This window comes from Nicotiana tomentosiformis, chromosome 5 (assembly GCF_000390325.3).
Source record: "Nicotiana tomentosiformis chromosome 5, ASM39032v3, whole genome shotgun sequence".
Classification (NCBI taxonomy): domain Eukaryota; kingdom Viridiplantae; phylum Streptophyta; class Magnoliopsida; order Solanales; family Solanaceae; genus Nicotiana; species Nicotiana tomentosiformis.
Window position 1 is genome coordinate 122567799 of NC_090816.1, and position 72089 is coordinate 122639887.

Below are 72089 nucleotides of genomic sequence, written 5' to 3' on the forward strand. Positions count from 1 at the left end.
CTATTCATTGCTTGTTTGCACAACTCTTTGAAATTACAGAGTCAGTTGTTGGAGAGCTTCCATTTGCAATTCTCTTAAGCCCATTTTTGACCAAACAACAAAAATGGCGGATTTCCTTGAGCTTGAAGGTTAACCTTCTATTCATTGCTTTTTTGCACTACTATTTCACTTCTTTTGGATCTTTCATTATGTTGGGGTTTTATTTTTCAAAATAGTATTGTTTGGTTCTGGTGTTTAAGCTGATAAGTCTTTAAAAACAAGTTTTGATAAGGTTTTGTTCAATGTCAATTAAATAGTGCAATACTAATTAAATAGACTACAAAAAAGGATGAAAATAATGGGAAAACAAAGAGAAAAATCTTCCAAATAAGACAAGAATAGAGCAATGTGGAAATTGTCATAGCTTCTTTTCCAAGTTTCAGACGAGCTGTTACTTAAACGTCTAATTCGTACATATAGTGTATGTTAGTATTTCTCCTAAAATGCACTCAACTTATTTTAGCATTTGGTGAAGGTTAACCTTCTATTCATTACTTTTTTGCATTACTCTTTGAAATTACAGAGTCAGTTGTTGGAGTGCTTCCATTTGCAATCCTCTTAAGCCATTTCTTGACCAAACAACAAAAATGACGGATTTTCTTGAACTTGAAGGTTAATCTTCTATTCATTGCTTTTTTGCACTACTCTTTCACTTGTTTTGGATATTTCATTAAGTTGGGGATTTGTTTTTCAAAATATTATTGTTAGGTTTTGGTGTCTAAGCTGATCAATCTTTAAAAAAAAAGTTCTGATAAGGTTTTGTACAATGTCAATGAAATAGTACAGTACTAATTAAATAGACTACAAAGAAAGGATGAAAATAATGGAAAAATAAAAGAGAAATTGCTTGTTTGCACTACTCTTTGAAATTACTGTGTTAGTTATTGGAGAGCTTCCATTTGCAATCCTCTTAAGTCCATTTCTTGACCAAACATAAAAAATGGCGGATTTTCTTGAACCTAAAGGTTAACCTTCTATTCATTGCTTTTTTGCACTACTATTTCACTTGTTTTTGGATCTTTCATTAAGTTGTGGTTTTATTTTTCAAAATAGTATTATTTGGTTCTGGTGTTTAAGCTGATCAATCTTTAAAAAAAAGTCTAATAAGGTTTTGTACAATGTCACTGAAATAGTACAATACTAATTAAATAGATTACAAAAAAAAAGATGAAAATAATGGAAAAACAACGAGAAAAAAACTCCCAAATAAGACAAGAATAGAGCATTTTGTCAATTGGCGTAGCTTTTTTTTCAAGCTTCAGACGAGTTGTTACTTAAACGTCTAATTCGTACATATAGCGTAAGTTAGCATTTACCCTAAAACGCACACTCAACTTATTTTAGCATTTGGTGAAGGTTAACCTTCTATTCATTGCTTTTTTGCACTACTCTTTGAAATTACAGAGTGACTTGTTGGAGAGCTTCCATTTGCAATCCTCTTAAGACCATTTCTTGACCAAACAACAAAAAATGGCGGATTTTCTTGAACCTGAAGGTTAACCTTCTATTCATTGCTTTTTTGCACTACTCTTTCATTTATTTTGGATCTTTCATTAAGTTGGGTTTTGTTTTTCAAAATAGTATTGTTTGCTTCTGGTGTTTAAGCTGATTAGTCTTTAAAAAAAAGTCTGATAAGGTATTGTACGATGTCAATGAAATAGTACAGTGCTAATTATATAAACTACAAAAAAAAGGGATGTAAATAATAGAAAAACAAAAAGAAAAAACCTGCCAAATAAGATAAGAATAGAGCATTTTGGCAATTGGCGTAGCTTTCTTTCAAGCTTCAGACGAGCTGTTACTTAAACGTCTAATTCGTACATATAGCGTAAATTAGTATTTACCCTAAAACGCACACTCAGCTTATTTTAGCTTTTGGTGAAGGTTAACCTTCTATTCATTGCTTTTTTGTACTACTCTTTGAAATTACAAACTGAGTTGTTGGAGAGCGTCCATTTGCAATCCTCTTAAGACCATTTCTTGACCAAACAGCAAAAAATAAAGTATTTTCTTGAACCTAAAGGTTAACCTTCTATTCATTGCTTTTTTGCACTACTCTTTTACTTGTTTTGGACCTTTCATTAAGTTGGGGTTTTGTTTTTCAAAATAGTATTGTTTCGTTCTCGTGTTTAAGCTGATCAGTCCTAAAAAAAGTCTAACAAGGTTTTGTACAATATCAATAAAATAGTACAGTACTAATTAAATAGACTACAAAAAGGGGATGAAAATAATGGAAAACAAAGAGAGAAAAACCTGCCAAATAAGACAAGAATAGAGCATTTTGGCAATTGGCGTAGCTTTTTTTCAAGCTTCAAACGAGTTGTTACTTAAACGTCTAATTCGTACATATAGCGTAAATTAGCATTTCCCCTGTCACAACCCAAAATCCAGCTAGCCGTGATGGCACCTAACCCAACCCGTCAGGTAAGTCAATTAACAACTATTTGACTTAATGAGATTTTTCAAGAAAGAAATGATAATGAAACTGCTTTTATACAAGAATTTTCAAGGACTGGTAGTATAAATCATGAGCTTCTAAGATTAGAATTTATAAAGCCGGTATAAAAAGAATACATCATCTGTTCGAAATGTACTTAAACAGATTTTTATAAATCTAAGGCTACCATGAACAAGAGGCAGCTACAACCGGAATGCATGTACGTCTTCAAACTGTCGATCACAGCAACATCAGCATCCAACATATGCACGCAAGGTGCAGAAGTGTAGTATGAGTACAACCGACCCTAGGTTCAATAAGTAACAAACCTAACCTTAGGTTGAAAGTAGTGACGAGCTGGAACATTAGTCGTGATCCAACACCAATAACCAACAACAGTTCATAACAACATAATGGAAGTAATAAAAGAAGTAGCTCAGAGATAAAAAGTTCAGCTCATTCATAGTTCAAGAAAAAAAATAGGCCTACTTACCAAGTTTATCAGTGAAAACCCGAATCCTTTATCGAAATCACCAAAATATGAGTACGTTTTGTAAAACTGTAATTTTTCTCAAAATCTATCAACAGGTAAATGTTTCATTTTTCAAATGGCATGAGGAAAATACATCTCTATACCTACATGTCAATAAGAATGAGAAGTCATGAATGATTTGATACCGTACAGCATGAGGAAAATGCATCTCTATGCATCTTTGTCAAGTGTGCATGCCGAATGCGATACAACTCAGTGATAAAAACATATGCATACTCTCAGAGTATCAATTCACTAAGTCCTCCCAGTCACTCAGTCCTCACATCCACTCAGTCCTCCCAATCACTTGGCACTCGCACTCGCACTCGCACTCAGTAAGTACCTGCGCTCATTTGGGGTGTGTACATACTCCGAAGAGGCTCCTTCAGCCTAAGTGTTATAACAAACCAATCATAGCATAAATCAATAAAATATGTTGTGGCGTGCAGCCCGATCCCATAAATATCCTCACCATCAGGCTCTCGGCCTCACTCAATCATCAATCTCTCCAGTCTCTCGAGCCCACAATATCATGAAAAATCAGCCCAAAATGATGATGTGATGTATCAATAAATGGTGACAGATACTGATATATGATATGCAAATGAATGCGAATAACTGAGTATGTAATTGCAATGTAAGCAAATAATTCAACACCAGCAATGACCTCGGTGGGTCCCAAAAAAATAAGCATGTAGCCTAGACATAGTTTCTAACATGGATCACCGCTCAATAGCTCTAGTACGTAGAGATTTCATGGTCACAGATAAGATCAAGTAACTACACAGTACCACGAAAATTACGGAGTTAAATTTCACAAGGTGCACGCCCACACGCCCGTCACCTAGCATATGCGTCACCTCAATACCAAACACATAACACGTAAAATTAGGGTTCATACCCTCAGCTCCAAGTTTAGAAGTGTTACTTACCTCGAACAAGCTAAATCCAACTACTATATTTTTCACCGAAAAGTATACAATCAATTCGGAATGACTTCAAATTTTGCACACAAGTCATAATTGACTTAATGGAACTATTCCCATTTTCGGATTCGAAATCCGACATCGTAATCAAAAATTCACCCTTCGGTAGGATTTTCCAAAAATCTTCTATTTTTCAACTTTCGCCAAAATACGTCGAATTGTCTTATAGACTTCCAAATCCGAATCCGGACATACGCCGAAATCCAAAATTACCATACGAAGCTATTGACATCATCAAAATTCTATTCCGAGGTCATTTTCTCAAAAATCAACTCTTTCCATTTAAGCGTCAAAATGAGAAATTTCTCTTCTAACTCTTTCGAAAATCCAACTCGACCACACCCGCGGGTCATAATACATATTATGAAGTTGCTTGGGACCTTAAGTCGTTGAACGGGGCGCTAATTCTTAAAACGATAAGTCGGGTCGTTACATTTATCCTATATATCACATATATCACATAAAAATAATTCATGCCAGAATTTTATTATTAATTAATATCTCTTGAACTAAGAACAATTAAAATAATAGTAGTATCCAATAACCTATTATAGATTACCATCGTATCTAATACAAAATTTCAAATTTAACTTATGAACTATCTCAATAGTTTAACTTATATGAATACATATTTTATTCACAATAAAATAATATCAATCCATATGCATTCAAACAATTTGATTATTGCACAAGACACATGTATTATGGTTTGAACTCTTCAAATATAATCTTAAAATATTTTGTAAATAAATTTAGATACAATAAACCACGGCTCTGATACCACTGTATGATTGCATATATATGTTCATAACACGCAGTCCTATAGTGGTATCAGAGCATGTTCACAAAAATATGTTCAAATCATCACATATGAGATTGGATATAGGGCATATATATTATATCCCTAACACTATAGACTACAAAAAAAGGGATTAAAATAATGGAAAAACAAAGAGAAAAAACCTGGCAAATAAGACAAGAATAGAGCATTTTGGCAATTTTTTCCAAGCTTCAGACGAGCTGTCACTTAAACGTCTAATTCGTACATATAGCGTAAGTTAGCATTTCCCCTAAAATGCACACTCAGCTTTTTTTAGCATTTGGTGAAGGTTAACCTTCTATTCATTGCTTGTTTGCACAACTCTTTGAAATTACAGAGTCAGTTGTTGGAGAGCTTCCATTTGCAATTCTCTTAAGCCCATTTTTGACCAAACAACAAAAATGGCGGATTTCCTTGAGCTTGAAGGTTAACCTTCTATTCATTGCTATTTTGCACTACTATTTCACTTCTTTTGGATCTTTCATTATGTTGGGGTTTTATTTTTCAAAATAGTATTGTTTGGTTCTGGTGTTTAAGCTGATAAGTCTTTAAAAACAAGTTTTGATAAGGTTTTGTTCAATGTCAATTAAATAGTGCAATACTAATTAAATAGACTACAAAAAAGGATGAAAATAATGGGAAAATAAAGAGAAAAATCTTCCAAATAAGACAAGAATAGAGCAATGTGGAAATTGTCATAGCTTCTTTTCTAAGTTTCAGACGAGCTGTTACTTAAACGTCTAATTCGTACATATAGTGTATGTTAGCATTTCTCCTAAAATGCACTCAACTTATTTTAGCATTTGGTGAAGGTTAACCTTCTATTCATTACTTTTTTGCATTACTCTTTGAAATTACAGAGTCAGTTGTTGGAGTGCTTCCATTTGCAATCCTCTTAAGCCATTTCTTGACCAAACAACAAAAATGACGGATTTTCTTGAACTTGAAGGTTAATCTTCTATTCATTGCTTTTTTGCACTACTCTTTCACTTGTTTTGGATATTTCATTAAGTTGGGGATTTGTTTTTCAAAATATTATTGTTAGGTTTTGGTGTCTAAGCTGATCAATCTTTAAAAAAAAAGTTCTGATAAGGTTTTGTACAATGTCAATGAAATAGTACAGTACTAATTAAATAGACTACAAAGAAAGGATGAAAATAATGGAAAAATAAAAGAGAAATTGCTTGTTTGCACTACTCTTTGAAATTACTGTGTTAGTTATTGGAGAGCTTCCATTTGCAATCCTCTTAAGTCCATTTCTTGACCAAACATAAAAAATGGCGGATTTTCTTGAACCTAAAGGTTAACCTTCTATTCATTGCTTTTTTGCACTACTATTTCACTTGTTTTTGGATCTTTCATTAAGTTGTGGTTTTATTTTTCAAAATAGTATTATTTGGTTCTGGTGTTTAAGCTGATCAATCTTTAAAAAAAAGTCTAATAAGGTTTTGTACAATGTCACTGAAATAGTACAATACTAATTAAATAGATTACAAAAAAAAAGATGAAAATAATGGAAAAACAACGAGAAAAAAACTCCCAAATAAGACAAGAATAGAGCATTTTGTCAATTGGCGTAGCTTTTTTTTCAAGCTTCAGACGAGTTGTTACTTAAACGTCTAATTCGTACATATAGCGTAAGTTAGCATTTACCCTAAAACGCACACTCAACTTATTTTAGCATTTGGTGAAGGTTAACCTTCTATTCATTGCTTTTTTGCACTACTCTTTGAAATTACAGAGTGACTTGTTGGAGAGCTTCCATTTGCAATCCTCTTAAGACCATTTCTTGACCAAACAGCAAAAAATGGCGGATTTTCTTGAACCTGAAGGTTAACCTTCTATTCATTGCTTTTTTGCACTACTCTTTCATTTATTTTGGATCTTTCATTAAGTTGGGTTTTGTTTTTCAAAATAGTATTGTTTGCTTCTGGTGTTTAAGCTGATTAGTCTTTAAAAAAAAGTCTGATAAGGTATTGTACGATGTCAATGAAATAGTACAGTGCTAATTATATAAAATACAAAAAAAAGGGATGTAAATAATAGAAAAACAAAAAGAAAAAACCTGCCAAATAAGATAAGAATAGAGCATTTTGGCAATTGGCGTAGCTTTCTTTCAAGCTTCAGACGAGTTGTTACTTAAACGTCTAATTCGTACATATAGCGTAAATTAGTATTTACCCTAAAACGCACACTCAGCTTATTTTAGCTTTTGGTGAAGGTTAACCTTCTATTCATTGCTTTTTTGTACTACTCTTTGAAATTACAAACTGAGTTGTTGGAGAGCGTCCATTTGCAATCCTCTTAAGACCATTTCTTGACCAAACAGCAAAAAATAAAGTATTTTCTTGAACCTAAAGGTTAACCTTCTATTCATTGCTTTTTTGCACTACTCTTTTACTTGTTTTGGACCTTTCATTAAGTTGGGGTTTTGTTTTTTAAAATAGTATTGTTTCGTTCTCGTGTTTAAGCTGATCAGTCCTAAAAAAAGTCTAACAAGGTTTTGTACAATATCAATGAAATAGTACAGTACTAATTAAATAGACTACAAAAAGGGGATGAAAATAATGGAAAACAAAGAGAGAAAAACCTGCCAAATAAGACAAGAATAGAGCATTTTGGCAATTGGCGTAGCTTTTTTTTCAAGCTTCAAACGAGTTGTTACTTAAACGTCTAATTCGTACATATAGCGTAAATTAGCATTTCCCCTGTCACAAGCCAAAATCCAGCTAGCCGTGATGGCACCTAACCCAACCCGTCAGGTAAGTCAATTAACAACTATTTGACTTAATGAGATTTTTCAAGAAAGAAATGATAATGAAACTGCTTTTATACAAGAATTTCCAAGGACTGGTAGTATAAATCATGAGCTTCTAAGATTAGAATTTATAAAGCCGGTATAAAAAGAATACATCATCTGTTCGAAATGTACTTAAACAGATTTTTATAAATCTAAGGCTACCATGAACAAGAGGCAGCTACAACCGGAATGCATGTACGTCTTCAAACTGTCGATCACAGCAACATCAGCATCCAACATATGCACGCAAGGTGCAGAAGTGTAGTATGAGTACAACCGACCCTAGGTTCAATAAGTAACAAACCTAACCTTAGGTTGAAAGTAGTGACGAGCTGGAACATTAGTCGTGATCCAACACCAATAACCAACAACAGTTCATAACAACATAATGGAAGTAATAAAAGAAGTAGCTCAGAGATAAAAAGTTCAGCTCATTCATAGTTCAAGAAAAAAAATAGGCCTACTTACCAAGTTTATCAGTGAAAACCCGAATCCTTTATCGAAATCACCAAAATATGAGTACGTTTTTTAAAACTGTAATTTTTCTCAAAATCTATCAACAGGTAAATGTTTCATTTTTCAAATGGCATGAGGAAAATACATCTCTATACCTACATGTCAATAAGAATGAGAAGTCATGAATGATGTGATACCGTACAGCATGAGGAAAATGCATCTCTATGCATCTTTGTCAAGTGTGCATGCCGAATGCGATACAACTCAGTGATAAAAACATATGCATACTCTCAGAGTATCAATTCACTAAGTCCTCCCAGTCACTCAGTCCTCACATCCACTCAGTCCTCCCAATCACTTGGCACTCGCACTCGCACTCGCACTCAGTAAGTACCTGCGCTCATTTGGGGTGTGTACATACTCCGAAGAGGCTCCTTCAGCCTAAGTGTTATAACAAACCAATCATAGCATAAATCAATAAAATATGTTGTGGCGTGCAGCCCGATCCCATAAATATCCTCACCATCAGGCTCTCGGCCTCACTCAATCATCAATCTCTCCAGTCTCTCGAGCCCACAATATCATGAAAAATCAGCCCAAAATGATGATGTGATGTATCAATAAATGGTGACAGATACTGATATATGATATGCAAATGAATGCGAATAACTGAGTATGTAATTGCAATGTAAGCAAATAATTCAACACCAGCAATGACCTCGGTGGGTCCCAAAAAAATAAGCATGTAGCCTAGACATAGTTTCTAACATGGATCACCGCTCAATAGCTCTAGTACGTAGAGATTTCATGGTCACAGATAAGATCAAGTAACTACACAGTACCACGAAAATTACGGAGTTAAATTTCACAAGGTGCACGCCCACACGCCCGTCACCTAGCATATGCGTCACCTCAACACCAAACACATAACACGTAAAATTAGGGTTCATACCCTCAGCTCCAAGTTTAGAAGTGTTACTTACCTCGAACAAGCTAAATCCAATACCGAACAAGCCAAGCGGTACTCCAAGAATACCATCGCGCGTACCGACCTCCAAACGGCTCGAAACTAGACAAAAGCAACTCAAATACATCAAATAAAGACTAAGGAAACAATTCCAATTGATAAAAGTTGAATCTTTACTCAAAGGCCCAAAATCAACCAAAAGGTCCAACCCGGGCCCGAGCCCGCGCCTCGGAACTCGACGAAACTTTCAAAATCCGACAACCCATTTATGAGTCAAACTATACTAGTTTCACTCAAATCCGACTCCGAATCGATATTCAAAACTCAAAAATTCGCTTTATGAAGTTTTAGACAACCCCCCCCCCCCCCCAAAATTCTCTTTAAAATTCATCAACCAATTGACAGAAATGAAGATGGATTTATGAAATAAAATCAAAACCAAGTGTAGAACACTTACCCCAATCCTTGTGATGAAAACTGCTTCAAAGTTTGCCTCAATCCGAGTCCCACATCTCAAAATATGATAAAAGAACCAAAAACCTCGATTTATAGCATTCTGCCCAGCATTTTCTCACTTGCGACACATTAGCCACTTCTGCGGCATCGCTTTTGCAACCAACATCATGCTTCTGCAGAGAAGAACTAGAGGCACGCCTTTGTACCTTCGGTAAAAACTTCGCTTCTGCGCACACGCAAGTGCGAGGCCAAATTGCGCTTCTGCGCTGGCATTTGCTTCTGCGCCCAAACACACCGCATCAGTGCCTTTGCAGATGCGAAGAAACCTCCGCTTATGCGGACTCTTGCTCCCAGCATCTCTTTCTCTCCTTCTACTCCTTTGTCACTTATGCGGCCATCTCACCTGCGCAAACCAGCTGCAGGTGCGATCACACCAGATCCTGCCACCAACTGCCTTAGCCAAAAACTGATTTGAACGATCCAAACTTCGTCCGAAACTCTTCCACGTCACTCGGGACCCTGCCTGAATATACCAACTAATCCCGTAACATAACACGGACCTACTCGAGGCCTTAAATCATACATAACAACATCGAAACGATGAATCATATCTCAAATCAAACTTAAATGAACTTTGAACTTTCAACTTCCAAAATTCGCGCCGAAACATATCAATTCAACTCGGAATGAACCCAAATTTTGCACACGTGACCCAAATGACATAACAAAGCTATTCAATTTCCCAGAATCACAATTCGAACCCGATATCAACAAAATCAACTCTCGGTCAAACTTATGAACTTTCCATACCTTCAAATTTCTAACTTTCGCCAATTAGTGCTGAATCCTTTTAGAAATATCCAAATGCAAATTCAGGCATACGCCCGGGTCCAAAATCACCATCCGAACCTAACGGAACTATCAAAACTCCAATCCGAGGTCGAATGCTAAAAAGTCAAACTTGGTCAACTCTTCCAACTTAAAGCTTCAACAATGAAATTCATTCTTCCAAATCGATTCTGAATAACTTGAAAACCTAAAACCGGCAATTCACATAAGTCATAATACATCATACGGAGCTACTCATGCCCCCAAACCTCCGAGAAAAGTGCAAATGCTCGAAATGACTGGTTGTGTCGTTACATCCTCCCCACTTAAACATACGTTCGTCCTCGAACGTGCTGAGAGTTGTTCCAAAGCCATCAAACTACCGTGTAACCTTACCATGCACATACCTATGGGTGATCCCATGTCACCCTATCCCATATAGGCCTGACAACACAACATAACTGAAGATCATTACTTCAACCTTAGCTCGTAAACCACATAATCCAATTTCTAACATCCGAAATTTCTTATAAGATCTGAATCTCGCACCTACAAACTGTATAAGTATGAACAAGTTGTATTAAGCCGCAACCATAAACCAAGATGAAATCACATGATATACCACATAACTCAAATACTCATAACAAAAATTTCAACCACAACAACTGCTCGAATCAAACCCGGTACTGGTAATAATCCTCGTATCAAATAAAACCTCATTCTAAAACCTTTGTACACTGCTAATGATGGAAGAAACACACAAAAACTCATAACCCCTTATCAGATCAACAAGTCATGGAGCCCTCTCTCCTTTAACAAGAACTATATCCAATTCTAAGTCGATCAATGACATTTTCCTTCCAAATATATCGTAAACAAATCTGATAGCACCCATACTAGGTCCGATGACCTCATATCATAACACAACCACTCTAGTGACATGCCACATCAATACAACCTAAAACTACAACCCATGCAATTCGTGCACCAATAAGCAACAACCCAAATGTACTCAATCATATAAAATGACTCGAGCGAGAGAACCATCCTGCAAGTTCAACAAGTACCACCACAACTGCAATGCTACAAAGCCATCTTACATAGTAGAACCAAGACAAACGAATCTAACACAAGGATCATATCTCAACATAACTCTGTTGCAATGTGTGACCCCATCCAGACACGAGTCCATATGAAATACCTCAAACCACCATGCTCAAAATCAACAACTACACGCAATTCGACATCAAATACCCGAAGTGTATGATCATAACCACAGAGAAGTAAATAGCACAATATACCATAGTCCGGAGAGAACATAACCAAATGTGCAGTCAATCATTCAACACCCTAATATCCATCTCGTTCAAATTCTGTTATAAGGCCCAAATAGGACCGCACTATGTGTGCATATAACCAACAAATCACAACCCCTTGTAGCATAGAAGAGTAACTCATAGAACATATCAAATCACGAACAAGCTCAACTCTAATCGACTGACTCACCCCTCAACACTAGTCGTGCTGAGTCAACAATTTTGACCTGGTGTAGGATACACATCCTCATTATGCCTACCAATGGGCCCCTAAGTCAACTCCGGTCATCCACAAATAGATAATTAACCCTCCAAAAGTTTGCAATGACCTAACCATAACACATACCATCATCTGGATAGCCTTGGCCAAAACTTCACAGTCCACAGCCACGAAACACTCTGCTTCTGAGAACTCCTAGTCTCCAAATTCCTAGAACACACGAATCACCACATCTGCTCCTAACTCCACTGCCTAAATGTATAACACATCTCCCATACACGACCATCCCACGAGGAATACTTCTATAATTCTTTCGTGCCACATAGAAGCATCTGAATATCGATCGTCGGTCAACCAGGCGAGTACAGCAATAACAATGAAGCATTCGCAAATCGACACTCAGTGCGCCTTCTGAAATGCGCACCCTTCTCGGGAATTACCAAGTATTTATAACATTTATCTATATATCTGAAACAGCCCATGCTATCCGAAATTCATGACCTCCCCTCCAACTATGAACGGTGACCTTGCACATGCAAAACTCAATCCTACACAACACGCCGCATCTATCATGTCATCATATGAAAGGTACGAGAATCTCATAATAACCTCTGAGTCACAAGCAAACTACATACTCAATTATTCATGAACCTTCTATTTGATCTCATCTAGGAGAAAATCACAATACGCAACATGTTCCTCACGTCGGTAGGAAATATACACCTCTAACCGTGGTAGAAATCCTCGAGAGCACTTTGAAATCTATTTTTACACAATCAAGCCGTCAGAATTGAATCTCTCTAACTCAACCAAGTCACGCGAGTTGCCAAACCCAAGAGTATTGATACAAAACACCTATAGAGACTCACCACATCATGAGAACCAAAAATATTAAGCATATTATTACCCTATTGATCCTGAAGGTTAACCTTCTATTTATTACTTTTTTGCTCTACTCTTTCACTTGTTTTGGATATTTCATTAAGTTGGGGATTTGTTTTTTAAAATAATATTGTTAGGTTCTGGTGTCTAAGCTGATCAATTTTAAAAAAAAAGTCTGATAAGATTTTGTACAATATCAATGAAATAGTACATTACTAATTTACTTCCGGGGTCAATCAATAGGTAGTCCTCCAATTTAAAATAGACTACAAAAAAAAGATGAAAATAATGGGAAAACAAAGAGAAAAAACCTCCCAAATAAGACAATAATAGAGCATTTTGGCAATTGGCGTAGCTTTTTTTCCAAGCTTCAGACGAACTGTTACTTAAACGTATAATTCGTACATATAGCGTAAGTTAGCATTTCCCCTAAAATGCACACTCAGCTTATTTTAGCATTTGGTGAAGGTTAACTTTCTATTCATTATTTTTTTGCACTACTCTTTGAAATTACAGAGTCAGTTGTTGGAGTGCTTCCATTTGCAATCCTCTTAAGCCCATTTTTTTGACCAAACAGCAAAAATGACGGATTTCCTTGAACCTGAAGGTTAACCTTCTACTTATTCATTGTTTTTTTGCACTACTCGTTCACTTGTTTTTTTATCTTTCATTAAGTTGGGATTTTGTTTTTCAAAATAGTATTGTTTGGTTCTGGTGTTTAAGCTGATCAGTCTTTAAGATGCACCCTTTCATTTTTGGAGTCTACATTCAACTTGCATATATCTATGTTGATTTGTGGATAATACTTAAATATATAGCAGAAACTGAGCTCTTTTTTTCCTATTTATCTCTGGCTCAAGATTACAATTATGAGGGGATTGAACTACTTATTCCGCCACAACTTAACCCTCCTCCGTCTCAAGAATTGGAAGGGATTTGGAATTCTTTTCATTTTTCAGCTGGTGCTTCTTCAACTCGAGAGTCAGTTTCTATAAATGCTTTCGCTGCTAATGATAAATCTATAGAAGGTTTAGAATAGCAAAGTGTAATATGGCCATTATTTTGTCAAATTGAGTCCATCTCACATAAGCATATTTGCAAAGTGTAGACTTTGTTGGTAATATTCTTTGGGACTCAAAAATATTGCATTGTGTGTTGGACATCATTTGCACAAGTTGTATCTCTTCTTTTATACCTAAGAGGTCAAGATATTTTTGCCTATAAAGGGAAGGCCATTAGTTCATTTTAGACACACCAACAAGACTTGTCTTCAATTCTTGTTTCTTCCTTTCTTCCTTTATTAAGAGTGTTTTGTATGAAAGTTAGTGTTGGGAAGCACTTGTGTGAACCCTTTCTTTGGAGTGATCTTGCGAGGTTATTCTCTTAGGGTATTTGGGATTAATTAGAGTGTTTACTCTAATTTTGTACTCTCTTTTGTACTCTTATTGTTATAGTAAATTGCTCCTCTCCGCTTGTGGACATAGGTCACTTTGACCGAACCACGTTAAATTTGTGTCTTCTTTATCTACTTTAATTATTGTTGTTATCAACTTCCATTGTCTTTGTTATTGTCATTATACCGTTGTTTGGCTATATTCCGCACTACCCGGATTCCCGATCCTAACAAATTGATATCAGAGCCGGATCTAACTGAGTTAGTTTCAATAGCCAAAATGACTCTAACAAAGACCTATGTTGAGAAATTTGACCGAAGACCAAACTTCGGAATGTGGCAATTAAAGATGAAAGCTATCCTAATTCAGGATGGCTAAGATTTGGCGTTACAAGGAAAGGAGAAGAAGCCGGATAAAATGACGGATGAGGAGTTTGCCATCATAGACAAAAAGGCAAAAGCAGGTATTATTTTAAATCTCTCAAATGAGGTTTTACGTGAAGTTTTTGTAGAAACCACAGCTAAAGGCATGTGGGAAAAATTAAAAACCTTATATATGAAGAGGACTGTGGAAAATAGACTTTACCTGAAGCAGAAGCTTTATAAAATTCGTATGAGTGAAGGTACCTCTATTCTCTCTCGTCTTGACACCTTTGATTCCGTTCTTATGGATTTGAGTAATATAGATGCTGAAATTAAAGATGAGGATCAAGTTGTGTTACTGCTTTGTTCTCTACCCCCATCTTTTAAGCATATAAGAGATACTATGCTTTATGCAAAGGATAATATCTCTTATAAGGATATTAAATCTATCTTAAAATCAAAAGAACAGATAGATAGTGATATTACTGGGGAAGCTAGTGGAACTCAAGCGGAAGTTGGCTTGTTTGTTAGGGGCAAATTCGACTCCAATTCCAGATACAATAATTTAGAGTGTTGCTATTGTCATAAGAAAGGTCACAATATCTCTGAATGCTATAAACTGAAAAATAAAGAAAAGCACAAAGAAAGAAAAAATGAACACAAAAATACTGATACCGCCGAAGCTAGTGTAGCAACTGATGAGATTCAGGGAACTATATTTTTAGCAACTGAAACTAGTTTCAGATTAGACAATTAATGGATTTTAGATTTCGGTTGTTCATATCATATGTGTCCTAGCAGGGACTTGTTTTCTACATATGATTCAGTTGCAGGTGGAGTTGTCAAATTGGGTAACAATATTACTTGTAACGTTATTGGCAAAGGTACAATTCGGGTCATAATGCACGATGATGTGGTGAGAACTCTCACCGATGTTAGATATGTTCCTGAGTTGAAGAAAAATCTCATCTCTCTAGGCACTTTAGAATCCCTTGGGTGCAAATTCACTGGTGAAGGTGGAGTTCTGAAAATTTTTGTAACGACTCGACTTGTCATTTTTGAGTAATTACTCTCCTTTAAACTATTTGAAGTCTTGAATAACTTCCTACGAGGTATTATGACTTGTACACAAAATTTGAGTTCATTCCGGATTGATTTTCTATGTTTCGATGTCGATTCTTCAATAATATGTGGTACAACATTAAGAAAATGAGCTCCAAATTCAGTTTTTATTGAAGTATTAGATCCATATTGAAATTACGGAGCTATAGCAAAAAGAATCATTGAATTCGGACATCGTATGAGAGAGTTATGCCTATTTTCGTAACTGGAACGATTTTTCCGTCGCCGCGAGTGCCCAGGGTAGCGTGGGGCGCTAGCCCTGGCGCTGGGAATTTTTGGGTACTGGAAACTGCACCACAGGCAGCGCCCCACGCTACCTGTGACGCCCGAAACATCTGAGGGTCTATAAAACGGGTTTTTTGACCATTTTTGACAAAAATAGAGTTGGGGAGCTCGGTTTAGGCGATTTTTGGGCGATTTTCATGGGAAAACATTGGGGTAAGTGTTCCTTATCCTATATTGATTATATTTCATGATTCCATATTCATTTACATCATGAATCCATGAATTTATAGAAGAAAAATCTGATTTTTTGTAAAATCTTCCAAAAATGTAAAATGAAGATTTGAAGGTCAATCCGATGTCAGAATTTGATAATTTTTGTATGGTTGGACTCGTATCGGAACGGGTGTTCAGATTTTGTAACTTTTGTTGGGTTCCGAGACGTGGGCCCCATGGACTATTTTTGAGCTAAATTTCGGATTTGTATGAAAATTAGCATTTTCATATGGAATTGATTCATATACCTTGTGTTGATTGTATCGAATCATTTTGACTAAGATTCGAGGTGTTCGGAGGCCGAATCACGAGGAAAAAGTTTATTGGAATAAAGAATTTGCTTGGATTGAGGTAAGTAACTCTTCTAATCTTAGAGTTGAGGGTATGAACCGTGAATATATGTATTTTGTGAATTGTTGGGAGGTGACGCACATGCTAGGTGACGGGCATGTGGGCGTGCACTATAGAAATTGTGACATAATTATTTATGTGGAATGTTATAGTTAAATAACCTTGGTATTTTCCATGCGGTGTTATGTGTTAAAGAAATTAAGCTGAAAGGCATATTACAAATCATGTTGAGGCTATGTGCCAGTATTATTGGGACCCATAGAGGTCATATTGATTTGAATTATTGTGTTAAATTGAAAACTCATACTCAGTCATATTCATTTCATTGCATATCATAACTCAGTTTTATGACTCTATTTTGATGCATATAAATGTTTTGGGCCGAATGCCCTGTTTTACTAAAATGCCCGAGTGTCTTGATTTATGAGGATGAGTGTGGATCGGGGCTGCCCGCCTGCAGCATACCTGAGTGAGGCCGAGGGCCTGATTGTGAGGATATTAATACCATAGCGCGTGAGTTGTCCGCGTAGCACGTGATTTGACCGTGCGGGTCCAGGTATTTATACCATAGCGCGTGAGTTGTCCACGTAGCACGTGAGTTGACCCTGCGGATCCAGGTATTGATATGATGGCACGTGAGTTGTCCGTGCAGATTATAGCGCTTGGGATGAAGGATCCCCTCCGGAGTCTGTACACACCCCCCAGTGAGCGCAGGTACCTACTGAGTGCGAGTGCCGAGTGCCGAGTGCTGAGTGACTGGGAGGCATGAGTGATTGTGAGGTATGCCCGAGTGGCAAGAGTGATTGTGAGGTATGCCCGAGTAGCACGAGTGACTATAAGGTTTTTGCCCGAGGGGCTGAATATGAGTGATGTTCTGCCCGAGGGGTTGTTTATGATTTTTATCATTGAGTTGCATTGCATTGACATGCACACATGACATACAGGCATAGAGATGTATTTTTCCTCATGTTGTACAACATCACATCATTCATGAGTTTTCACACATTGTTGACAGATGGGCATAGTGATGCATTTGTTTTACACGAGTTATCCAGAAGGAAAATGAAATATATTATTTATTATTGAGAATATTTTTGGAGAAATTATTGTTTTCAAACTATTTATATTATTGGAAACTTCGGCAAAAGATTTGGGTTTACACTGAGATATTTGGAAGGAAGAACTATAATTTTTGAAATCATTATTTGGCTGAGTATTTTATCCCTGAGTTATTTATGGTATTATTTGCTTTATGTTGTTATGGATTGTTGTGTACTATTGGTTGTGGACCCGACCTTGGTAGAAGCTCGTCACTACTTTCAACCTATGGCTAGGTTTGTTACTTACTCAGTACATGGGGTCGGTTGTACTGATACTACACTTCTGCACATTGCGTGCAGATGTTGGCTGTTGTTGTTACTGTGCTCGATGGTTGTTGGACTTGAAGATGTACCTGCGTTCCTGTTGTAGCTGTCTCTTGTTCAGGGTAGCCTTAGATTTATAAAAGCTCTGTTTATGTATTATTCAAACAGACTATGTATTTATTTCATTTTCGCTTTATATACTCTATTCTTAGAAGCTCATGATTTGTACTACCAGTTCTTGGGGAGATGTATCAGTTTTAGATAATTTCTTTTAATTAATTTTATTGGAATTGGATAGTTAGAAATTGGCTTACCTAACGGGTTGGGTTAGGTGCCATCACGACTAGTGAAATTTTGGGTCGTGACAATTTTTTAAGGTGCTCGTTTGATCATGAAAGCACACAGATCTGGTTCGTTGTATACTTTATTGGGATCCACTGTTATAAGCCCTACTACAGTTTCGGTATCAGACAATTTGTCTGATTTTGATGGCATTAAATTTTGACATATGCCCATTGAGGCTTTTGCGGAGAAGGTGGAGCAAATTTACTATATCATCCAAAATTAGGCCAAGGTGGAGATTTATAATATGGCCATTATTTTGTCAAATGGAGTCCATCTCACATAAGCATAAGCATCTTTGCAAAGTGTAGACTTTGTTGGCAATATTCTTTGGGACTCAAAAATATTGCATTGTGTGTTGGACATCATTTGCACAAGTTGTATCTCTTCTTTTACACCTAAGAGGTCAAAACTTTTTTGCCTATAAAAGGGAAGGCCATTAGTTCATTTTAGATACACCAACAAGACTTGTCTTCAATTCTTGTTTCTTCCTTTCTTCCTTTATTAAGAGTGTTTTGTATGAAAGTTAGTGTTGAGAAACACTTGTGTGAACCCTTTCTTTAGAGTGATCTTGTGAGGTTATTCTCTTAGGGTATTTGGGATTAATTAGAGTGTTTACTCTAATTTTATACTCTCTTTTGTACTCTTATTGTTATAGTAAATTGCTCTTCGCCGCTTGTGGACGTAGGTCACTTTGACCGAACCACGTTAAATTTGTGTCTTCTTTATCTACTTTAATTGTCGTTGTTATCAACTTCCATTGTCTTTGTTATTGTCATTATACCGTTGTTTGGCTATATTCCGCACTACCCGGATTCCCGATCCTAATACAAAGTGATAAGCTTGATTCAAAGATAACGGCTCTAGAGCATAGAGCAAATGGGATCATAACTTCACTGGGCAATTATATTGCCTTTATGCTCTCGTATACTGGAGGAGGAATAGTCTTCCAGAATTTGAAGAAACTTCCTTGTCCAGTTGTTTCGTGTGGTAGCTTGCTTCATTGGAGGATTGTGTCTTGCTATTTGGGCGACAAAGATGAAATTAAAAAGGATGATATATCCCTAATGTCAAGAAACTGGACCAAAGGAGAGTACAACTAGCCAATCGAGCAGAAGAAATTTACAACTCGGAGAGTCAAAGGATAGATCAGCAAAATCAAAATGGACGTGTTGATAGCATTGCTCCCCTACATCCTGTAGTGAAGGCTGAGTCGGTGAGAGCCCGGTGTAATAATGGAATCAAAGGAATTTTTAAGAAAATTCGAAAAGTACAACAAGCTCTTTATATGGGCTGCTGTTATATGTGTGGTAGTCAACGGGATTGGTTTATGTTGCATCGCTTACTTCACATATTGTCGTAAGTGGTTCTCATTGACTTTGTGCTGCTTAAAATGAAATATAGCAATGGATTGAGTGTTTGTTGATGTTGGACTTCCCATGATAGATTATATGGAATCTTTTTGTTCATTGTATGATTAAAGATCGGATCATTGTTTTTGGTTTTTGATGAATATATATTTTGGTATCTTTTGTTTGTGTTTGGTGTTTTGTAGGAGAAGAGGATGAACAGAAAGCTGTGGATACAGCATTGATCAAGGGTTAATTTGAAAGCTAATTGAGTACCCTTGATCTTTGACTATTGCAAAGGTGGCTGTAACTCCACCCCTGCCTGACAAGTATTTGAGTCACAGGTTGCTTGCGAATGATTAATAGAAAATATGGTTCATGAAAAAAAACAAGTCTAGTTATAACCATTCCTTTATACTAACGCACCTAGCATTATATTGTACATGAAATACTTTGTAGAACTTGAAGGGCAACATCTGCTACAAGTATGGCTAAAAAGACTCTGAAATACTGAAATGTGAGTTATTCACCTGATTTAGACACTTTCGTTCTTGTTAACCAATTTCAGTAATTTTAGTTAGCTTTTGGTTACCACGCGTGAATATAAAATTCTAACCACTTGAGTAATATTAAACTCCCAAAATGTTAAACTTATCTGTTTTATCTAAATAACAACATGAAAAAGAAAGAAAAAAAATTAAGTGGGGCGGGTGATGTGGGACCAATAGAAAACATAAAAAAAATTGTTATGTGGCACAAGACAAGTTGAATTTTTGCAAGGTAAGACTTGACCTCCCGAGTATTCATAGTTCTATTTGATTCGATTTTTGCCATAATCAACATGAAACCAATTATGACGATTTATTAAATACTCAAATCAAACCTAACGAAATAGAGCCATTCTTTTTATTTCGGGTTTTTTGATTTTTTTTAGTATGAAATATAAGCTTATGTCTTTCAATCTACTAGAGTTAGAGGCACAATTTCCCATATGCAAGTATATGTTTAGCAAGATTCAAACAAATTGATTGACCTATTATCTGTTGAAATATTTATACGTATAAATTTACAATAATTCACTTTCATAAATAAAAAAGATAACCTTACATCACTATATGTTTTCAAACTTACCTTGCCCCTAAATAACTTTGACATAGACGAGCATAAAATTCAAGCCAGCACCATGAATGTATCTATAAAACTTTTTTGGCGAAAAATATATAAATTCTCTCTATAAAATTTTATATAATTATAGTCATAAAAGTTTATAAATTAAGATATATATAGATTTTTTTCTTAAATAGCTAACCAAACCAAATATTGTCAATCTTTTAATTGAAAACCAAACTAAATCATCAACTCAAAAATGTGTCGTTTTAGCTTGGTCTTTTGGGGCTTGAACGCGATTTCAGTTTTTCTTCCATCATAATTTTCATTGGAAAAAGGATTTGAAGTATTATATTAATTAAGTGATATATAAACCGAAACAAAAGTGAAATCGATTTCTAATCCAAACATAATTGTCGTTTCAGGGACATGATAAAATGCAAACATAATTGAATTGTATATTTGTGTATCTTTTTATATCAGCTAGAGAGGCAGAAGGCAGAAGGGGTGCATCTGAACCCTTCGCCCGAAAATTACATATATAAGGTATATATATTAGACGTAGAATTCTCTTGGCTTCTTTCATGTTTATTTTTTTTTCTTTTTTAATCCTTTTAGTGAAAATTCTACTTATGCCAGCCTCCCACCCACACGGATATGGGTAACTTTGGGTAATAAGGCTTAGACAGATGGTATAAATCACCTATTGTGTTTTGCCGTCATTGGAATTTAAACTTGAGATCTCGTGATGTACATGTGTGTAGCTTGGTTACTTGATTTGTAAATATTTGCTCTTTCACGTGATCAAGCATTTATCAAATTCTACCACTCCCAAAAATTAAATGTTTTAATCATGGTCCATATTTTTGTTGTTGATAACGGCGGTGTCTGGCCAACTATCTCACTGGCCACCTTTCACTAACATAGATACCGAGAAGCTGTGCTACCAAGGATTGGGCAGATGAGGCGAAATCGCCTAGTATTTTTTGTCTTTATTAGAATTTGAACTTGAGACCTCATGGTTTTCCGTCAACTTTATTGATCATTAGGCCACACCCTTGAATGCAATGTAGTCCATATTTTATGATTTGAGCTCTTATTCAATTATTATATGGCTATACCCTGCTCTCAAAATTATGAGGATCTCAATATAAAAGTTTTAATCTTCTCTTTTGATCAACCAATACATATTTTCTTGGCATACCTAACAACTATTATTTTTGTGATTTTCTGCTCTATATAATAGGTATGGCACTTAAATGCTTCACATGGACAACAGAACTGTTGGGTTCACTATGTTATACTCAGGGCGGACCTAAGTGTATGGTAGGGGGTCACCGGACCATGTAAACCTTGAAAAAATTCTGTATATATATGTATTATATGTAGACCCTGTAAACGTTGGAAAAATTTCTATATATATATATGTATTATATGTATATATACCTTGAGAAACGGCTTTATATTTGATTAGGCACCCTAAAGCACAAAAATCCGTTTAGAATCTGCTATTTTACCTCTGCTGTAGAGTGGGATGTCCTGGGTTCCGTACTCCCTCACCTTTAGTAATTCCTTTTTTTAGCTGAAATATGAACTATAGCCTAGATTATTTATTTATGTCTTGCCTTTTTACTTTAGATTTTCCCCTTTTTTTAGCTGAAATATTAAATGTAGCCTAGATTATTTATTTATGTCTTTCCTTTTTACCTTAGGTTTCATTCCTCTCTCCTCCCCCTACTCCCACAAAACCTTTTTCCTTTTAACCTTTTTTTTCAACTCTTTTTTGTTTTGATTATACCTCTTCCTTAAAAGCTCCAAATCACTTCTCTCTTTCCTTTTCCCAAATTCCACACCCAACTTCACCTCCTCACTCACTCATACATGTCAGTCATCATCAAAGTCGGCATCTGGTGGGACCCAAAAACTATCGGTAAAGTTCTCCGCTCCGTTTATATTAAAGATAATAATGCCTGTCATTTTCAAATCCTAGGTCTGCATTTTCAAATCTCAAGTCTGCCTCTTGTTATACTATATGTAAATGTTAGGAAGATGTTGCTGAAAATTTTGAACGTTTGGTTGATTGTTTCATCGTTGATATTCTAAGTAGACTTCCAGCATATTCTCTTCTTAGATGCAGATGGGTTTGTAGGCATTGGAGAACTCTGGTCTCCTCACGTGACTATTTTACCACCTTATATGATAATCTTAGTAGAGCTAGTAGACCCCTGATTCTCTTACAGGATAATTTGACGAAAACCTTTATGTTGTTGGCGAAAACCTTAATAATAATAATAAGAAGAAGAAGAAGAAGGCCGCCTTCAAGCAACTTCATTCAGACCTGAGCTTATGATTAATAAGTACCGGGAACATCAACGTGTTCTGATGTACTCTTGTCAAGGAATTCTTTTGTTTAGTGACTTGAGGTGGTCCTCTACTTATTATACTTTGAACCCGATAACACAAGAGGAAGTAACTGTACAACTTACCCTTCACCACGGGTATTTATATGCTCTTTATTTTGTCATCTGGTGGCAGTCCAGCAGTTGTGAATGGAGCATTGCATTGGATTACGGGCCACGATTTAGAAAGAAAAGATATTTCTCCTTGTGCAAATGGAATCATGGTTTTCAAAATGGATGAGGAATGCAACTCAAAGCTAAAGCATCGATCTCTGACTCTGTTAGTGAAGGATGATTGTTTGTGTTTCTGTAACTTTCTTATCCCTCACTGTGTAGTGGATATATGGATCTTGAACGACTATGAAACGCTGGCATGGATCAAAAGATACAAGATTGATCTATTCCCTTTTAGTTTGCATTTCATGGGATTTCCATCGCTAACTGGTGACAAGTCTGGGCGAATAAAGCTTTTGAACTCCAAGAAGGTGAACTTTTGCTTCACTTGTGGACACAAGGGTTATTTCTTTATAATTTGAATCATAGAACTGTGAAGAAAATTGAATTGCCGCAACGCCAGAGCGGATGGGGAATGTGGTATACTCCTATGCCTTATATGAAGAGTTTCCTTGCCATAGCCTAATTCCCCTCAGTTTTTTTGTTCTTATTAGGCCTTTCTAATTTTATTGTTTTTTTAAGTTATCAAATGACGTTTTTAGTTGAGTTGGATGTATTAATGAAATCATCAAAAAGTTTTGATATTAATGAGTGTGCGTTTCTTATGTCATCGGTTTTATGCTGTAAAATAATCTGTACAATTCTATCAATGGCACCACTAATAGTTTGCATATTCAAAGTCAATAATGGGGATGAAAATTTTTAGTACTACAAAAGAACCCAAAGAAAATACAATATGGACAACATAAACGGAAGCAAAAGAATAATCACAACTACTACTATTAAGTTTGTGTTGGCAATTTCATTTCTTAGTGGTCTGGGATTTGAGACTGGTTATTTTAAAGTTTTACTAATGTAAGGATTTTCAGTAATAGACTGTGAAACATAAACAATCTCCAACGAAAGTATCTTGAAAAAGAATAATCACAACTACTACTATTAAATAAAGCATTATGAGTTTTTCTCATACTCATCAATAGTATCACGGCCCAAGTTCATAATACGCGTTGTCTGCTTTGGTCCACCTAACAGATTTGTCCCGTGGGATACGTTTTATCTTTATCATCGAGCCCAAAAACGCACATACCATGTAAACTTTTTATTTTTGTCTCTCATTCTATTGTGGATTCGCTTAAGATGTCATGAGTACCCTTTCTTCAGAAGCTTGTCAACCTACCCATCGGTCCTTCTTGTTGGCCCGCCCTCCTTCAAGTACGTCACAGACAAACATCAATTAACAAAAATCATGTACACGCCTAACGCCACTGAACAGGACCTGTTAATCATCCCTACCAAGATCATCAAGCTCAATTGAGTTTGCCATATATGGAACTGCCTATTCACCAATGAACTTTTGATTTAATTTTGTTGAACTTTACAACTAACTAATTAATTTACAGGAAGTAGAAACAGCTAGTATGGGAGAAAAGATTCATTGCGTTTACTGCATAATTAGCTGCAATAGAACTCGTATCTTCAAGATAGACATAATGATGCCACTTAAATGTCAATGATCCAGTAGAATTATTTGTACTTCCTCCGTCTCAAATTATTTATCGTATTTCTCTTTTTAAGAATATACTATTAATTAGAAGGGATATTACGCTATTTTATCCTTATTTATATCTTAAGATATAATCTCTCTTCATTGAATATTTATTTTATTTATGTGTTATCTTCATTTTCAAGAGCAATTACTATTAAGAATAAAATAGAAAAATAATAATTAATTATGTCTTGATCTTCTAATATGACAAATAATTTGAGACAACTACATTTAGAAATTACAATATATAATTTGAGATGAAGGAAGTATAAATAAGCTAAACTTGTTGATTTAAAATATTATTGACAATGATGCACTTAAATGCCAACGACAGCTAATTTTATGTCATTAAACAAAGCTTCAATTTCCAATGAGTTAATGGTAATTCAGTCATTAATTTTCAAATTTAGTTTTCAGTTTTGTAGTCCTTTGTCTATTGGTTCTGCAAGGTACTCTACGGTTTCAAGTTACATAAACATGCATACAAAACTTTTTTTTTATTCGACTAACAAAACTATTTATCAAGATTAAAACGTTGTTGGCCTTTGTATAGGATTATTAACTTTTAACTCTATTTAGAACCGTCAAAATAGGCTTGACCCATGAACTCGACTCAGCTAGCATTTTCTAACCTAGTTAAAAGTTGAGAAATGTATACCTTTAACGGTATCAAAATTAATAGCCCATAAAATGTATATATAATACACTTTTTAGATGGCAAATACAAAATATTTCTTTCGACCCCTAATTTTATATTTTGCCCGTTAAAGTTGGGGCTTTTAACTCGGCCCAAACCAGCTTGTCAACCTTGTAGGTTGGGCTGGACTGGCTCATTGGCCGAAATATCAAAATTACTCCTTTCGGTCTATTTTAATTGATTTTTTAGTTTTTTTTGTGGGCCATAATATTTAATTTTTTCCAATATTAAAAAGGAATTAACTTTATATTTTCAATATTGTCCTTGGTGTAAAGAGCCGAGGAGTATTTGTTGTATTTTCAATTAACAAATTAAAATTTATATGATCAATTTTATTATTAATTAATATTAAAAAATAAATTCTTTAATAGGGCATGAAAACAGCCAAAAAAAAATCAACTGGAGCAAGTATAGTCATTTTGACTCTCTTCTAGAACCATCTTTCACTTTAGTCTTCTACTTTTCTCAAAAGTTAAGTATTTAATTTAAAGGAAACTAAAGATTAGCAGAAACATAGGATCTAGTAAGTCGAGTTCCTTGGACTTTTTTTATCACGAAGTGGAAAAAAATTTAAAAGGACGTCGATTGTTATATAGGCGACCTATAGGTAAATAATTTAAAGCAAGTCCCCAAGAATAAAATGATAGTCAAATAGTTTAAAGCAAGTCCCCAGGAATAAAATAATAGTCTGGGTTGAGGTTCTCACTTTTCTTATCTTTTTATGTTTTTATTTTAGTAATTTTGGTATATTACAATATGGGTGTAATGGGAATAGAATCTCCGAGTGAAATTGATCATTGTTGTTTACATAAAGAGTAAGTTAAATTATGCCAGTTCTGAAATTAGCTTATGTAGCCATTACTCGTACCGTTTTATTTTTCTTTTTAAATAAATCTCATAGTTTCAACCTTGCAGTTCTAAGTGTCTGAAAGTAGAAAATTATATAATTAAAAGATCTAAATAACATTCACTAGAATATTAACTAAAAATATTTTCTTGATTTTTATGAACCAAAGACTTGACATATAATTATAAAAGTGATATTTTTAATTCCCATTCGGTATTCTGACAGCTCACTAAAATTGTGGACCAAAATTTTAATTTGGATCAAATCAATGTCCACAACCGACCAAAAATATAAAAGGACAAATAGAAAAAGTCAAGATTAAAACGAGGTTTGAGCATGATAATGACACTGAAACAGGTCCATCATAAGACTAGTTAATTATTTCCACATGATAATTTCTTCCATGGATCTGTAGAACCCACAAAAATTCTATGGTTTAAATGTAAGAATAATGGTAGTTCAGATTGTACAAGTACTTTTGTAGCATGACCAATAATTTTCAATTCTAACATTTAATAATTATGTAAACATCACAAAATTTTACCACCATAATGATCTGTCCATTTACTCATTTTTTTAGACATTTTAGAACTTTATAACATAGATTATGAATGAAGGAGAAGGATGAAGCACGCCAATAAGGGTTGTGGTGGAGTGCTAAGTATTTTTTCATCTTTAACTAGAAGCCCGAAGTTCGAGCCTTGAGTATGGAGTCACCTTTTGTTAGGGAGTGTTTTAACACACACATCCCCCAATGTGAGATTTTTTGGCAAATTCGAATTTAGTTGAGCCCCAATACAGATATTGGTGGAGAAAAATAGAGGATAAAATACGATTGTTGAGTACAAGAGGGTTCATTAGGGGTTTGTTTTGAAAATATACGGTAACATTATCAATTTGTAATATTAACTAATCAATTTAAAAATAAAACGTTTCGCACTGCTAAACTGGCGTATAACGATATTAGAAGACGATAAAAGTGTGTTGTTATTTTGTGTACGGGGGACAAAGTCACAAAATAAGTTATCTATTTTCACTCGTAGTCTTCATATAATCAGAAGAAAATGTATTGTTACACGTCTCGCTATCTTTATTTTTCATTTTGTTAAGTTTGCTTTGATCTTTTCAAACTCCACAATCTCAATGAACCATTGAATTGGAGATTATATAAAAATAATAGGCGGTTGAGGATATTAGTTTGATTATTCAAGTCAACTTCTAAAGAATAGAAAAATAGATAAGAAGTAATAGTAATTAGTTTGTGATCTTATTAAATGATCTTGATTTATGTATGAATACCAACTAATGCCATTCTCTTCTGGCAGAGGTGCCTATAAAACTCATATTTTATTTACTAAGCAAAAATAACAAACTCAGTATAATTCCATAAATGGAGTTTAGTAGTAGTGTGTATGCATACCATACCTCTATCCTGATAAGATAGAGAGGTTATTTCCGATATACCCTCGGTTCAAGAAAAGATGAAAAAAATAGTACCAACAAATAATAATAACAATAAGATAGTAAAAAGACCGAAGTAAAAGAAATATCATGTAATAATAATGATCTACGTCTAAGAATATTTACGACTTAAGCGTTTAAATATGATATATGATGGAATATACACTAAACACGGAAGTCTACGTCGTCAAGTAACGCTAACATGGACCAAGCAATATTTGTTATTACTCAGTTCAGGTCTTTAATTTAATGTTTTATACGATATAAAATTAACAAAAAATATTCAAACCAAAAGAGTTGGTCTACCAAGTGGATTCTTATATTTTATCGATAAGGTAATAATTAAATCTTGCATAAATTAGCCATGGAAAGTATACAATGTAGTGAAATACCATTTAAGGTACTAGTTAATTTAGTTCTTACCCATAACTTCATGAGACGCACTTATTTTCATAGCATCAGGTTCTAGATTTCTTTTCTTATATACATAAACTTTGATAATATGAAATTATAAAATAACTTTGTTGTGGTTTGGTTGTGATTTTCATTGATTTTATTTTGGATATGGATATTGTTCTGGATGAGTTGTTCTCAGTCATATTTTTTTGAATGCTTAGATACGAGACTTAACATTTTTTCTTTAAAAACTTTATTTTGGTGTATTTCGTTTGAGAGAATTGTTTTCAACTATATTTTTTTGTGAACGTGGAGATCTGAAAATTCACTATTTTTTTTAAGATTTTTCTCATAGATCGAAATTAATTATTCGTTTAAAAATTTGGAGTGCCTTCTAGCTTTCATTCAATAGTAAAAACACACTCATTAAGTTTCATTAAAAAAATATTATGATTCAAATTTTATTATGAACAAATCAAAATATTTAAGAACGAAAAAAGTTGTATGTATTTTAAATGATTTAATTTTTAAAATTTTAATTTATCTTTAATGAAACATATTAAAATTGTAAATTTCGAAAGTATTCTCCTTACTAAATTTGGTGCGCAATCAAATGATTAAAACGGAGGAGTAATAAAAAGAGGTACCTTAGGTCCCACGTCAGTTGGGGTCCACTGATCTCACAGGTGTCTTATCAAAAAATATTACCCAAATAAAAAATAACCAAACATACAAAAGTTCGCTCATTTCTTTGGGTCAGGACAGATAGAGCCCTCTGTTTTCCATTTTCTTGTTCGAATCCTGTTAAAAATTTTAAAAAGAAAAACCAACGACGACCAGAAAAAAACTCAATCAACCGCCGAACTCGAGTCGCCGCACCGCCATGTATCGGAGTCGGTCGGCGCGATCCCCGAACCTCCGTGAACCGGACACTCGACTCGCTGAGTCCGATAAAATTGAAGGTGCCGGTGGTTGGGACGCCCTTGAATGGACTAAAATCGATGTAATTTACTTCTCTAGGGTTCCATCATTTCAATTATTATGCGTTGATTTCTGCATAATATTTCTTATTGAATGCGTAATTTGATGTTTTTCTGTATATAAATATGTGCAGCCTGTTTCGAGGTCGGTTCCAATCGGAGTGAAACAATTCTTGCTGGAGGATGAGCATGTTGTAGTAGAGGTAATGCTGGTAGTACTGTGTGTTCTTGGTGTTTGTATGTGTAGTGCATTTTAAAAAGATTTTTGTAGCAGCTGAATTTGGACTTTACTGATTGATGATGTGTAATTAGAGTATGGGATACAGATAGTTGAGCTACTTGTTTTGAAAGAAATATGCATGAGATTAATTAGAGGATAATTTGTATCACAGTCAAAGATGATAGGGTAAAGGTAGTGTTAACAATGCGAAGTGAGGGCCGTGTTATGCCCCCAGCTCAAATAAACAAAATCAAATGACAAACTAACTCACTTAAAAGGGGTTATCGCGATTAATTAATCCTTTGTGAATTTCGAATGAGTATCTGCATTTTTGGATAGGATAAAGTAGCAATTGAGAATAGTGATTTAGCTTTAACTTTTTTTATTAGAAGATTGGCATCCCATTCTAAGGTAACTTAGTACTTAGGTCATGACTTCTGATGTTAGAAGCCTTTATTCCCATCCTGCATAGGAACTGCTCTTCTAAATTTAATTAAAAAGCTGCCTTTTAACCTTAAGTAGGACGCTAAGGGCCTAACTTAGAATAAGTTAGGTTTCCTTTAGTAATCATTATTCTTATCATTTTTGCAATTTATGATTTTTTTCTCTAGTTCAATCATATTTTTGTCCAAAAGCTTTAGAGACAAAGATCATAACTTACTTTCAAAAAAAAGTTGTGTTTGTCTAAAGCTTTAGGACAAAAATGTAATTGAACTACCCTTTTTTTCCTTTTTGTGAATTTTGGACTAATTTAAGTTTTTTATATTCTCTTCAGCTTAAGAATTATTATATATTAATCAATGTTTATTGAGGTATATTTATCTAATTATCTAAAGAAAGTCTACCTTTAGTAAATTACATTTTAGATTGAGTAGTGAATTAAGAGTTCTTTCCCCTTTTTAAATCCAAGGGACTTGCATATTATGTGACATTGTGGAGAACTATGAAGGAAGTCTGTGAAGTCCTTAGATTGTTGTTTCAAACAGGATGCTGACATTTATTTCTGCATTTTCTATCTTTAGAAGCATTTATCGTCCAATGCATAATACTATACAATATGACTCCTCATAGGCCCACACATACACTGCCAACTATTAATGATCCTGGTTTGGTATTTAATATTTTTCCTGATTTATGGGAAGATATGATGTTGGCGTAAGAGGGTGTTAAAAAATCATTTATATTACTTTTTATGTTGATTTCATTTATAATTACTTAATGCGTTGATTGTTTTTTCTTATGATTGATTGCTTATTTATCTCCTCATGAGCTTCTTAATAGGGCTTCATTTAGATCATTAAGATGTACTGTATTGGAACAAAACTCACTTGGAGCAAACTGTTAATAAGGTTTTGGTGAAAAGCCTCTGTACAAAAGCCTCAACTTGATCTCATAGAGGCTTTCAGTAGTTTCTGTTCTCTTCAGTTGCCACAATTTGGAGTCAGCGCAAGTCTCAATGTTAACTGATTTTTTCCAGGGTTATGGGGTAGTTCTTGTCAACACCGATGATGCTGGAACCTTATTTGTGACTAATTTTCGCCTCCTTTTCTTGGTAAGTGATGCATGTAGTTTTCTTATGTTATTTTCAATGGTGCATATGGCCAAAATCTTACATTTGCTTGCATTCTGCTTTTGGAAGTTCCAGTTTGTAAACCTATGCCAGTGAAATTGTCCTCAAAATAGTGCAAATAAATGTCATATAATGATTTATAAGGCAATGATATTTGAAGGTCTAATGTCAGTTGTTAGAGCCATACTGATGAGGTATTTATATTGTCGAAATTCATAAATGCTAATGTCTTTATCCATCTTTTTTCGGATGCATGCACCTTGACTGAAAAAATTGTCTTCATCTTCTTTTTCTCTACAGTGGAACAGCTTTAAGGCTTATAGTGACTAATTTTCCATTAGTTGTGTATCTTATCTTTTCATGTTCAGGATTGCTTGTTTGCGGTACTTACATGGTTGCGGGTAGATGTAAGATGATTAATATTCTTATCTCCAGAAAAAAAAGAAGGAAACTAACAAAAGAAATTAAAGAAGTTTCTCAATTTCCGAAGCTTTCTCCCAGGTCAAGCAGAAGTAGCTCTCAGTTATCTTATCCCTTTCATATTCACAAGGATATGATCTGGTTATTTGGTTAAATCCCAATTCTTTCACCTGCCTGCTTATTCGAAACATGTGCAATTGATAGGGAGACTCGATGTTTTAAAAAGTGACAAGGCTGCAAGGGACTTAAGTGAACCAAAAAACAATAAGTGAATTGCTTCCATTTCACTGAAGTGCATATTTCAAGGAAGTGCAGAACAATTATATAACAGTGCAGCATGTAATGTCACTTGCAAATTAAATCTGCATATAATCTAAGATTAATTTTAGCACACATGTCATTATGAGTCAGGTAAAGTATACCTGCTTGGAGGATCGCTGCAGCCAGCAGAGATGAATAGCTAAGATCCAAAATGAGGATTTCATCATGCCTTGCACTGTATTATGTCATCTGTCTCTTAGTATTATAAGTCATTTGCTGAACCAAGAGTATAAAAAAATTCACACTGACTAGTAAATAAGACCAGATCTAAGCATGGCTATATATCGAAGTAGACACGAGCCTGGCACACTTGGCTGTGGTAGAGTGAAGCACTGAAGCTCTGAGGCCTCACATCAGTTTACCTGGATCCTTTAAGAAAGGAGCAAGTTGTGGCTAGGATCTCTTGCTAACCTAAGGTTTGATAAGAAGTTTCTCACAATTTCAAGGCTAATTTCCTTCAACTTGGCACAAAATTCAAATAGCTGAGCCCATAGGATGGCCTGCTTGTTTGTATTTCTGGCAGAAAATATTTGTCTCCAATCTTCGTGGAATCAACTGTCAACACAGGGGTAATTTCATTTGGTTGGTGACTTCCGAAACATTTTGTTGAGACTGAAACACCGTCTTGAAATAACTCTACAAACAGAGGTTTCAAGATATATTCTAATGGGGACCGCTTCCTCCCTCTTGCCAAAGAGACTCTTTTCATGGATGTTAGGGAGGAATTTGTTCTAACTTATATGTTGGTTCTGTTAACTGATATTGTATTAAGTCAGAAACATAACACAAAAGGGCAGCCCGGTGCACAAAAGCATCCCGCATTCACGCAGGGTCCAGGGAAGGGCCGCACTTCTTGGGGTATGATCTAGACAGCCTATTCTAATGCAAGCATTAGTGGCTGCTTCCACGACTCAAATCCATGACCTATATGTCACACGGAGACAACTGTACCCGTTAAGTCAGAAGCATCAATTCTCCAAACTCTGTGATAACTGATGAAAAGGTTCTTCTTCCAGCTAGAAGTACATTTTTTTATTCCCCCACCCCTCAAAAAAAAAAAAAAAAGGAAGAAAAAGAAGAAGGCAGGTTCTTCCAGCTAGAAGTATAAACTAGCAGTCCTTGGCCTTTATCACTTGCAAACAACGTGCATTTGTCTGAATGTAGTATAACGTCTTCTTGGTGCTCCAATTATTGTGAAAAGTTGTCATTTGTTGAATGTTCAGGTAGCGTTTCCACTTTCTGTGGTTTTGGTGGTAGTTTCAGATTTCCTGCTAAGATCACTGAAAGATATCTGTCGTACTCTTAGAAATTTGCTGTCGAATAAGCACAGATGCTTGTTACATACATGAAGTACATGAGATGCTTATTATCACAACCTTTTTCATCTTGTTCTGTTTTTTCTGCTAGTTTGTACTGAATAGGATGTTGTTTGCTTCTGTGTATTATCTAGAGTGAAGGGTCTAGAGATATCATTGCACTTGGCACCGTACCATTGGCGACCATTGAGAAGGTCCAGAAAATTGTAGGTTTGCTTTTCTTTATCTTATAATTCAGATATGCAACAGTTATATTATATCACTTTCTTTTTGTTTTTTTGATTATCGTATCACGTTCTTTTTCTTGGGATAACGGTGGTGTTCGGGTCAACTTCTATGCATCTCGATTAATCCACCAGGTACTTGCTACCTCCCACTTAAAAATCATATGTGATTTCTTCCCATCTGTCTAAGCCTTAGTCGTCAAAGTTACCTTGTACCTGTACCCCAATGGCTCCCCCATACGGGAACAATCTAAACATTCGGATCCATAGGAGTTATCAATGGATTGCAATTCATCATGCCAACTTCCTTCAATGTGTCCAAAGCATACTACCTCAGTGTAATGAAATTTTCACCCCTAGATTTGGACACCTCAATGACTCTCACCTCAATGCCTCTAAGTACTTTATTTATCTAGGTCTTGAAACTAAAAGTGATTAATTAGATGCTACTTAATTATGAATAATGTCTTCATTCATCTTATGACAATGTCATCAACATAAACATTCAAGAACATGTGTTTGCCATTATGAGAATAATTATAATACATTGGGTGATTAGCTTCCCTTAGAAGCATGTCAAATTGTTGGACAGTAGTGCTAAAACAACCAACCCTATCCGTGGTGATTGCTTGAGACCATAAAGAGCTCGGTGCAATCTACATACTAATTCAGGCTCCCCTGTGCAGTAAACTCTAGCTGCTGTTCCATGTAAACTTTTTCAGCTAGATCACACGAATATATTCTCGGTATCAACTGATAAAGTGGCTAATGGAACATGACTGCCACGGAGATAAATAAGCAGATAAAAGCAATCTTGGCCACCACTTTTTTTTTATTATCATCATAGTCAAGGTTATAAATCTGTATATATCTCCTGGCCACCAATCTAGCTGTTAGACGATCAACCTTCAGCACTAACCTTGACAGTATCTTTCAGTGATATCTAATTGATGTGTTGCCTTGTGGAAAATAAATTATCTCCCAAGTAGATCGGTCATTTCCTTAATCATAGCTTGATACCAACCAGGATGAGCCATTGCTTCTGCAACAATTTTAGATATTTTGACAATGGATAAATTTGTAACAAAGGCATGATGTTGGGTGGTAAATTGTGATAACTTAAGAAATTCTATACAGGATAATGCCATAATGGTTGCGAGTAGGCCGAGTACTTTCTCAAAGAGTAATAGAGAGATCAAGTTCGTGCGATGAGTGCTTGATGGAAGCAGGGATATTGTATAAGTAGGCAATGGGTCATTAGGTAGACTTTATGGACCTGTATCATGAACAGAAACATCAATTGAATTACGAGGATTTGGTCGAGGTAATATGGAGTGGACTTGAAGCGGAGTAGGAGCTGGAGCAGGAAGATTGGAAGGCAAAAGTGCTGCAGTAATCCAAGTACCTTTTAGAAGAGTAATAGGGAGATCAAGTTTGTGATAGTGCTCGACTGAATCAGGGAATGTTGTCCAAGTATGCAACAAGTCACCATGAAGAGAAACATCAATTGACCGGAGGATTTAATCTAGGTATTACGGAATAGATTTGAAAGCGGCATAGGAGCTGGAGCAGGAAGAACGAAAGGCAGAAGAGCTAGTATTTTCCAACAGTTGTAGGAGAAGATACATAAAAAAGGTATAGATAAGGGTATACAGTACCATTAGAACTCATGTGATATCTTGTAACCTTGGTAGAACTCAAATCCCCATTCCCCAATGCTTGTTTCATGTCAAACCCTACTTAGGATGAAGATAGAAATACTTATGGTTCACCATAATGAATCTCGAGCTATACCGTGAATTAGGGCAAGAACTTATCTTAGTTTGTAAGAAAAATCTTAATTTGGCGTTGGGTTCCTTCAGTACCACCTCCAATGCCGTTGATGAGTCAAAGATCTCGTTTTTCAATGACCTAAAACAAATTAAGGTTCACCTTTTACACTCACAGTGCAAAGCAGAGCGAAAAGAGCCAAAAGCCCTTAAAAATTTGTGAATTGTGCGAAGTCCACTTGACCGCCGCGACTGATTCTCTTCAAAACTGATTTTGTACCACAACGGTTGCTGATTCCTCTTAGGGTGATTGCACCATTACGACCGTGATGGTCCTTAGCCCTTTTCTCATTCCTTTGATTCTCCACTGCGACGCTATAATTGCACTACGGCCAGAGTGGCTGGTTTGGTCTTAGTTCTTCTTCTCTTCCTCTTTTTTTTCTTTCTCCAGTCATTTCATTAACTCGTATCATATCAAAGCATGATTTTTTATGCACAACTTCGTCATAACATGCTCAAATTCACTAGCACCATATGCTCGAGGGTCGGGGTGTTACATTTTTTTACATGTAGTATTGGAAATTAAGCTTGCTCAAGAGTACTAGGCTATTAATTTTTGGTCGTAGCATCCAAAGGCCAGGGCAATATTGATCCCAGAATAATGGCTCTTTTTCTCTTGGCCAGTGATGCCTTGGAGCAGGAGCATCATATATCATCTACATTCGAGGGCCATGGAGGAGTTTTCTGACTTCATCAATGATCACTTTCTCATTGATCTTCCTCTGTCGGGGGAAATGTTTACTTGGGCCAGGGCAGAGGATTCCAACTCAAGGTCTAGACTCGATAGATTTCTAATATCGCCCTCCTGGGATGAGCTTGTGCCGAATGTGTTGCAGATTCCTTTACCTAGGCTGACTTTAGATCGTTTGCCTATCTTGCTAGATGGATGCAGAGGGAGGGGGGTGCGTGCTCCCTTCCGATTCGAGAACATGTGGTTAAAAGTGCCAGGATTTTGTGACAAAGTGAAAGAATGGTGGACTAGCTACGGGGTATCAGGGTCACCCTTATTCCGTCTGTTGAAGAAACTCAAATTCCTCAAGGGAGATATTATTAGGTGGAATAAGGAGGTCTTCGGGAGGGTGGAGGTCAAAATGAGGAAGCTTATGCATGAATTGGGGGAATTAGAGAGAGGGGAAGGGGCGAGGGAGCTAGATGAATCTGAGAAAGTGAGATTGGGGGAGGTTAAGAGGGAAATAGTCGAGTTAGCAATAGCTCAGGAGACTAGTTTGCGACAAAAATCAAGGGCGCTCTGGTTAAAGGAGGGGGATTCGAATACCAAGTTTTTCCACAGGGTTGCGATTGCAAATCGAAGGAGAAATTTCATAGAGTCCTTAGTTGTGGATGGGGTGAGGATTGAGGGAGAGGAAGAGGTAAAAGGGGCGATAGTGGGGTTTTATGAAAACTTATACAAAGAGGAAGTTAGTTGGAGGCCTACTTTGGGGGGAATAGAGTTCAACCACATAGTGGAGGGAGACAGTGAGTGGCTAGAAAGAGCTTTCGAGGAGGAGGAGATGCACGATGTTGTGTCGAGTTGTGCTAGTGATAAGGCCCCCGGGCCTGATGGTTTCTCCTTGGCCTTCTTCCAGCTCTGTTGGGACACCATTAAGGGGGAGTTGATGGAAGTTATCGAATACTTCCACGTGAATGGTGCTTTCGAGAGAAGCATCAATGCTTCTTTTATTACCATTGTGCCTAAGAAAGAAGGCGCATCTTGTATCAGAGACTACAGGCCTATCAGTCTAGTGGGGAGCATTTACAAGATTATTTCTAAAGTACTCTCCAACAAACTCAAGAAGGTTCTTGATGTGTCTATTTCGTCCTCCCAGAATGCGTTTGTGGAAGGTAGGCAGATCCTGGTTGTTGCTCTGGTGGCAAATGAACTTGTAGACTCCAGAAGGAAAAATAGAGAACCCGGCTTACTGTGCAAGTTGGACCTTGAGAAGGCTTTCGACCATGTCAATTGGGAGTTCCTGGACTTCATTATGAAGCGGATGGGGTTTGGGGAAAGATGGAGGGGATGGATCAAGTTCTGCATTTCCTCAGTCAGATTCTCTGTCCTGGTTAATGGTAGCCCGTGTGGTTTCTTTGGCAGCTACAGGGGGCTCAGGCAAGGTGACCCCCTATCCCCCATGCTATTCATTTTAGTGATGGGTGCTCTGAGTAAAATGATGGATCGTGCGGCCAGTGGAGGCTTCTTGAGAGGATTCTCAGCTCCGATCGGGGTGCTCAATGCCCGAAAGGTCTCTCATTTGCTTTTTGCGGATGACACTCTGGTTTTCTGTGATGTCGATATGGATCAGTTGACCTGCCTGAAGCAGGTACTACAGTGGTTTCAGAGAGTATTAGGACTCAAAATCAACCTCGGCAAGTGTGAGATTTTCCCGGTGGGTGAGGTTGCTAACATTGATGATTTGTCTCATGTTCTCGGATGCAAGTTGGGCTCTCTTCCCACTACTTACTTAGGTCTACCATTGGGCGATTTGCAAAAGGATACTACGGTTTGGAATCCAGTCATTGAAAGGATTGAAAAACGATTAGCAGGCTGGCAGAAACGGTACTTCTCAAAAGGCGGTAAGGAAGTGCTTATCAAAAGCACTTTGTCGAGTATCCCTACCTATTACTTATCCCTGTTGCAAGCACCTGTGAGCATCACAGAAAAACTGGAGCGGCTTCAAAGGAATTTTCTTTGGGATGCGGCAGATGGAACTAGAAAGTTTCATCTAGTGAATTGGCAGACAGTCACTTCCCCAAAGAAGTGGGGTGGACTTGGAGTAAAAGATCTCAGGGTATTCAACAGAGCTTTGCTGGGGAAGTGGCTGTGAAGATTCGGGGTAGAAGAGCATGCTCTATGGAGGGAGGTCATGGCAGAAAAGTACGATTCCACGGGAGGGGGTTGGAGGACCAAGGCAATCACAGCACCGTTCGGGTGTAGCATGTGGAGGAACATCATGAAGAACTGGGAAGCTTTCTATGGCAACATCACTTACAGGGTGGGAGATGGAAGGAGAATCAGCTTTTGAAATCACAGGTGGCGTGGAGAGGATACTCTGAGGGTCTCTTTCCCCCACGTTTTCAGAGTTTCAAACCAGAAGGAATTGATGGTCCAACAGATTCGCACGGAGCATGAAGGGGGATAGTATGGGACCTCTCTTTTAGAAGGAACATGCAAGATTGGGAGATTGCGGAGCTCCAAAATTTGTTGGCACTGCTATACGGGCAAGACATGCCCTATCCATATTGCGATTCTTGGAGATGGGGGTTGTGTGGCGATGGCTTGTTCACCGTAAAGTCCTTTTACCAGAGTATGTTGGTGAGAGAGGAGGCTACTTTTCCATACTCATCGATCTAGACTCCTAAGGCGCCCACGAATGTGTGTTTCTTTGCATGGCTAGCAGCGAGGGGAGTATCTTGACAGCTGAAAATCTGCGAAAGAGAGGAATTACACATGTTAGTTGGTGCTACATGTGTAAAAGCTCAGGGGAAGAAGTTGATCATCTTATGCAGCATTGCCCTGTTTCCTGGGGTTTGTGGAAGGCAATCCTGAATCTTTTTGGTGTTCAATGGGTGATGCCAAACACTGTAAAGGAAATGCTATATAGTTGGGCCGGTTTCCGTAGAAGAAGCAAGCAAAAGGCGTGGAAGTTTGCCCCGTTAGCTCTTATGTGGTTAGTCTGGGGAGAGAGAAATAGGATAGTTTTTTAGGGGATTGAGTCTCCGTTTTCACATCTTAAGAATAGTCTTTTATCTTTGATCGCTTTTTGGTGCACACATATAGCCCCTACTTGTGTAGAAAATTGGGCATCTTTTGTAGAAAATCATGTTTTGACGTAAATTCTCTACTTTTTTGTATACTTCTTGTATGCAGGAGTTTTTTCTCCCTTTTGAATAATACAATTTACCTTATAAAAAAAAATCATCTACATTCTCCTCTTTTGTTCATGTGTTGCTCTGGTTAATATTTTTCATGTCTTTTCGTGTTCTCACTTGTCTAAATAGAGCTTGCCATCCTTCCTGTCCAATAAGAATTGGTTGGTTGAGCCTCATGTCATTCCACTGGATACATGTGCCTTTTGTTGCAAAGTGTGGTGATTTATCTTTGATGCAAAGGTGCACCTTCTTTTGTCAAGTACTTCAATTTTCAAATATCACCAGCTGATTTGAATATAATCAGTTTTAATGGAATATATTGGAAGGATGCTGAATATTTTATAGCTAAATAGGTGCACTTTATTTCTTAGTCATAGCCAGTACTAGTGGTGGCAAAATGGATAAAAACAGCTAACCATCCATATTATCCACTAAAATGGGTTGGGTAATTAACTTTTTAAAAATGGGTCAAATATGGATAAGATCCATATTATCCACTTAAAAAGTGGATAATCAATGGAGAACTAATGGGTTTAACTTTTACATTTGTAAAGACCCAAATTGGGGGTTCTTCAAGTTTGGGAGATTAGGAATTCTCCCAAAAGTGATCATATTCAAGAAGCCATAGATAATCCATATTATCCGCCGGTTAACCTATTTTCTATCCGTAATATGGGTCGGGTCAGATATTTTATCCATATTTGTATTATCCGTTTTCGACCCGCCCATATCCCGACGCGCCCCGCCCGTTTGTCACCCCTATTCAGTACCCAGGAAAGCACATACTTTTTTATCTGCTTCACATTATAATCTTTACAATGGTGTGCATTTAGCTATTCTGTTGCTTCTTCAATACTACCTTTTCCAGTAAGTGAGAAGCTTCATCAGCCATCACAACATCCCGTACCCAAGTACAGGAGACAACTGCCTTTGGCAATTTTCTTTATTTTTGAGCATCTAAGAATCAGTACTGTCAACTGTGTAAACCTTATCCTGTATTTGTCAATTCTGGCTGCAATTCTTTCCTTTCTTGCTAACCAGGTTATGAAGCTTCCATCAGGTCAGCGTCAGCCTGAAAAGACTGGTTCACAGCGATTGCTTCAGATCATTGGTATGCCATTAGATGAAAGCACTGTCTTCATCCTTGTAGTATTTGTTATTATACAATATTCTGAAAATGGTAAATTAACATAACATTTTTTTCCAGGCAAAGATATGAGAATCATTGTCTTTGGTTTTCGTCCTCGAACCAAGCAGGTCAGCTCAGAACTCATGTTCTGATTTTATATCTTTTTTCAACTTTTGATGCTTTGGGCTCAATATGATTTGTTTGTTCATTAATTCGTATATTTACTTTGTTATCTTCTCTTTGTGGGGGAGGGGGTCCATGAAATTCCAGCTGCTTTATGTGGCTCGAACTTGCTGAGATTGCAATGAACTTTTAATTTCTCTTGTTGATGACTGAGTTTTCAGTAATAGCATGAGAATTTCCCAGTTTCTCTTCTTCAACTGGGCGGTTTGAGTTTTGTCCTTTTGAATAACTTTTGTGGACGATTACTGACAACTGACGTGCTTTTCACCAAGTACAATGCCCTGAGCAATTCAGGTTAGAATAGAGAGTTAGAGACACTGAAAATATAATGAGTTAAAGATTGCAATGGTTATAAATATCTAGATTCTTTGTGCATCTGTAGATTAACTTGTAGTGTACAGTTTTAACGTATATCATAATTAGAATAACAATTGCCCTAGGGCTTTGGTCTTGTGATAAGAGCTCAAGTGGTGTGTGGATTAGACTCATGTCATGGGATGGGTAGAGAAGCGGGACCATCATCCACCGAGTTCAACCGTGCACCATCCGTCTCAGGGATTTTTTGGTTATTCAAAAAAAGAAAATAGAATAACAATAACTAGAAGCTTCACTAATTACCAGTAACTTTCCTCATTTAGGAACAAAAACTTTCCGTGATGGTCTAAACTCCCATACAGTGAATCGTCTTGTATGTCATTTGTGACCAATTGAATTAGTGGTTTTTTCTCTACTTTGTTGTCGTTTCAACAGTACCTGAGCTGTCTAAATTTTAGAGGTACTGATTTAGCGACCTGTTAGTCGCTGAGTTGTGAAAAATAAATTCTTGCCACATTCTGCTGTTCCTTGCATATGTTTTATCCTTTTACGTGATCATCTGTATCATTACATTGTCGTCACAATCATTCGCTTTACCTTGATTCTTTCCTCAGTGATCTCCAATCTAGAGAAAATAAAAAACTCATAAGCCTTATATCTTTGTTCTTCCTCATTCCACCCGATTTTGGCATCAGGTTTTTGTCTCAAAACACATGATGAGGAAACCTTTTCCGAGATCCTTTGCCTGTGCGCCTTGAAGTCTTTACTCTTTAGTTCCAGCGGCATATATGTCTACACAACCAAGGTGCCAAGTTTCTATCAGCCATGTCAGCACACCATCCCTGTCCCCTGTTGTGTCGGTGCTGTTACATTAACAATAGAGTTTCATATTATTACTTTACTTTAACCATTACATGAACATCCACGTCAGCTGACATGTCAAGTTAACAGCTTGTCTTATCAGAACTCAGAAGTCCATGTAAGCTGACCAATCAAGTTAGGAATACAAGTTGCACAGTCCACTAATCATTGCCACAACATCACCCTGCTGCATCATTGGTTTACATCAGGTGGCTGGTGAAGTCAGCATCCACGTTAGCTGTTAGCAGATATGTCAATTCTATAGTTTACATTAGTCTTGCAAGTATTCCATGTCAGCCAACATGTCGAGTTAGTCAACTTGTCCAGTTATCAATTCATTACCAGATTGTCCAGTTAATATGTCACACTAGCATGCAGAATCAAGTCAATCAACTACGCCTCAACATCAAACAACAATGCATGTGTTTGCTGGGAGTCAGAAGCTGTTTTTTATGCTTTCAGTTCCCCTTTTCACAGTCTATTTGTCAAATTCTCTCTGAAGTCCAAGAATCAAGTACACATTTGGTTATCTTGCAGTGCAGATGTATATGCTCTAGTTTGAGGGTGTTTATCAGAATTGTATCGTATACTCTAGGTTAAATGTATAGTATAATTCCTAATTAGAATTCTTTCTTCATAAAATAAAGGAGATATAGAATTTTTTCAATTAATGAACTTTTCTTTTGGGAAACTTCTCAAAATATCAGTGATTTTCCTAGTTAGGAACTTCTCTTGTTTCGTGTAGTCAAAACTTGTATATAATGAATCCTACGTATGTTCATAACCAATATTCATTAAAAGCTTTCTCTTGTTTCACATGTTCCATAGCAACATTGAGTTACTTTGATAACTTTTCAGTGATAACTGCATATTGATCAGCTTCCAGAGGATGAAATTTATGTAGGGTGGATGGGTATTAGTGGAAGAGCACACTCGTTTATGTTGTCTCTAGTAGGTGTTAACACCGCTATATGGATTTCAATGCCTTGATGCATTCTAAGACTATTATGGAAGTAGAAACTGGACTAATCTGAATACTTCTATTTTTGGAATAGATAATAGCTTGTATTCATTAACAAAGTCACCCAGACTGTTTAGTTGACAACGCTTTCCTGACCTTTGCTAAAACAAGTTTGCATGTTTTACTTACAAGCTATAATTGCTCGTCTTATGGTTTCCCAGAGGCGTGCTGTCTATGATGCATTATTACGGTGTGCAAGGCCTGCAAGGTTATGGGATCTCTATGCATTTGCTGGTGGCCATTCCAGGTTTAGTAACACGAATCCCAAAGTAAGGCTGTTGAATGAGTACTGCCGACTTCTTGGAATGGGGTTCTGTCAAGCTTCTATCCGTGCTATTGAAGATGGGTCATTCACACTCTCAAATGAGTATTGGAGAATAAGCAGTGTTAACTCTAATTACACTATGTCTCCAACTTATCCATTTGCTTTACTCTTGCCAAAGTCCATAAGGTGAGGTGATGTTTTTTCTTCTGCCATTTTTTCTGGGTTAAATGATGATTATTTTGGCATTTACCTAATGACTTTTCATACATAGTGATGACAAAGTGCTGCAGGCTTGTACATTCCGTGCACGGTGTAGGCTGCCAGCCATAACATGGTGTGACAGAGGTGGGCCTAAAATTTAGCTGTTTGAACTCATTTGCTTTGATCTTCTTATGCCAGTGCTTATGTTTGGCATCTGTTAGGAACTGGGGCTGTTCTTGCACGTTCTTCTCAACCGCTAGTTGGCCTCATGATGAATATGAGAAGGTTATTCCAAATTATGTGATCCTTTTTCTTTTATGAATTTTTGTATTAATTTATTGTCTTGAAAAATAAGTTGGCTGTTAAAAATTTTTAGTAGTTTGTGTTTCCTCGAGTTATTTTAAAAAGAAAATCTTATGCTTTTCTGCAGCAATGCAGATGAGAATCTAGTTGCTGCACTGTGTACTCAAATTGCTGGAGAGAAACGGAGGTGTTCCTTTTACTACTTCCCTTTTATTTCACCTAATCTCTAAGATGTCTTCTTGATTAAATTTCTTGTTGTTAAGCCTTATGAGTAAGTTTCTTGCTATGTGGCTAGTTAAAGGATTTCAATTCCTTCCTTGGTCTGGTCATAAAAATACTTCTGTCTTGTTTCTTTTATTGTTGTTACTTAACTCCTTTTAGATAGTTCCTTTTTGATGAATCAGTCCTTTTAGATAGTTGCATAGTTTCATGGCATAGCTGACTATCTCTTATTAATTGCATATGCTCTTTATTTGTCTTCTCAGGAAGCTATATATTGCTGATGCAAGGCCCAGGAAAAATGCTTTAGCAAATGGGGCAATGGGAGGTGGATCAGAGTCATCTGCAAACTATTTTCAGTCTGAGGTCTGTTTAATTTTTGAGCTGTCTCTTTTGCTGCTCTTTCCTTCATGATACTCCCTCCACTCTGTTTTAAATGGCACTCTTTCTTTTTATTCTGTTCCAAAAAGAATGACACTTTCTATGTTTGGAACTCTGTAACTTTAAACCTGTAAATTTTACCCTTAATGGCATGCTCTTATAGCCGTAAAAATGCCATGGCATGTTTAAGACTACAAGTTCTAAGGGTACTCTTGGTATGTGCCGAAAAATCAATCTTTCTTTCTGAAACTTCATATAAAGTCAAACACCTCCATATAAAATGAGAAGGAGGGAGTATATCTTTCCCTAATTATTTCGTGGACTGATGTTACTTGATTTACATGTCTTGTCAGATTGTTTTCTTTGGCATCGATAATATACATGCAATGAGGGAGAGTCTTGGTCGGCTTAGAGACTATTTAGATACTCATGGTACTACTTCATCAGATGGAATGTCATCTTTTCTGGTATGCCATTAATCTTTCTGAAAAATATTCTTTCATGCAAAATGCCCACTATTTAGAACGTCTTGACCAATCAATGCACTAGGGGCACCAAACCAAATAGGGATTTGAATTAAGGTGGCAGGACCTAAGAGAATTTCTGTTGAAAGTGAATTCAAGTTACCTGCTTGTGACTAGTTATTGCAACACCAAGGCTATGGGTGCATCCAAGCATTTTGAATCATATTAGTCTTTGTCTCTGATAAGTTCAAGTGTAACAAATTTCAAAAAGATTTGAGACATATTTTGAAGCCAATCTGAACTCTGACAATAATCATGGTCAAGTCACAGTGGACTCCTCTATTTACTGTCCTTCCTGTCTTTTCCTTTTTTGTTTTTTAACTTGCAGTCTGTGCTGTATACACATTCAATGTATATAAAGGAGTTGACATCAAGAATGGGATTTTTTCCTGGTTGGGTGGGGAGGGGAATCTCCAAGTAAAGAAAAGTATTGTTGGCAATGTCCTTGAACCGTTATAAGTTTTGAGTTTAGATGCTTGCAAGATGTACTATTTTCCCTGTTTCTCTTCTCTTCTAATGATCTATGATCTCAGTATTAGTGGTCCAACCAGAAAGCCACTTCATAGGTAAGGAACTGACAAAATTGATGTGGAGCGTCTGTCCATCTGGCACAGTAGATTTCTCTCTTTATCCTTTTTTTTGGGTGGGTGGGTGGGGGCTGGGCTTGGTAGGCTTAGTAGCAGAAGGAGAGTGAGCAGAGGAGGGACGAGTAATGATAAGCTAATGCTGTCAATTGTTTTACTGCTTTCCAGAGGCATGGTGGATGGAGTTGGGGCGGAGGCAATCTCAGCAGTATGTCTGCTTCAGTTTCTACACTGGGCGACACTGGGTGGTTAATACATGTTCAAACTGTCCTGGCTGGTTCTGCTTGGATTGCTGCACGTGTTGCACTAGAATCAGCTTCAGTTCTTGTTCATTGCAGGTTTCTTGTCTTCTGGACCATTCTTATGCTTATAAATAAGTCTATAAATGCCTAAGTGGAGAACTTTGTTAAATGCTTGAGTCCCTTGTATTTGTGTTTCTGTTGATTCCTCCTTGGATATTTTATCATTATGTACCTATTATTTGGGACTATGTTTTAGTTACGTTAGTATGTTTGCTTTTAGGACTTATGTTTTTCACGAGTCTTTAGTCCTATTGGAGATTTATATGCCAGTGATATAGAGAAGCCAACCCCAACTTTACTTTGGCATAAAGGCGTAGTAGTTCTTGTTTTATGTACAGGTTCTTAGGGATATGGTCACCTTTCAGCAAATTACCGTGGAATTTGTTGAGCAACTGGAGTGTAGAACGAGAGAAAGACAGAGTTGTGACGTAATGAAATTTCTTGTTGAATGAGCAAGGGAGAAAATCTAGGTCAACAACAGTCATATTTATTTGGTGAATGAAACAGTTCTGAGTCTTATTTTCTATGTGATTACTTTCTGCATTTGTTTCCATAAGACCTCTCCATAACTAGCCCAAGCAGAGAGAATAGTGGGGAGTACGTAGCTGCAATTCAATGGTCTTATAGCACATTAGAGCTAACTGTATCTGTTTTTAAAAACGTTAGTTTTGTGTTAAACAGGAGAAAATGTTGTTATCTAGCATCTTCAGAAAAGTTTGACTTGTCATTATCCTCTGGAACTGAAACAAATGTGTATGCCATTAAAGATTACGTTGAGAGTAGTGTTATCAAAGGCGAAAAGCGCAAAAGAGCTTTTAAGGCACGTGGGCTTTAATGAAGAAAGGCACAAAGGAGAAAAAATACAAATATGTATGTGTAGTCCAAGACTAATAATTACAAGTATGAATAACAAACATATGGACAAAGAAATTGAAAAAAATGCGATAAAGTGAAATATCAATTATTAGTGTCGCATCCTCAGGATTACACTCATTATCAAAGAAAAGTATACCTTAGAGCCTTGATGACGATATTGAAGCGCCCGCTAAGCGAGGCGAAGCGCTCAACATATTTTGTGTCTCGCTACAAGGCTTAAGCGCGCCTTTGACAACACTGGATGAGACTTTCATGGAAGTCATTCTTCTCTTAAATGCGCTAATTTAGCTTGGATACTCTCAGAAGTTTTATCCATACCATGTCAATTTACTACAATGGAGTGTTCTAGTTTGCATGTTACTTGTTGAAAAATATTTTTTACTTATCAGATTTACTAAATGGCAAAATCAATTTTGATCAAAACTAGTGATTGTCCGGGTTTAATACATTTTGCTTGGAATTCTTTAGAGCAACAATGAATAAGTATGTATTCCTTCCTCCAACTAGTTGGAAGTGGAGCATCTTGGGTGTATTGATCTTTATGCCAAAAAGAATTGATGTGGCCACTCACTCATTCCCCTCATAGAAAAAACTATTATCCTATTTTCTGTTTTTGTCTCCTCCTACATAAATTAGGAGCTCTTGATAAATTTTATAAGGTTGAAGTTTCTTTATCTTTCTTTTTTTTTTGAAAAAAAAAAGGTGGTGGCTGGACCGATTTGTGTGTGCCTCAATTTTTTCGCCGGGTACCTGCTATCTCCACCAGCTAATATATCGGGTAACTCTACCTACCAAGGGTTAAAGTATCTTTATCTAGTGAAGGTTGAAAAGTTCATTCTATTTGTAATAGAGAATCGATAATAAATACAGATGATACCTTTTATTTCTGTCACCAGATCACACTGTTAGATAGTTATGTGTAAATAGTCATAGTCCCATATGTTGTAGGAGTAGAATATGTCCTAGTCTCATATGTTGTAGGAGTAGAATATGTCCTAGTCCCATATGTACTAGGAGTATAATATGTCTTCGTCCCATATATAGTAAGAGTAGAATATGTATTATATTTTTTTTTTGAAAAGGTAACATATTTATGTATAAACAAAAGACTACACAAAATCTGTGAAGTCACCCATAATTACAGCGAGGCCTAATAAGAAAAGACACTCCTAATCTTTTGTCTTCTCATAACGATTCTAAAACATCAAAAATAGATTCACGATCTTCTAAATACTCTCCTTTACACCAAAAGTAAAAAAGAAATAAACATTTCATTTTCATCTTTTGAATGTTACTGTATCTATCTTCAAAGCATCTTTGATTTCTCCTTTACACCAAAAGTAAAAAAGAAATAAACATTTCATTTTCATCTTTTGAATGTTACTGTATCTATCTTCAAAGCATCTTTGATTTCTTTCTTCCCAGATTGTCCACCATATGCAAGGTGGGACAATCTTCCATCTCGTTTTATTACTGGATAGGTTGCCTTCTCTGTTCCAACATGTTAAAACTTCAGGTATTATATATAGGGCTCATTGTATCATTGTTAAAAATATAGATTTTTCTCCCGTGCATTCTCACGTGGTATCAGAACTTCAGTGAGAAAATTATCGTTGTGCGTCATTCCAGCGACATCCGGGAAGAAAGATCTCATCGCCGTGCAATTTTCCGGCAACTTCGTCTTGTTCCCAGAGTTCATCACTGCTACAGTGGTACTGTGCATATACTAGTACCACCATCAGATCTGAAACCCTTGTGCGACCAAACCCCAAAAATTCCAGTCCCATCGGAACAGAAAAGTTAGTCACCGCCCGTCTTTCCGGTTGACGACTCAAGATTGATTTGCGTTATCTCCTCATTGGTAAGTGTTGTGCGAAAACCAACACTACCATCTTGTTCGGAAAAGTAAGACAACAAAACCCCAGTCAATCGCTCCAGCAGAAAGTCACGCACCTCCACCCGCCGCCAGAACTAGGGTTCCGGCGAGCTACAGTAACTTTTCCGGCACGTGTGAGCCATTCCGGCCATATTTTGACAAAACTTCTTCAGAACAACTTACTCGTCCAGTGATTCCGAGCCTACCCATATAAATTACCCAACTGATGATTTGTTGTAGGAAGCTCATGTGTTCTTAAATTGATTTTGCATATATATCTTCATCGGAGACTATCAGTAAAGAGTACCTCTAGTTTTTTTTATTCTTTTTAAAAATGGAATTTCATTCTGCAGTGATGGATGGGATCGAACTACGCAATTGGTCTCACTTGCCAGCTTGCTACTTGACCCATACTATCGTACAATTAAAGGATTTCAGGTACTGGGACTTGTTTGGATCTATCTGCTCATATTACCTGGTATTTAACATTTGTAGCCTTGTTTTTTCTTTCTTCTTGGAGTGTAAAATACTTAATCCACATGAGATCATTAAGGTCTGTGTTAATGCGTCAGTATGTCATTTTACTTGTGACAATGCTAAAAGGATTTAACATTTAAGTGGGGCATCCCATACCCCTGGGTTATATATGGACAGCTGTCTAAGTTGTTCGAATCATCCAGGCACTTGTAGAGAAAGATTGGCTTGCATTTGGTCATCCATTTTCAGATCGTCTGGGAATGCCCACTATATCTGGAAGTGGCAACATGCCGTTTGAATTATCTCGCCAGGCTTCGACTGGGAGTTTACCTTCATCACCCGTGCGGCAAGTATCAGGGTCATCCTCATCTCAAGCTCAAAATACATCTCATGCACAGAACCAAAATTCCCCCATTTTCTTGCAGGTACGTCTTCCGCATGCGGTTCCGAGTTCTACCTTTTGTTTGGAGATTTACGCGCATACAATCTATTTGATCTTTTTATATTAATTTTATTGTGTTTGACAAAAATATCCTCTCTCTCTCTCTCTCTCTCTCTCTCTCTCTCTCTCTCTCTCTCTCTGCTTCTTTATCTTTTACCCCTTCTTTTTGGTTCCGTTAATCTTTTAGCTCTAACTTGTTATATTTGGATGCCCTATGCAGTGGGTTGATTGTGTTTCACAGTTGTTAAGGATGTACCCTTTTGCCTTCGAGTTCTCTTCGGTACGTGTTGCTAAAAGACATGAGAGTCAAATAAGAGTATAAATATATATTCCAATAAACTGATAATTTACGTCCTTGGAGAAAATAAAGCTTCCTATCTTTCAATTCCAACAATACAGGCTTTCCTGGTGGATCTTCTGGATTGCATGCTTTCTTGCCGTTTCGGAAACTTTTTGTGCAACAGGTAATCTCGTTTTGGTAGTATTTTGTTTTTCACTTTTCATTTTGGTACACATGCGTTTGTTTGCGGAACCCGAAGAAGATGCATTCTATTAGAAGTTGAGGTGCTTGTTTGATGCATTGATAAGAGTTCCACGTCTGGTAGAAGGGAATCGTATTTATAGTAAATGCATCTGAAGAAGAAGAGTGTTTGTTCTGAGGCATCTGTCATGATACCTGAACGAGAACATTAGATTTCTTGGGAGGTGCATGCTCCCTATTGGCTTGTCATGACTCTCCCTCTGTTTCTACATGGTTTGTCTTTTGGGATTGCATTTTCTTTCTAAAATTTATGTTCTCTTCTTTTTGTCTTCTGTTCAAGTGGAGAAGTCATATAGAAGAGATGATGTCTGGTTTATATAGTGTACATGAAGAACACTCTTTCAGGTAAGAGGTATGTCTGGAAACTAACCCTCTTTGGGTGCCACCTGGAGAGAGGCATTGGGAAGAACAATGAAGTAAAATGGTTCGGTAGGATGGTTGTACAACCGGCAATGTTAGATAGGAGTGAATGCTAAGCCCTAAGTTCCAACATATCCCACAAGATGAGTATCCAGAAATAAAAGTGTTAAGATGGTATAAGATTAGACATTATCACATTCAATAGAAGGTGCAACTCGGCCACAGAAAGAAATGAGAGAAGGTTGCTTGAAATGGTTTGGCCATGTCCTACGTGGACCTCCAGATCAGTCCATAGGTGTGAAACCGAGGTGATTGAAGGTGTTAAAAATGATCAAGTAGGCCAACAATCACATGAAAGAAAATAGTCTCAAGAGACGTACCATCTATTGAAATCCATGCAGAAATAGTGAAACAAAATGACAGTGAAAAAAGGGTCCTTATAGGCTATACCAATTACTATAGATTAAGCTTTAGTCATGTTAGTACGTCTATTTTAGGTCCAATGTTTGCTAGGAGATTTTTGTTCTGGTTAGAGATTTGTATGCCAATAGAAAATATAGAGATCTAGATACATAACTTCTAATGCTAGAGAACTTAAAATTTTAAAATATTGTATTAAGATAGGTCTAAATAGAGCGACATGGATGATCAGGATAATATGAGTATATGACCCAACTAGTTCAGGATTGATGTGTAGTTCTTGTAATTGAATTTAATTTTTTTTTTCTTTTTTTTTTCCTCGCCATGTTTGATTACACCATATTAGATGTTAGATTGCTCGTTCAACATGAAAGGGAGTGGTAATTTGTCATGTGTGCATGACAAAAAAAAAAAAATCTTATCTCTTCTTTGCTTTTCTCCTTTTCTTCTGGGGGAGAGGGGGGGGGGTCTTATTTATGCTTTTATGATCAGGATTTACAGCTATTGAGCACAGTACAAAGCTTTGACACCTCAGTGGTTTTTTGGCTTTAGGTTGTTTTGAACTCCATCATGGGATAGAAAGGATTTTTTTTTTTAATGTCATTTCCTAAGGATTTTGTTTTTTAATGTCATTTCCTAGTTTTAGTTCACTTCTTCTGACTTCTACAAATTTCAGCGAGAAGGAAAGAGAGCAAGCTGGTATTTCTGATGCTTGTGGATGCCTGTGGATGTATTTAGCTGAAGTACGGGCATCGGAAGGAAGCTCTCATGCACATTACAACCTGTTCTATGACCCGTTGAAACATGATGGTCCGCTACTACCACCAGCAGCAGCTTTAGCTCCAACTGTTTGGCCTCAGTTTCACCTTCGTTGGGCTTGCCCATCAGAGGCACAAGGTGGAGAAGTGGAGGCAGAATGCAGGAAGTTGACTAGAAAATTCTCTGAGCTGCAAAGGGTAAACTCTCTTTTTTTCTCTGCAGACTCCTTTCTCCTCGCCCTCTCCGAAAAGGAAAAGAAAAGGTTTCCAGCTTGAAACTGCAAAGTGCATCGTAACCCAGATATGCCATTTTAGTGTTGACAGACAAACTACGATGGTTGTATCAAATTTGGCTTGTAGAGTTTCATGAGATTAGTTACGAGAATGAACTTCGCAACAAAATCTAGGCTAAGTTACTTCCAACCTACAAATAATTGACAAGCATAGTTTTCTAGCTTCTTTTTAGTGTTGCCTGTTGATGTCGCCTGACTGTTGCATGACTGTTGCATCTTAATTTTGTCAATACAAGCTAGAATTTGGTGCATACATTGATTTCTGATTCATCACTCCTTTATTAACTGTCTAAAAACAACTTTTACACAGGCAAAAGAAGCAGCAGAAACAAGACTGAATGAAATAAGTGTCACAGTGGAGTCCTTAGTTACAGAATTGAGAAATGAGAAACTTGTGAGCACCTCTGCCAAGGATGCGGTAAAAAGAGCCAGCAAAGAAACTGCTACTATAAAGCGTGCAGTACAATCTTTGGGTTTTAATGTCAACTTTTCACCAGATGGAGACTGTAATGTATGCATTGAAAGCAACCCAACAGAAATTCCTCAGCGTTCTGTCTGCTCAGTTTCTACAACAAATTCTAATGGTTCAGTACATGGCAGTGAGAAATCAGACCTCTCTGAACCTGTTACAGTGATGCAAGATGATGTTTCCGACAATCCTCTCATCCAAGTTTGTGAATCGTTGTGCCCCATGCACAGTAGAGACAGTGGGTGCAGGTGGCCAAATCCTGGTTGTGCCAAGTTTCGGAGCCAATTTGTTGGTTTGAAGGCCAACTTTGATGCATTTGATCGCCTTCCGATATACGATAATTATTTCGGAACTTAAAAAGACGGTTGAACCAAGCCTACGTTTCTTGCGTCAAACTTCATTTATCTGGTCAGATATCTATGTACCGTCAGAAATTGAATGGAGGCAGTAGGTTCAATTGTATCTTGGCAAAAATTACGACAAACAAATTAGACAAGCAGCAACAGGCACAGCTTAAACCTGGTGGCTGTTAGATGAGATTGTCTCAGAACTGTACATAGGAACTGATAGAGTTTTCATGTGGACCATCTGATAGTTTTGACATTGCGGAGGATCTCACGTGAAGATGATTAGAACTGATATTGTATGCTTAGGAGTTAGACTGATATTATAGGATTTTGGTCACTGCAATTTCCTCATTCATGTGTACATTACAACTTAGGCATTCCTCTTTCTAAGCTTCTGTAGGGATTCTTTCTGCATTCTTGTAAATAAGGACAAATAATGATGAGTTCTGAATAAAATGGTTCCAGCGGACTTCTATGTGTGTGGTCTGGTGCATTTCTGCGTAAACTGTTCGCTATTTTATACTGGGGCTGCCCACCCGTTGAATTTTCTGCACATGTTCCTGTTTACTAATTTAAAGTAACTGGATTTGTTTTTTATTTACTCATCTTTCTTTTGATTGGGAGTGTATAGTGGACGACAAGTGTACAGGTCGCAACATCGGATGAACTGTTAACATTTTGCCGTTGATTCTGTGGTTCAGGAGATAAATCATGTGGGACTTTGACATTGCTATGTTGGAGGCTGTCTTTGGGTCCTAAACGTGGATATGTCAGATGGTCTCGCCCTAGCTTCAACCCCCACTCTTTCTTGCCTTTTTCCATAGCCTTGAGCAGGAACACAATTTATCTTCTTTCTGTTGGAAAATGTTCTTTTGAGCTTGTAGCTAGGCCTTTTTCCTTATTATATGGTGAAGGCAAAGGTCATAAATGAAAATGGATCTCTCAGTCTCGTTTCCTGGCTAACTGTGAACAGACTTTAGGGACATTATCTTTGTTGGTATATCGCTCTGCTTGCTGAGCGACTGAACGTAAATCAAACATAATATGAGGAAAGTGAGATTGTTATGTGACCTGTATCATCGAATCCACACAAGTGCGGTGTAACAATTTAAATTCTGTAATGCATTTTGAGTTCATCAACCCATCTCATGTATTTGAAGGCAATTAACAAATTAACTTCAGGATATTCGAACTTTGTTACTCGAGCTGCAATCTGAGCTACTTACCATGGACAAGATGATAAGAGTAAATTCTTCCGCTCTCCCAATATCATGTGCTCAAGAGCACTATTTTTTTCATAAGAAACACTTATCAAGCTAAATGGATATACGAGCTTCCAACTACTCATATACAAATCCTGGCCTCACTTTAGCAATTGAAGAATTATCAAAAATAGCCAAAACAGGTTGCATAAAATGCTGACCAGACCATTGATGTAGCTTGATTCAGGTTTTTACAGTTAATATTGTAAAACCCACAACTGTGACTTTGATACTTTACAAGGCTCACATAAACCTATCTCCACAAGTATCATTCTTCTTTTTCTCCCGTCTAACTTGTTGCAACACAAGTGTCAAAGTCTAGTCTTGACTGGGAGGAGGTTCGTCATTGGATGGCCTCCCATTTCCACGGCGTTCATTCCATCTTGTCCATGCCCACCTTAAAATAAAGAACCCTCCGATAGCATAAACCTGAGTTCAGATATAGTGCAGAAAATTCAGGCAGGAGAATAAGAAAAAGCAGCAGTTCAGGAAAGAAGCAAAATCTTGAGATGTATAGGGGCACAACATTTTACTTGTTGAAGACATGATTATTCACCTCTTTCAAATTTATACAGCTAATGTTTTAGAACATATAACATACAGTTCACAATAGTCTTACTATTATTCCCATGTGTGGTTCACATCAGTCTTACTATTCACAGTGGTTCAGATTTATTTACCTCTTTCTTTATTATATAGCTAGTGCTCTATAACATATATCAGCACTACCTTTCTTTTTATTTTTCAATGAAAACAATGAAAAGTAGCAAAGTACTCAGTTGAGGTACTTATGGACCTCAACGATTACAATGTTCTCTTTTCTTTCTAGTCCAGAGAATGTATACTGCACTTAAAAGGTGCTTAGCTGTGGAGCTTTATCCACACACAAAAAAAGGTGCTTAACGGTGGAGAATATAAACTGCTACTACTGTAAACATAATATACAATAAATATTTCCTAATACAATAAATATTTCCTAACCGGTCTCAAATTATGAAGGCTAGTCTGATTATATTTATAGGAATTCATATTTTGTCCTCAGCGCTTTCTCTTTGACACAATCTCTTAAAAAACAATGTTACATAGGCCAGTGCTAGTACCAAATCAAAACTATTGGTTTTGTGAGAAGAGGTGTCTCATAACATTCTCCATAACTGAGAAGTGAAAGTAGAGTATCATGGAAAATAATCATCGTACCTGATTAAATAGCATGGAATGCCACTACATAAGCTTTTAAAAAGTTCATCTTACCACAAATTTTCTTTGGTATGATATCCTCAAAACCAAAACAAAATAGGTGAGGTGCTAGTAGCAAAAGCTCCATAGAAGGCATGGTATTACATATGCACAAGTTCGTCTGCTCAGACATTTGAACATATTCAATAACAGACTCAAAGCACAAAGAGTGGAATACCCAGAACAAGGTAAAGAATCAAATTGTAGTTTCAGTTACACAAGGATTTTCCAGTGAGCAAAGAATGCCAATATCTCCACCTAAATTCCCGGCGAAGGCAAAAATTCCACCCACAGTACAAATGACTCTGCTCGTAAGGGCAAGCTAGCCAGATACATGGGCACCTTATGGGTAGATGGTGCGGGAGTACCACTTCCTTCAGATTCAAATTTTGAATATACAGTTGAAAGACTTAATAAGAATATATATCTATTCTAAGACCATGTCAATTGTCACAAAATAAGTAATGTTGGCAATGGTACTCTACTCCTATTGACTTCAAATGCCCGATCAGCCTCCTTCAACCTTACAAAAGGACAGCCCAGTGCACAAGGCATCCCGCGCATAAGTGGTTGTTTTCGTGGCTCGAACCCGTGACCTATAGGTCACACGGAAACAACTTTACGTTGCTCCAAGGCTCCCCTTCAACCTCTTTCAACTATACGAAGAAGAAAAAAGGGAAAATGAACTATTTACCTTACATCATTATTCATCCTACCTTTTATTTTTTATTTTTTATTTTTTATAACAGTGGTAATAAAGCCAGCATTCCACCTAGTAGCTTCTGCCTCTGCCATCACATATACCGAGTAACTCTGCCACCAAGGCTTAGACAAATGTCACATAGTGTGTTTTGTCTTTGTTGGGAGTTGAACTCCGGTCTCAAACGACCATTAGGCCACACCCTTGGGTGCTATTCATCCTTCCTTACAACACTGTTCATTTAACCCAAAAAAAAAAATTGTTGTTCGAAACATTTTACAACTATAGTTGACCTTAACTATACACGAATTCTACATACCACTTTATCGAGACCTGCTTTTGCATATTATTCTTACAATGTTAATTACACTCATTTTATAGCCCAACCATTGAACAAGTCAAGGATATACTCCAACAATCAGTCAAACATCCAAAGCTCACATATGCAAAGAACAGTTTCTCAGAACTAGATAGGGTTTACAAAATAATTTGTATAAATTCTTGCAAGTTGTACAGAAACCAAATGGTGCTAAACATTTTTAGAATACCTGCCACAAAACGACGGGATTAGTATCGGGTTCAGCCCCTTCTGATTCGAGCTTCAAAGAAGGCAACTCCTGACGTGGAAACTTCACTATAGAAGGCTGCTTTTCCTCTTCACCTGAAACTTCAGTTGGTTTGGCCTCTGAAGTAGTAGCAGTGGGTTCTATCTTCTTCTTATTGGGTAGTGGCGGTTTGAAGAGCTGAAGGAAACTGCAGAGCAATGAGAAAATTGGGTTATTGTTGGGTTTTTCATCTTTTCCGGCATCTGGGTTCGGAATTGAGTCGCTGGAGATTGTTGTTGTGGTTTCCGCCATAGCCAATTTGGAGTTTTGACTTTGGGAATTGCGTTGGTTACAACAGTATATACTACTAGTAGTAGTAGTAGTCTAGTACTATCAAGGGCATCGAACGAGAAATTACGGGATTTTTGTGGAACAAACGGGTAACGGGTATGGACCTGGATACTTCTTTACACAAATAGCCCGTAATATTCATTGTTTAATTTTTCTAGCCATATATATAATTTAATATTGATTATATATAATTATACATATATAATACATGACTTATGCATATATGTCTCTACCGGTTATTTTTAGTTTAAGTGGTTAGGTATACGGCTATTTAGGTTAATTCTTCTAATATTAATTATAGACGTTATTTGCTTTGATTTTTTAAAACTTCTTGTAAGTTTCATTTTTGGTTTAAGGTTTGTGCACGGTATAAAGTGTGTTAGACCATTAGGTAAATTAAATGGAAAATGACATTGTATAGTCGCTCTCAATATAATAGTCGAAATATATATATATACATACACGCACATTATGTATGATATATACAAAAATTATATAAATTTTATATACCTTTTTAACTACCGAATGTAAATAGTTTCTGACACGAGCTATAGATGAAAAAATCCCATTGGCAGAGGAATATGTTTTTTTTTTTTGCCTTTAGCTTTGTTGATGGTTACTCCAATATAATAACTTGGAACATACTCCCTTCATATATTTATATAAAACTTATGCCTATAAAACAAAATCATATATATGTCATATATCTCATTAATTAAGAACATCTAGATTATGCTTCTAATAATCAAGAGGCATGTGACTGGTTAGCATTATTGAATTATACTTGTTTATATTATTCGATTTTCTCTTTCTTTATATTCTTTGAATCTCTCTTTCGATTTGTTTATGGGTTGTTAAATATTTATATGATGTGTTTCATGACAAAAGAAAATATTTATGGCTTGAGCGTATCACCGTGACAGAAGCAGGATTTTCACCAAGGGACTTTAAACAATAAAAAAAGTAAACACACGAAAAAGCTAAAGGGATTCAATACATTATATATATATATATATATATATATATATATATATATATATATAGAGAGAGAGAGAGAGAGAGAGAGAGAGATGTATATATATACATGAAAAAGAATTAAAACCTTATATATATCATATAATTTTTGGCGAAAGGTTTGGTTGAACCCCTTCCGTTGACCTAGCTCCGCCCCTCGCAACATGACTAATGATTACTTTACATATATGTTTTTGTGCTCGATCGAACGGCATTCACTAATTTATGCAGACAATAATATGAATTTTGGAGGAGCTAAATACGTCAATAACTGTGTGTGGTCAAATAGTTTTGTGGGTCATTATAAATTTAATTTTAGTTTTATGACATCATCTTTTTTTTTTTACACGAGAGATTTATTTTTATACATAAGAGATTTAAAAGGGGCACTTTCTTAATTTCAACATTGTAAAAAATCATGAAGGCCCATTTCCTCCTTTTGGGTATGTCACAAAAAAGTTTGGGAAGCTACCAGCTCCGTCAATGAGTATCTTATTAAAAAATTGGTCAATTCATAAAATATTACTAATATTAGCCAAACGCTACCAATATTAGTCAATTATTTATTTGTAGCCCAAAAAATATCTTTGTTTTGTTTTGAGTGAGTGTTATTAGAATAGATTGAGTACATCTTAAGAAGTTTGAATCTCAGTTTTGGGATAATTTGGTGGGTTTGAGGTGGTTTGAATTGAAAATTAGAAGTAAAAGATGAACATGAAAAAAAAATGATATGTGTATCACTTTATGTACCACATATGTATCATATGTATATCAAATATGTATCACATGCATGTATATCCATGTATACCTGTGTGAAAGATATATACGTGATACATATTTGATATATGTGTCGCATAAGAATCTTTTAAACTCAATTTTGACTACGAATTTTGATACCAAACCAGTCCAAATCACCTTTAATCTTGCTCAAATTTTGTATACTGCCTCATCTATATGTTTTTAATGAATTTCAACTATACCCATTGAAAAAATCCTTTATTGTCCTTTTTAAATATATATATATATATATATATATATATTATTGGTAATGAATTTTGACTCCAAACTAGTCTAACTCGTCAAATTTTGTATATTACCTCATATATATGTTTTAAATGAATCGCAACAATACCCATTGAAAAAAATCTTATTTTGCTTATCTTTTATGAATGTTGTATATCATTGGTAATTTTTTTTGGCTATTTTTGATAGCATGCTAAGATGGCTAGTTGTTGGTAAATAATGTCTTTCTTTGGTATATTCCTGTAGGATTCCCAAAAAGTTTTGTTGCTTCATTTATAACATTATTAATTAATGTTGCCTTGCCATTATATTAATAACTTTTAGTATACTATATTTGTAAAATAATTATGGAAAAGGAAAAATAACGTATAAACAAAAATGTAGAAGAGACATAATTTAATCTGAGCCCACTTAATTCACAGTGGTTCCTTAAGAAACTTAATCCTCTCCTAATACCCGAGGTTGTGGATTATTTTCTCCCTGTATGGAATGGATTACACACCGGTGTAGCGATATTTCAAACTCCAGTGTTTCAACGAACACAAATGGCGGCAGCAAATAACACTTACGTTGTTTGTTTTCTAAGAAAATAATGCAGAAAAAGAGATAAATTCAGAAACTTCGTAAGGATAATATGAGGGAATGGCCTGCTATTTAAACGAAGAGGAGCAACTCTTCAGAATGTCTGTTATGATTATTCACGTAAATTGACCATTACGTAAATGGCTATTTATGCAAATAAAACAGGAAATCAAAACGCGGAGGAAAATTAATTTACCGTTACAAAAATGACTAATTTGGATTAAAATAATATTACGTTAATCTTAATATTAACAAATAATTTTGGTCCAAAAAATCAATCAATCGATCATTTGACCAAATCCGAATCTGAAGCCGACGCCGAAGCCGAGCCGAGCGAGCGAGGACGACGGCACGAGGCTTGACTTCTTCTTAACTCTTTAAGATCTAGAAGAAGAGCAATTGTATATATACCCATCAAAAGTATTTTCCTCCTCCAATATGGGACAATTTCCTTTGTCAAGGAGGGAAAATTAAATTTTCATCTTTCCCTCCATTTTCCATTCACCCTCTTTTAAGCTAAACTAAGCTTAAAACCCAATAACCCCCCACATGAATGGGGAATGGCTATATCACAGAAATATGCATGAAAAATTGTGTGATTCGCAAGCAAGGATTAATTGCATCTGGATAAGTAGGTTTCCCTTTGAACTTTCCGTAGTAAACTTATGTCGGATATACTCGGTAAATTGGTAGATTTGATATTTTTGAACAGTTGAACTTTGGTGTATACCTATACAACAATAAGTCACACAATCAACTCTTAACTGTCTTTGGTTCTCATTGTTGTGTTCGTTCCAGTCATGAACATCACCTGGATTCATAAGTGCATAGAGAACTGGCATAACAAAATTCTCCTTGAAGCGGCTAACATTTCACACTTATATAGGTGATTCCTAAATATGGCATCCTGTAGATACACTATTTGATATACCCCGTATCAAATTTAGAAACTATTAAAAAGCCTTAATGCTTTATCCTTAGTGCTTAACATTGTCTCATCACGAGAATGGACCAAAATTTTAGTTTACAATGTTGAACCGTCATTAATAACTTTGTTTGATCTCCTTGAACCTAGATCTTGGAATCTTCAGTCTTCTATGTAGAGTTACTGCCACAATGACTTGTCATCGGCCATAGTCTCATTTCCCTCGATGATTTCTCAACTACCTCTCTAGTTAGGCCTTTCGTAAGTGGATCCGACATATTATCGCTTGACTTTACGTAGTCAATCGTGATAATTCCTCTATAGAGTAATTGCCTAACGGTTTTATGTCTTCGTCATATATGACGAGATTTACCATTATACATAACGTTCCCAGCCCTTCCAATTAACGTTGACTATCGCAATGTATACATATTGGGGCCAACGGTTTGGGCCAAAATGGAATATCTTCCAAGAAATTTCGGAGTCATTCAGCTTTTTCACCGGCTTTATCTAAGGCTATGAACTCAGCCTCTATTGTAGAGCGGGCAATACAAGTTTATTTAGACGACTTCCAAGATACCGCTTCTCCACCAATAGTGAATACATATCCACTTGTGGACTTAGAATCAGTTGAACCGGTGATCCAATTTGCATCATAATATCCCTCAATCACCGCAGGATTTTACTGTAGTGTAAAGCAAAGTCCTTGGTATATTCTAAATATCCTAAAGCTCGTTTCATTGCCATCCAATGATATTGACTTGGATTACTCGTGTATCGACTCAATTTACTTATAGCACAAGCTATATCTGGTTGTGTACAATTCATGATATACATTAAACATCCCAACACACGAGCATAATCCAATTGTGATATGTTTTGGCCTTTGTTCTTTGCTAGTGTAAGATTCACGTCAATTGGAATCTTTGCAACTTTAAAATCTAATTGCTTGAATTTTCCAAGTAATGTTTTAATATACTGAACTTGTGACAATGCCAAACCTTGAGGAGTCTTGTGGATCTTAATACCCAGAATTAAATCAGCAACTCTCAAGTCCTTCATATCAAACTTGCTAGTTAGCATACGCTTAGTCGCATTTATGTTGGCAATGTCATTACTCATTATCAGTATATCATCCTCATTTAAGCAAACAATGATTATGTTATTTGGAACATTTTTAATGTACACATATTTATCACATTTATTTATCTTAAAACCATTTGACAACATTGTTTGGTCAAATTTTGCATGCCATTATTTGGGTGCTTGTTTTTGTTCATAAAGGGACTTAACAAGTCTACATACCTTCTTTTATTTACCTGGAACCACAAATCCTTCAGGTTGTTCCATGTAGTTTTTTCCTCCAAATCTCCATGTAAGAAGGTCGTCTTAACGTCCATTTGATGAATTTCAAAACCATAAATCGCAGCTAATGCTACTAATGGTCGTATGGACATAATTCTTGTAACTGGAGAGTAAGTATCAAAATAGTCAAGACCTTCTCGTTGTCTATGCCCTTTGACCACAAGTCTTGCATTATATTTATCAATAGTGCCATCATCTTTCATTTTTCTCTTAAAAATCCATTTAGAATCCAACGGTTTATTTTCATGAGGAAGATCAACTAATTCTCATGTATGGTTGTTCAATATTGATTCTATTTCACTACTGACTGAATCTTTCCAAAATAATGATTCCGAAAAAGATATAGCTTTTTTAATGTTCGAGGCTCATTTTCCAATAAGAAAGTCATAAAATCTGGTCCAAATGAAGTAGGTGTTCTTTGATAATTACTACGTCTTGGATCCTCCTAATTAGACGCACTTACTTTTGTTTTTCCCCGAGGCCATTTAGATACTTCACCAATCGACTCACATTCCTTTTTATACGGATATATATTTTTGAAGAACTCAACATTATCTGATTCTATAACCGTATTATTATGAATGTCATGATTTTTTAATTTATGAACTAGAAATCGATATGCTTTACTATTGGTCACATATCCTATAAAAACACAATCAACGGTTTTCGGTCCTATCTTTACCCTTTTGGGTTTAGGAACTTGCACTTTTGCTAAACACCCCCAAACTTTAAGATAATTAAAGTTGAGCTTCCTTCCTTTTTATTTTTCATATGGAATGGATTGCGTTTTGCTATGGGGTACTCGATTTAGTATCCGACTAGCCGTAAAAATAGCTTCCCCCATAAGTTTTGTGGCAAACTAGAACTTATCAACAAGACGTTCATTATCTACTTTAATGAACAACTCTTTCTTTCCGCAATCCCATTGGATTGGGCCGTGTAAGGGGCCGTTGTTTGATGAATAATTCCATATTCTAAACATATTTCTTCAAAAGGAAATTTGTATTCACCACCCCTATCACTTCTTATCATTTTAATTTTCTTGTTAGGTTGTGTTTCAACTTCATTTTTGTATTGCTTCATCTTTACTATTAAGTAAGTAAACATAGCAATATCGAGTACTATCGTCAATAAAAGTTATGAAATACTTTTTTTCACCGCGAGATGATATTGACTTCTTATCGCAAATATTTGTGTGAATTAAGTCTATAGGATTTGAATTCCTTTCAACTGACTTATAAGAATGTTTAACATACTTAGAGTCCACACATATTTGACATTCCGATTTGTTGCATTCAAATTTAGGCAATACTTCCAAATTAATCATTTTTTCGCAAGGTTTTATAATTGACATGTCCCAAACATATATACCATAAATCATTTGACTCAAGTAAGTAAGAAGAAGCATGAATTTTATTATTCTCAACGACCATTATATTCAATTTGAAAAGGCCCTCAGTGAGATAACCTTTTCGTACAAACATCTCATTATTACTTATTAAAACCTTATCAGATACAAAAATGCACTTAAACCCGTTCTTGACAAGAAGTGCAGTAGAGACAAAGTTCTTCCTAGTTTCAGGAATATGAAGGACGTTGTTCAGAGTGACCATCTTGCCACAAGTCATTTTCAAAAATATCTTGCCACATCCTCTAATCTTGGTCGTTGCAAAATTTTCCATAAAAAGCGTCTCTTCGGGTCCAACGGGAGCATAAGTAGCAAATGCTTCTCTAACAGCACAAACATGGCCAGTGACTCCAGAATCAATCCACCATTCACTAGGATTTCCCATCAGGTTGCATTCAGAAAGCATAGCACACAAGTCATCAATATCCTCGTACTTTTCAACCATGTTTTCTTGACCCTTCTTCCTGTCTTTCCTTGGAGCACGACAATCTGAAGATTTGTGTCCAGCTTTCCCACAGTTGTAGCAATTTCCTTTGAACCACTTCTTGCTTGGGTTATTTTTTGGTCCAGAAGGCTTCTTCCTTATTCTATTATTTTATGGAGCATCCTCAATAATATTTGCTCACATTATTGTTGAGTTTCCACGACCTTTCTTTTCAGAAGCTTTGTTATCCTCTTCGATCCTCAGCCGAATAATGAGATCTTCGAGTGACATCTCCTTGCGTTTGTGTTTCAAGTAATTTTTGAAGTCCTTCCACAAAGGAGGCAACTTCTCAATCATCGCTGCAACTTGGAATGCTTTATTGATGATAAGACCTTCAATGAAAATTCTATTAGTAATAATAATATAATTAATACTTTCAACATAAGTAATAATTCGACTTATACCTTCACCAAGGAGATCGTGACTAATCACTTGCAATTCCTGGACTTGGGTAATAACAGATTCGGTATCTAATATTTTGTAGCGGCAACGCATTTCTTCAACCCGACATCCTCAGTTTTGTATTTTCTTTTCAAACGCAATCCACAATACTTATGACATCTCCACATTACTATAGACATTATACAGATCGTCCTCCAGCCCGCTAAGAATGTAATTCCTGCACAAAAAATCAGAATATTTCCATGCCTCAGTCATGAGAAAACGTTAATTGTCCGGTGTTTTATCAGGCATAAAATGAACATCTTCCTTAATGAACTTATGTGGACTTAAAGTTGTCAAGTAGAAGAACATCTTCTGCTGCCACCGCTTGAAATTAATCCCGAAATATTTTTCGGGCTTTTCTGCCGATGCTGGTGCTAATGCCGGTGTTGTTCGCCTTGTTGATACATTGACAGTCACCATAGGAATAGCCTGATTTCCGTTCTCAGTCGTCATTTCTTTAAATAAAAAAAAAGACATAAACAAACGTTTAATATACATCAAAAATTTTATATCTTCAAACCGAACAAAACTGGAGTAGAAAATCACGTAAATTTTAATCTCCAATGGAGTAGAAAATTGCTAGGATTTTAATCTCTAAATAACAAATAGTAAACCAAAACAGAATATACGTTAAAGTAAACAAATGGAATAGAAAATCACGAAGGCTTTAATCTCCAAAACGGGAGTAGAAAACCACACAGGTTTTAGTCTCCAGAACAATATGTATAATACAAATACAAAATATAAAATTAAGTTCCTTAAGCTTGTTAGTATACTGTATTTGTAAAATAATTATGGAGAAGGAAAAATAACGTATAAATAGAAATGTAGAAGAAACATAATTTAATCCGAGCCCACTGAATTCACAGTGTTTCTTTAAGAAACTTAATCCCCTCGTAGTACCCGAGGTTGTGAATTATTTCCCAGGATAGAAAGGATTACACATTGGTGTAGCGGTACTTCAAACCCTAGTGTTTCAACGAACATAAATGGCTGCAGCAAATCATACTTACGTTGTTTGTTTTGTAAGAAAACAATGAAGAAAGGAAGAAGAGAATTCAGAAATTTCGTAAGGAAAATCCGAGGGAATGGTATGCTATTTATAGCCAACATGTTGAGTTTAAACGAAGAGGTGCAACTCTTCAGAATGTCTCTTATGACTGTTCACGTAAAATGGTCATTACGTAAATGGCTATTTATGCAAAATAAAACGGGGAATCAAAACGCGTTACAAAAATGGCTAATTTGGATTGAAATAATATTACGTTAATCTTAATATTAATAAATAAATTTGATCCAAAAAATTAATCAATCAATCGACCAAATTTAGAGTTGGAGCCAAGCGACGACGACGACGGCGCGAGGCTTGCCTTCTTCTTAACTCTTTAAAAGCTAGAAGAAGAGCAATTGTATATATACCCATCAAAAGTCTTTTTCTCCTCCAATATGAGACAATGTCCCTTTGTCAAGGAGGGAAAATTAAAATTTATTATTTTTTCCTCCATTTCCATTCACCCTCTTTTAAGCTAAACTAAGCTTAAAACCCAACAATAACATCTTGAGTATTTGTATTTTTGGATCCTCAATGATAAGATTATACTCTCCCCACACTATGTATTCATTGGAATATTAATATAAGGTACTCAAAGTGTGGGAAAAGATAGTATATACTAATTTTATTTTAAATTTTGAACATATTATGTAAAATGGACATGTGATTATTTTCGACTCAACAAGAACTTGAACCCTACCCTCTATCTCCTTTACCTTTTATTATTGCTTCTCTAGTTTCATATACCAAGTTTAATTTTTCAAATACAGATGGGTAAACCAATCTGCAAATACTAAAGTTTTCATTCTAGACATTGTGATATGAGGATTGTCCTTGCTAAGTTTGTATATATCAAGAAGTTTAGTAGCCGTTTTAAACCTCGCTCGTGCTCATCTTCTTCCAATCTAGGAAGGTTAATATGATTACTCGAATAAAAATTTATTCACACTAGATATTTGCATCTAACAAACTAATTATTATGGTTAAGTAATAAAAATAGGTAAGAATATATAGTCAAAGACTATGTTTTAGTGATAATTATGTTATAAAGACATGTATCATATATTTATAAAGTTAATATAAACTCCTTTATAAAATAAACGCCTGATTCTAGGGGCGAAGGTATGTTGGCCCAAGGGTGGTCAACTCACTACCATTCGCCGAAAAATTATACTACGTATAAGATAAAATATTACTTGTTATTGATTAAAAATAGACTTTGAACCCCCTTACATAGCCCACTGACAAAGGATGTTCAAAATTTGAACACCTAACGATAGACTATAATTACGTATTTTAGTCGCTTATTACACTCTAATTTACTGCACTTTAATTGAGTTTGAGTTTTAATCGCTAGTATTTTGCACTAATTGTGTGTTTTATGCCTTGTAGGAGTGATTTCGAGCTATGTAGATGTTATGGAATAAATTCAAGTGATTTGGAGCTTTGAAGTCTGAGTAAAAGCCCAAGAAATTAAGCCCGGATCGTGTTCGGGAATCAACGAATGTTAGTTAAGAACGAACGAAGAATCGAGTAGGCATATTGCGCACTGTCTAGTAAAATGTACATAACTTTTTCAATTAGAACTCCATTTGAGCTTCACAATATATGGTTGGAAAGATAATTCAAAAGGGTACAACTTTCATGTTTTACGTTTTCCCAAAATTTAAACAAAACAGGGTGAAACCGCGGTCGAATCCTCGGCTGCGAATCTGGCCGCGGATGTGAGGCAGAACACTGGGTAAAATTTGCGGCCAAATCCGCGGTTTAATCCGCGATCGCGGACGTCCTGACCTGGAAAAGTGTCATTTTTCGCATAGGAGAAGGTATAATTGTTTGAGCCCGACTCTACTTGGTATATATACATGGAAGAACGGTATTTTGAGGACCTTTGACATACTTTGACATAATTTAGACCAAAGGAGGCTAAGAAAACTGGGGATTCGACCTAAGGAGGCAAAAATACACTAGGAGCAAGGCTGAGAATTCTTCTACGAGTTTTTCACTTCCTTCGTCCTATTTTCATTATTGCTTATGAATTCTAGTATTGAAGTTATGCATACTATTATGAATAGCTAATTTGTTTATCTAGGGTTTTGATGGAACCTCTTGGAGGATGAATTTTTGTTATGTTGTAATATAATTTAACATTTGAATTTGTCTATTTGTTCAACTACGTGCTTATTTCAGTTGACTGAATGGCCATCGATTGACTGTGCCTATTTATTATGTGTTTCTTGAGAAAGGATACATATTTAGGTGGTTGTTGAACAACGTTACTCCTAACGTATGTGAGAAATCAATACAGCAGGTTTAAAGGTAGGTTTAGAAATAACAAAGCCTTGACGTGGTCATAATGAGCGGTTAGATAAAGCCAACTAGCATAGTTCGAGAGAATATGTCTAGTAAATTATTGTAGTTGTTCGAGAGAGAATTACGACGCCTAAAGTGCTCACGATCAGTAGAGAATACATAGGCGAAATTGTAGGGAACATAGCGGGAAGGATTCCAACATTTGAGGAAATTATAACTCTAGACCTCCTAAATTTAATCTCCAACCCTTAGTACCTTTAGTTGTTAATTTACTGCTTTAGTTTCTTAGTTAATTAGTTAGATATAAGAATCTTAATCTTTATAACTTAGAAATTTATTCGAGCTTGTCTTCTTAGCGATATTGAACAATTATGGCGAAACCTTAGTTCTTTGTGGGATTCGACTTCGAAATTTTAGACCAAATTATATTTACGACGACGTATTCTATGGCTTTGAGCCAACTAAGGGACGCTTGTGGATTAGCTATGACTTGAAAAGGATGACTTCGGGAATGTTTTGAGCAGGATATTCGCTGTGGTTGTTTCTTTGGTATTCATCTGCTGATGAAGCGCAGGTTTTATTCGGTGTGTATTGGTCATGTATAGGAGATTAAAGTAAGGTGAGGGGTTGTCGAGAAGGTCCTGATGGGTTCAAGATTCACATGTAGTATTTAAGGATTTTTAGCTTTGTATACGGCTATGGTTTAAGATCGATAGTGGATGGTGATTGGAATTGCGACACTTCTATATCAATGCAGACTCTTCATGGCAGTTTTAGAGAGATGCAAGAAACGACTTCGGATTCGCAGCAGGTCCCTTCAGAGCGAGCATTTCAGATTGAGTTACTTTTAGGTTTGGCAGTTTTCGTAACTCAGTTGAGTTAGAGGAAATCAGTTCTGAAAACTTGATTATCTTTTAACGGGTTTCGAAGATTCACGATGGTTATGACCATGGCTCGGGGTTGATATCTTCTACGAGTATGGGAGGTGTATTTCATGTGGTGATATCCTCCTGGACTGAGTTAAATGGACGGTTCTTGACTAATGAGGTGTTCATCCTGCTTGTAATTCAGAGTTGATTATGAGGTTTTCATAGTTTCGCAAATTAGCATGATGATTGGCGGTGCGCCGTATGGGGTTGGATGTTGCGAGTATGAGGTTACGTTTCAGTTTCGAATGGATGGTCATGAGTTTTAGATGGCATGGATGATTTCAGATGTTTAAGAGAATGTTGTCACTATTTGGTATCGCTTGGGAATGATGCGCATTTTAAAAAGCGCCTTGTGTTTTGACTTGCGGATGCTTGACTAATGTTACAGTGATCGCTTGGTTTTGAGCTGTTGAGGTTCCAATTTTGCTACGTGGCGCAGAAGATGTAGGTGTGTATTTTCTGTAAGATGATGGTGTACGAGTGATGTATCAATAATTTGAGTAGTGGAGTTAGGATCAGATATGAAGATTTCAGTATTCATGAGGTTTAGAGACTGAATGTTCTCGTGGGCAGATTGTTCCTTGATTACAAACAAAGATATGTTAAAAAAATTAGATAGTTGATGGTATGTGTTATGAATAGTTTGATATGGGCTTTTGAGAGGTTATTTACCTGTTTGGGGATGATCGGAATTTGTTTGAGGGCTATTTATAGGCCTAATGAGAATAGGTATTATATATCAGATCGGGTTTGCTTATGTGTCTCTCCCTTATGCTATGACGGGTTGTGAGGTTACATGATTATTCGCACGCATGTTGTGATCCCATTTAGGACTTATGGCGATATGGGCGAAATGGCCTTCGCGATGTTGATTTGCTTATTGCACCATAATTGTGCTTGTCTTTTTACGTATTTTATTATGCCTACTAACCTCCCCACAGTTATACTTGTGCACTCTATCGTGTTTGATATTGACGCACATGTGCTTAGTGAGCACGAGCATTATGGCTCGATGGGTATCCCTATGTGGATTGATATGTTTGGGATCGGGTTGCACGTCGCAACGAAGTTATGTAGATATCTTTCCTTGTATTTATTTCGTGTGTTTTGTTTTCCTTTTGTGGGATGAGTTTACGAAATTAAGCCTTTGTTGTTATATTAGTTGTACTTGTTGGATAGTCCTCGTACCTTGTTTTATTTTTATTTTTGGAAATATCTGAGTTATTGATTGTTTGGTGTACGGACCGCATTGTGTGAGGTTCCATATGAATTTTGGTGTGACTTGTCGGTTGGGCTGTTTATATAGGGTGAGACGAGGTTTGGATTTGCACTATCATATTGTGGTAAGGAATATTTGGAGAATAATATTATATTTCCGCTAAGAATTTGTCAATGGTCCTTGTCGAACGAGAAAACTCGGTGACTTATTGATTGGATGAGTGGTTATGAGTTTTTACATGTTTCTATCATCATTGGCAGAGTACGAAAGTTTGGAACAAGGTTTTATTTGATATGAGGTTCGTTACCGGTACCCGATTGGGTAATAGGAAACTATTGTGGTTAGAGATATTGCTATGGGCATATGAGCGATGGTATATATTGTGTGATTATATCTTGTGAATATATTTATGATTTGTTGCAGCTGGTTGGTATCACTACAATGTGTATATGCGAGAATTGGATCTTAGAAAGAGTCCTGGATGTTGAAATTTGATTTTAAGGCTTAGCGGTTAAGGTTAAAGGAAGAATCTTCTGTCGAGATTGTGTCGATGGGATTTTATGGATTTGAGGTGACGTGGGATCACACATCAGTATGTGTATGGCGGGTTTATACAGTAAATTGAAGGCTTTGAAACGACTCTTGACACGTTCGAGGACGAACATATGTTTAAGTGGGGGAGAATGTAACGATCCGATCGATCGTTTTGAGCTCTAGTGTTCCGTTCGATGGTTTGTGACTTTGACTAGCTACATATGATGTATTATGACTTGCGTAGGTCGGTATTAGTTTTCGAGTGGTTCATGGTTGATTTGAAAGAATGACTCTCGATTTGGAAGATTTAAGTTGAAAGAGTTGACCATAGTTTGACTTTTGGGTAAACGGATTTGGAATCGAGTTTTTATGCTTTCGATAGGTTTGTATAATGATTTTGTACTTGTAAATATGTTCAGATTCAATTTTGGATGTTCCTAGAAGGATTCGACACTATTTGTCGATAGTTGGCAATTTGAAGAACTTAAGAGTTCATAAGTTTGACCAAGAGTTGACTTTAATGTTATTGGACACCAATTGGTGTTCCGAGACTTTGGATAGGTCTATATAATTGAATTGAGCTTTGTGTGCAAAATTTGGAAGTAATCCGAAGTGTTTAAGAGTGATTGTGATACTCTTTTGAAAGAATGGAGATTTAACAACTTAAGAGAAATTCTATTCAGTTTGAGCCTCGATTCTTTGTTGTGATGTTCCCGTGGGTGTTTTGAGGCTTAGAATAAGTTTGGATAATGTATTTGTACTTGTTTGTATGATTGGATGGGGTCCCTAGGGCTCGGGTGTATTTTGGATCATTGGTTGAGAAACTAGTTAAGTTAAGAATTTGGAGTTTGACCATAGTCAATATCAGGTGAAGATGACCTCATTTCAATGTTTTGAGTGCGCGAGCAGTCTTGTGACATGTTTTATGATTGAAATACATATATGGTTTGTGTCGGGGAGGTTCCGAATGTGTTTTGGATGCTAAAACGAAGATTCTTTTGTTGCTGATTTTCTGGTGTAAAATAATTACGAAAATGTCATTTTTGTCCCTTAAATTTTTAGACTTCCTTTAAAACTTCAAAACATCATATCTCTCTCATTTTAAGGCCAAATTGGGTGATTCAAAAGGCAATTTTGGGTGTAATCTTGCACGGATTATATTGGACTTATTAAATGTGAGTTTCGGGGTCATTTAAGATCTGATTTGAGCTATAACAACTGCTGCATTATTTTTACTCGTTCCGAAATTTAGTCATTTTTTCTCACAAAGTTTTGGAGCTCGGATTTGGGTGATTTTGAAGGAGATTTTCATCACATGGATTGGGGTAAGTGTTTTTAACTCGATTTTGATTATATTCCATGATTCCATCTTCGAATTTAACAGTTGATTGATAATTTTAGAAGAGAAATTGGGGGGGGGGTGTCTAAATTTTTCTAAAGTGAATATTTGAGATTTTAATCGATTCGGAGTCGGATTTGAGTGAAATTAGTATGGTTGGACTAGTAGTTGAATGAGTTATCAAAATTTATGGGTTTTATTGGGTTCCGAGATACGAGCCCGAGTTTGACTTTTTGGTTGACTTTGGGCATTTGATTAAAGATTCAACCTTTACTGATTGGGTTTGTTTCCTTTGTTATTATTTGATATTTTTGAATTGCTTTTGGCTAGTTTTAAGCCGTTCGGAGATTGATTTGTGCGGGATGGCATTTCTGGAGTGTTGTTTGGCTTGCTCGGTATTTGATTGGCTTATTCGAGGTAAGTAACATTTCTAAACTTGGAATTGAGGGTATTTATCCCCGGGAACCATGTTATTGTGATGTGTTGAGGTGACGCACATAGTAGGTGGCGGGCATGTGGGCGTGCACCGGGGTAATCATGACTCAAGTTGACTTTTAGACTATTATCAGACTTGTTATGCTATCACATCATGTTATATCCGTGTGTTTCCCTTACTTGTTTAATTATTTGAGCTGTGATTCATGTCAAAGATCATGTTTAGGCTATGTGCTTATTCAATTGAGACCCAATGAGGCTATTTATGTTGTTTTGAGTTATCTGATTTAAATGTAATTATACACTCAGTCATGGTTTTTCATATGTATATCATATCTTAGTCCCTGTTCATCATCCATCACTACATCACATGTTATCATTGTTTTTTCCATATGTGGAGTTGTTGGGCTGAGTGGTATGAGATTGTGAGCCCTTGAGACTTGAGAGGTTGATGACTGAGATGGATCGTAGAGCCAAGTTGAGAGTGTTTTTGTGGATCGGGCTGCAAGCCATACTCGCTTCGTTATTATTATTATTATTATTATTATTATTATTATTATTATTATTATTATTATTATTATTATTATTATGGATCGGGCTGCACTCCGCAACATGCCTTATTGGTGTCACGACCCAAAATCCCAAACCGTCGTGATGGCGCCTAACACACTGACTAGGCAAGCCGAAACATGATAACGAAGGCAACATAATAATGAAATTCATAGAAATAGCACAAAACTAAGGTCGCAATACAATTAAAACAACTGCTAATACAATGTAAATCCCCCCAGAAGCTGGTAAGTACGGAGTCATGAGCTACTACAACGGAATACAAGTCTGAAACTAAACAATAAATACACTGTCTGAACAATAACATCATTATGAAAT

At 36.3% G+C, this 72089-nt stretch overlaps 2 protein-coding genes across 4 annotated transcripts; one reads left to right on the top strand and one right to left on the bottom strand.

The window, feature by feature from the left end:
• The first annotated feature begins 28892 nt into the window (after nucleotides 1-28892).
• LOC104097317 (phosphatidylinositol-3-phosphatase myotubularin-1) lies at nucleotides 28893-52521 on the top strand. Of its 3 annotated transcripts, XM_009603874.4 has the most exons (19): nucleotides 28894-29151; nucleotides 29263-29331; nucleotides 30826-30900; nucleotides 33110-33181; nucleotides 39937-40006; nucleotides 40103-40152; nucleotides 42566-42855; nucleotides 42941-43014; nucleotides 43092-43155; nucleotides 43301-43360; nucleotides 43659-43758; nucleotides 44127-44240; nucleotides 45050-45219; nucleotides 48289-48373; nucleotides 48616-48837; nucleotides 49075-49134; nucleotides 49254-49318; nucleotides 50852-51131; nucleotides 51537-52521. In XM_009603874.4, exons 1-19 carry the CDS (start codon nucleotides 29032-29034, stop codon nucleotides 52050-52052), a joined length of 2556 nt encoding a protein of 851 aa, XP_009602169.1. In that variant the 5' UTR covers nucleotides 28894-29031; the 3' UTR covers nucleotides 52053-52521. The 3 variants fall into 3 exon arrangements, with proteins under 3 accessions (XP_070031380.1, XP_009602169.1, XP_009602170.1); XM_070175279.1 differs by lacking the exon at nucleotides 44127-44240 and having other exon boundaries at nucleotides 28893-29151; XM_009603875.4 differs by lacking the exon at nucleotides 33110-33181.
• A 904-nt stretch (nucleotides 52522-53425) lies between these two features.
• LOC104097318 (uncharacterized) lies at nucleotides 53426-56158 on the bottom strand. The gene is made up of 2 exons (XM_009603877.4): nucleotides 55789-56158; nucleotides 53426-53733 (listed from the first exon to the last, which is right to left on the bottom strand). Exons 1-2 carry the CDS (start codon nucleotides 56095-56097, stop codon nucleotides 53623-53625), a joined length of 420 nt encoding a protein of 139 aa, XP_009602172.1. The 5' UTR covers nucleotides 56098-56158; the 3' UTR covers nucleotides 53426-53622.
• Nucleotides 56159-72089: the final 15931 nt, after the last annotated feature.

Excerpts from the sequence above, each read along its gene's own strand:
- LOC104097317 (XM_009603874.4), top strand. The coding sequence starts at position 29,032 with ATGTATCGGAGTCGGTCGGCGCGATCCCCGAACCTCCGTGAACCGGAC. Across the intron at positions 33,182-39,936 it reads TTGAGAAGGTCCAGAAAATT|GTTATGAAGCTTCCATCAGG; the intron begins GTAGGTTTGCTT and ends CTTGCTAACCAG. Across the intron at positions 48,374-48,615 it reads GTACAATTAAAGGATTTCAG|GCACTTGTAGAGAAAGATTG; the intron begins GTACTGGGACTT and ends CGAATCATCCAG.
- LOC104097318 (XM_009603877.4), bottom strand. The coding sequence starts at position 56,097 with ATGGCGGAAACCACAACAACAATCTCCAGCGACTCAATTCCGAACCCA. Across the intron at positions 53,734-55,788 it reads ATCCCGTCGTTTTGTGGCAG|GTTTATGCTATCGGAGGGTT; the intron begins GTATTCTAAAAA and ends ATCTGAACTCAG.